Below are 72089 nucleotides of genomic sequence, written 5' to 3' on the forward strand. Positions count from 1 at the left end.
TAATCCACTTGAAGAGTAGACGCAGGTACTGAATTTAGCATTGAACCACTATAAAATTTATATATTTATGATTGTATTACTTTGCTTCTTTATTTATTTCCACTGTATTTTAAATTACCTACTAATCAAAACATAATTACTATTAGAATTATTTTTGGGCATAAGTTTGTAATCAAATTTTTAAGAAACCTAATTCACCCCCCCCCCTCTTGGGTTATCTCATCTAAGAAATATTATCCCAATATCCTCCAAAATCAAAAGCACAAGCTCTCAATATGTCTTCTAGAGTCTTAATTGTTCTTTCTGATTGGGCATCGATCTGTGGATGGAAAGTAGTGCTAAGCCTCAATTCAGTTCTATGGCATCTTGAAAAATTTTCTAAAATATAGACAAGCCATGGATCTCGATCCGACACAATGCTTACTGCCACACCATACAAGTGCACTATTCTATTAATATACATCCATGCTAACTTATCAAGTGGAGTACCGACTCAAAAGGGCAAAAGGTGGGTTGATTTAGTAAGTCAATCAATAATCACCCACACTATGTCATTCCTCTTTGCTGTCCTCAGGAGCCTAGTGACAAAATCTATAGTAATATGCTTCCATTTCCAATCTATATCTCCAATGATTTTAGTAAACCAGCTGGTCTTTGATGTTTAGCCTTCACTTGCTGACATACTAAGCATTGGGATACAAATTTAGCTATTTCTTGCTTTATACCGTTCCACCAAAAATGTTCTGTTAAGTATCGTACATTTTTGTACTACATGGATAAATGGACAAACGAGATCTGTGAGCTTTCTCCAAAATTTGTCTCTTCAGTTTGGGATCTCTAAGTACACATAATATGTTCCTAAAATATAGAGTACTAGTTGAATGAATTTTGAGCTCAAATTGCAACCCTTTCTCCACATCTTCTTCAAACCAATATAAACGAGCATCATTCTGTTGGGAAAGTACTTTTATCCATTCAATCAATGCTGGTTGTATCACTAAATTAGCTAACACATTCTTAACACAGTTTTGATCACTTCAATTTGCAAATCTTCAAGGTCCTTCAGAATTTGCCTCTAATAGAAAGTAAAGCTGCCACATTTGCTATTGATTTCTTATTAAGAGCATCTACCACCACATTGGCTTTTTCGAGGTGATATTCAAATCTAGATCATAGTCCTTCAATAGTTCAAGCCATCTTCCTTGCCTCATATTCAGCTTTTTTTGAGTAAATAAGTACTTCAAGCTCTTATAGTCGATATAAATTTTATATGGCTCTCCATATAAGTAATGCTGCCAAATCTTCAAGGCAAAGATTATTGCTGCTAACTCCATATCATGTGTCTAGTAGTTTTGCTTATAGAGCTCAATTATCTAGATGCATAGGCCACCTTCTTATCTTTCTACATCAATACCAGCCCAACCCCTTCTTAGAAGCATCACTATAAATGATGAATCTTCCAGCACTAGTTGGTAAAATAAGAACTATAGTGAACACCAATAGTTGCTTGAAATCCTAAAAGCTTCGTTCCCATTCACTACTCCATTTAAATTTTGCTTGTTTCTAGATCAAGTGGGTTAGAGGAATTGTAATTTGAGAAAATCCTTCTACAAATCTTTGATAATAACCAGCCATGCCTAAAAAGCTTCTAACTTCGGTCACATTAGTAGGGTGAGGCCAATTCACTATGGCTTTTATCTTCTTTGGGTCCACTAAGATTCTTTCCTTGGATATGACATGACCAAGAAAGATAACACTATCCAATTAGAACTCACACTTGCTTAGCTTGGTGAAGAGCTTCTCTTCCCTCAAAGTTTGTAGCACAATCCTCAAGTGTTTGTCATGTTCCTCTTTGCTCTTAGAATAGATAAGAATGTCATTAATAAAAATGACAACAAATTGATTTAGGTACGGTTTGAATATCTTGTTCATCATATTCATAAAAGTAGCTGGTGCATTAGTTAACCTAAAAGGCATCACTAAAAATTCATAATAGCTATACTTGATCCTGAATGCAGTCTTTGGCATGTCCTCGACTCTAATTCTTAGTTGGTAATAACTTGATTGTAGGTCAATTTTGGAGAAGACTAGAGCATCTTGCAATTGATTAAACAAGTCATCTATATGAGGAAGAAGATATTTATTCTTCATAGTTATTTTGTTCAACTCCCAATAATCAATGCATAATCGCATGCTCCCATCCTTCTTCTTCATGAGTAAAATAAAAGCTCCCCATGGTGATATACTTGGCTGGATGAACTTCTTATCCAAGAGTTCCTATAGTTGGATCTTTAGTTTCTACAATTTCATAGGAGCCATTCGATAAGGAGGCTTTAATATTGGTCAGATCCCTCATGTGATATCAATTTTAAATTCGATCTCCTAATCCAGGGTTAGCCCAGATAGCTCATCTAGAAAAATATTAGGAAACTCTTTGACTATTGGAATATTATTTATTTTTATCTCTTCCTTCTGGATATCCACTACATAGGCCAAATATGCCTCACATCCTTTCCTTAATACCTTCCTTGCACTTATAGTTGAGATGATGCATAAAGAAGGCTTAAACTATTTGGGTTTCGCAATATGAACTTTGCCCTAAAAGAAGAACTCCGGCTCATCCAAAATTTGGAACACCACTCTTTTTCCAAAACAATCAATATGGGCATGATACAAGGATAATTAGTTCATCCTAAGAATAACGTCAAAATTATGCATATTTAATTGAACTAGATCTACTATTAATTTTCTATTTCCTATCTAGATTACGCAGTTCTTAAGTATGATGTTAGCAATAGTAATGTTCTAAAAAGGAGTGACAACATATAATGGCTCTTTCTTCAGACGTACAGTTCAAAGAAGTAGCAAATTTGACAGATATAAAGGATTGACAAGAACCAGAATCAATAGCACATGAGCATCTATGAAGTTGACTCGAATGGTATCTATTACTACTTGATCACTTGTGTTGGCCTCCTATTAGGTCAAAGTGAACAATCGAGGAACTGTTAGATGTATGGCTAGAAGCCAATCAGACTGATATATATATTTTTTTTTAAGACATAATTTTGTATTTGATATTTTTATTATCAGATTATTTATTTCATTCATATTTTATGTGTCCATGAATCATCCAAAAAATTTATAAAATGATGATATATATTCTTAAGAGTTAAAAATTTAAGGCATGTGTCATTGGTAATTAATTCCTAAATTACTTCTGATAGATGGATCATCACGGGGATGGTGATTGATCCGGATAGATTGATGCACAGATTACTTTTTTTTTAGGATAGATGAATCTGAAGTCTATAATGTGGGGATACTGAAGTGAGAGTCTAGATATTGTTAAAGAATAAGGGTACCGAGTGTGACTAATACAAAAAGTTACTTAGGTGTCTACTCATTTGTTAGTAACTTTCTCGATACTACAGTAGTGTGACTAGTTCATTGACTGCGATGCTTCGACTATTCATAATGGGATTGCTGTAGTTTGACTGTACATACATTTGGTCTCATAGCTATATGGGTTTTTGCGATGCATGTTGCCTATAGTAGGATCATTGTAAGAATAGGATGTACACCTATATAGAATTTATCATTCTTGGTAGATAAGGGGGTTAGTCCTATGTGACTTATAAGATTGAGTTCAGAAGACCTTGACTAAGGCAGTGTGAATAATGAAAAGAGTTTTCATAGTTTTCACATTGAGAACTCAAGTTGAATAAATTTGACATATGATAAACGATAGAGTTTGATGAAAAATTTTATAACCTCCATCTTGTTGAAACTCATAACAGAAGGACTATATCATATGATAACTGCATCTAGAGATTCATCTATTTCATTCTATTAGAATAACACTATATGCTGCTAGGTGTTACTGGTGGATTGTGAAACTCATGAGAATTATTTTGATGATCAATAATTTTCATTGAGTGAGTTGAAATTATTCCAATCTATTGAAAGAAGTTTCAATAATATTGTTGATGGAGATTCCAATATTTCTCACTCTCAGACAGAATAGAACCTATGGGTTCATACACAACAGATTGTGTCTGATCAGATGATTGAATAATTTGATATGTCAAAAAGTTGACATGATCAAACTCAAATACAATTGGACTCCTTATGAGACAAAAATTTTGATTTGATCCAAGCCCATTTCTTATGAGATAAAGATTTTGATTTGGTCAAAATCCATACTCCATAGGACTCTATCCATAAAAGCTAATTAACTTGTAGAAGGACTCCTCTCCTCTTGATTGGCACCACATTATTTCTCCACCATGAGATTTAACATGCATGAGTGGATGCTCGTGTTTTGTGAAGCGTGAAATCTAATTTCACACTAAATAAAAGGAGTACCACACCCTATACCTCTTCATGGCCAAGTGTTGGGTGACACAAGGACTCTTCCATGCCTAAAAATAGGAGTTCTAACCTAAAAGGATTCCCTAGCACATGCCTACATCTCCATGCTAAGAATGTTTTAGAACCCTTCTCTCCTTTGGAAAAAGATCTAACGCACACCCTTTCCATGATTGACGCCCCATGGGTAACAGGAAAGAAATTTCACATTAAGGAGTCTTGACGCCATGGAAAGTATCTCATGCCAATCTTTTTGATGTGCCATCTCTCTCATTCCCTTCCTCATGCACAAAAGGCTTCATGCCTCTCTTGAAACACCGGCTAAGAGTTGGCCACCCAAAAACCCTGAGAAGGCTAACACCTAAGAAGTGTTCTTAGGAGAGAGAAGCCAAGAAAGGTTCTTGATAAAGGGAGAAAAGCATGCTGATTTTTTGAGAAAGAAATCAAGAAAAGGATTAAATTTTCTTGAGAAGAAAATCAACAAAGTATCAGAAAAGGTTCTTGATCCATTCTTGTGCATGAGCATAATCTATCAGAAAAAGACTAAAATCTTTAAGAAAGATTTTTAACAAAGAAAAAAAATAAATCCATCATCAAAGAGGATCTCTACAAGGGAGCTAGCACCCCGATGAGATCAAATACTCTAATTAGATAACAACTTCATATGGATACCTATAGAGGATGCTTGTACGAATTTAAAGGAACCAAGAAGATATCCATGATTATCAAATTATGATGAAGCACTACCTATGTAAAGGTGAAGATCTGGTCTTCTTTTCTTTTTTTTCTAATAATCTTAATCTTAACAACTATGAGGGATCTGGTTTGACTCGAGATTAGATCTCACATTAATTAATCTAAAATTAATTTTATTTTTTTATATGATTAATTAAAAATTTTAATTTATGCTTATGTTATTTATATCAATCAACTCCTAATTTCTAACAGTGGTATCAGAGCCACCCTCATATGTTTTAAGATTAGATTATTGATTTGGATATTGTAGATCATAATTCATTAATATTTTTATGAAATCTTTTTGTGATGATTGATCATAAATAGATAAAATCATGAATGTGATGATTTATGGATCATTTAATGAGATTCAGAAAGGATAAAAATCTTATCTTTTAGGCTGATTTAATTAGCCAATATCGATGGTCGGTAAGATCAGAAAGTTGTAATGATGAGATCACACGATATTTACTTCAATCCATGTTAAATGATCCACCCAATATCCAAATCTAAAATTTTTTATTTTATGTATAAGATACATGTGGTGATGATCATAGGAGCACGACCCTTCTATTATCTCTATGATGTATCATGTTTGTGGACCCTATGTATATAAAATTATTTATTTTTGGGTGCCTGCGAGCATCATCGAATTTATATAATTTGGAGACCTATAAGTTTCATATGATTTAAAGTATTGTAATTAATTTTTGTGTTTGTATTATATGGATCCTATCATATGAATGGTTCCACATCAATGGGTGATCGGTTGCAAGCCTATAGCACACGACAAGCATGGGTCGAGTCGAGCAACTGGTTAAGGAGTTGAAAATGATCAAGGACATGCTTCAAATTGATTCAAGGAGTTGAAAATGATCAAATCAGTTGATGTGTTTGTGCTTGTACCTTTGACTTATAGATCCTGATTCGGCTCAGTGGCTCGAGCCCGAATCCCTTAGATCCATGATCATCACTAATTTTATTTTTTATGTCTTGCTGATTTTTATTTGCATAAGATATAAATAATCATAATAAGAGATCTAAATTAAAATACTTTATAAATATTAATTCGAGAGGTCTTCTACCATTGTAGATGTGCGAGTGTCCTACTGATATTGATTGTTCTCATTGGTCACAGTGGTTCAGTTGCATTGAAAAGATATAACCACTGTTAGATTTGTGTCCTAGAAGTCAATTGTTGACTGACACATTATGTAATTCTAGGACTTAAAACTTGTACTTGTAATTTTTCATTATCAATAAAAAACTTTTTCATTCCAATCATGTTTATGTGTCCATGATTTATCTTAAAAATTAACAAAGATGATTTTTGTATCTTCTTAAAGTATTAAAAATTTGAGACATATATTAATTAGTTATTAATTTCTAAATACTCTCGATCAAAGGATCATCACGGAGGACAGTGATCAATCCATTTGAGATCAATGCACGGTTCACCTCCCTTGTGGGCAGATGAGTCTTGGATCTGTAGTGTAGGGATACTGGGGTAAGGGTGTGGGTGGTTGTTAGAGAATAACTTGTACTGAGCGTAACCAACATGAGAACCACATGGATGTCTACTCATTCATCAGTGATCTTCTCGAAGCTGCAGTGGTGTGAGTGGTCCTTTGACTTGCGGTATCATTGGCTATTTGCAGCGAGGCTACTGGGTTTGACGTACGTTTCTTTGGGTCCTAGCCATTCAGATCTTTGCTATGTGGTAGCTTCAGTAGGTTCAGATTCACTATTTAGAGTAGGATACATCTAGATAGAATCTATCGATCTTGATAGAAAAGAAGAAGTCCTATGCGATTTGCGAGATTGAGTTCAGAAAGTCTTTGACCAAAGCAAGTGTGAATACTGCAAAAGAGTTTCCACGAAATTCACAAATGAACTCGAGTCGAGTCAATCTAGCATTTGACTGATGATGGAGTCTGACGAGCTCTCTATGACCTCCGTTAAGTCAAGATTCATGATAGAAGGATTGAATCATATGATAACTGTACCTAAGAGTTCGTACTTTCATTCTATTGGGTTGCCACTATATACTACTAGGTGTCACTAGTGGATTGTGAGATTCATCGAGCGTCGTCTTGATGATAGATGACTCTCGAAGGATAAAATTAAAAATATTTCAATCCATCGAAAAAAATTTCGATGATATTATGATGGAGATCACAATATATCTCACTACCAGATAGAATGGAACCTATGGGGTCACATATTGAGGGATTTAATCTCAAATTTGTCAATTGGGCTTATGAAGTTCTAATTAGGTTAGGGTTCATTATAATCTTATTAGATTTATGAGAACCATGCTAGCACATGGTTAAATCTAATTCTTCTCGAGACTTCGATTTGATCCAAGTCTATAGCCTTAAACCTAACCTAAATCTATTTGGATTTTAATTGAGCTCTTAATTGTGAGCCCAAGAGGATTGAATTATGTCAATAAATTGGCATAAATTATCCTAATATTATCTCTTTATTATCTCTTAATTATCTTTAAGTGTGCATGTAGAATAGATAAAAAGATGGGAGGCATCTGCTTCTCTTTTTGGCAAGACCAGGGGGCACCAACCCCCTGGATATGGCAAGAGGGGCCTACCCCCTTCTTGTGGATTGGCATGGAGGAGGAGAGAGGGGCCACACCCCCTCTCATATGTCAAGAAACCCCTAGGAGGCACCAAGTGTTGGCACCCCAAACTACCTGACTTGTATTCCATGGGGCACCCCTTGTACCTACCTAAAGGGGCTGATAATATGCCAATTATATCTAATTTTATTGAAAAAAAATTAGATTAAAAAGGTAGAAGATTCTTATGAAATAAAGATGTACCTTTTTAAGATAATTGGATTCTTTTTATAAATCAAGGTAGAGACTATATAAAGAGAAGGTCTCTAGGGTTTTTAAGAAGAATTTTGGTAAAAAACAAAAAAGGACTCTCTCTCCCTTCTCCATGCCTCCCCTCCTCCCTCTCTTCTCTTTTGTGCCCAAGGGTTGGGCATCCCACTTTTCACATGTCAAAAGTTTGAGGTGATTTTTCTTCAAGAGTGAAGAATGAGGAGAAGAAGAAGAAGACTACAGATCAAGAAATTGATCCTACAGTCTAGATCAAGGAGTTGATCTAAATTTTAAGGCTGAGATTCTACTTGAAAAAGAAAAATCTACTACGAGAAGATCAGTTCGAGATTGATCCTGATGGATATCTATATAGGTCGGACACATGTGCGGCTCGAGTATCTATGAATCCGTGATCATCGATAATGGTGAATATCTACTCGCGCTAAGATATTGAGATCTGATCTCATACTCATTTTAAATTCTAGATTAAATATTTATTTTTCTCTTGAGCTTGGGTAGGATTAGATTTGATCTTATCTATGTCCGGTTAAAGGGTTTAACCTATTTATTTTCTGCTGCGTTCAAAATGAGTTTTTAAAATATACATATGGTGCCTATCTGATTTTCTAATAGTGGTATCAGAGCTACTGATTTTTAAAAATATATATGATCTAATTTTTTTTTAGATCTGAAAGTTTTAATAATTTAAAATTAATCTTATGCTAATATAAGATAATTTTGGTATAGGGTTTGCCCTCTATATTGCAAAGATTATCCTAGCATAAGATTGATCAATTTTGAAAATTATTTTTAAAATAATTAAATTAATTTTTTAGATCTAAAAATTAATATATGTGATATGTTTAATTTTAAAATTTATATCTGAAATTAGAATGATTAAAAATTTATATCAAACTGATATAATGTTGTCTTGATATACGGTTTACCCCCTATATTGTAAAGGTTGTTTTAATTTGATGTGAATTGATTTTTAAAAAGGTATTGTCAAAATAGTTTAATCATTATTTTAGATCTAATTTTATATATATTTGATATGTGTAAATTTAGTTTTAGATCTAAAATTTGATATATATGTGATGCATATTTAATTTAGATCTGAAACTACATATATTTGATATATGATATTAGGTTTAGATCTGAAACAGTTTCAAGATCATAAGCCACTAATTACATGCAATGAAATATAATCTAAAAATTATTTTTAAATCTAAAATTATGTTATTGTATGTGGGTATAGGTTGAATAAATTAGGTCTAATGATCAAACTACAATTAGGATCAAATTAATTAGATCAGACTAGAACCCATTTTCAATTTTGAGCAGTTGATTGAACCTAATCGATAGCTGTTTAGGATTAGATCAAAGGGGCTTAAAGTCGAGTTTAGTTATAGTTGGTCATATCGATTTATATTTTGATGTGAGTTGATTGACTCAAGATCGAATTTGGCTTAGTGGTTCGAGTCCATTTCAATAGTTTAACCTATTGATCCTAATCGATCAATTTGATGTCTAAGGTAAATATTTAGATGGTGGTTATTTAATTGGTTTCGTTGTCTGATCTAACCAATTTTGATTGGTGTCTAAGAAAAGCAATGGAAGGACCCCCACATATCTTAACTTACATGGCCATCTTCGAAGATTCAGTTTCATGATAGATTACTTGTTGACTCGAGTTCACCCATACCGACTAGACTGGTTAGACATATTGATGTGCTAACCTGAATTTAATCAATTGGATATCAGATCTACTAATTTAGAAGAGACCTAAACTTAAATATCCTCATTAAATATTAAGTCTAAAGGTCTTCCATCATTGTAAAGATGCGTGTGCCTTTCGGGTATTGATCGTTCTCGAGTGGTTACAGTGGTTCGGTTGCATCGAAAAGGTATAATTATTCTATTGATATTTGATGTCCTATAGTAGAGATGGGGTTGGACCCAATAACTATTAGGTGAGGATATTCTATGGACATTTGATGTCCCGTGATAGAGATGGGGTTAGGCCCAATAACTATTAAGTGAGGGTCCCAATGACGGCTTTGCATGTGCTGATGAATGATGGGTCTGATTTAACTAAGAAATGTGCCAATAACTGTTAGGTGAGGCTACAGGACTTAGAAACCAAGCCCACTGCATTTTGCTTAGTGAAGTAATAGACAAGTGTTGTCTACTCATTGGTCTGTAGTTACCAATAACTGTTAGGTGATGTATGTATAGATTAATGAGACCACAGTACCCATTTGAAACCGATTGCATATAGGTTTTCATTTCTCCACTCGAGGAGTGTGGGAGATTCGAGAAAATAGTGGGTGTTTGTTTATTTTTAAAGCTCCTAGAACAAACAATCTTATAAGTACAAATATCTAACTAGAAACTATTCTCTTTGCAGATAATTATGTCGAGTACCAACCCCTTAGCCCGTATCCTCAATACCAATAGGTTGACCGGTACGAACTACAAAGACTGACTCTGAAATCTGAGAATTATTCTCAACTCCAAGAAACTCACCCATGTCCTAGACCAGGATGCGCTTGTGTTACCTACTTATCTATCTTCTGATCAACGAGCCGCACTTGAGAAGTGGATGGACAAAGATAACAAGGCAAAGTGTTACATCTTAGCATCCATGTTCAATGATCTTCAGCAACAGTATAAAGACATGAGGACTGCTAGAGAGATGCTAACTCATCTGTAAGAGTTGTATGGTGAGCAGAGTCGTACAGCTTGCTTTGAGATCTTCTGAAGATTTTTCAGAGTGAAGATGCATGATGGGCAATCAGTCAATGATCGTTGTTTGATAATGATCAAAGACATAGAGAAGCTTCAGAAGCTCGGGATGAACATGGACAAAGAATTATAGGTGGATCTGATTTTTCAATCTCTTCCTGATTCGTACGGATAGTTCATCATGAACTACCATATGAATAAAATTGATAGCACTTTGCCTAAGTTATTGAATATGCTGGTAACAGTAGAGGGACCTTGAAGAGTTCAAGGGGCATAGTTCTAGCTGTGGAGTGGGCTTCCTTCAAAAGAAAGTCTTCTTTTAAGAAGAAAAAAGTCCGTGAAGAAGCAAAAGAATGAGGTCAAGCCTAAGAAACAAGTTTCGAAGAAAGCCGACGACAAGAAAAAGTGTTTCCATTGCAACGTCGAAGGTCACTGGACGAAGAACTGTCTGGCCTGCCTAGCGACTGTCAAGAGTAGGAAGAAGGATGGATCTTCTGAAGGTACATCTGAATTGCTCATTATTGAAACTAATCTAATGATTTCTTCTTCTTCTAGTTGGGTTCTTGATTCTGGTTCAAGTGCTTATTTATGCACTTTTATGCAGGGTCTTGAAGAAGTAAGGGGGCTGAGGGAAGGTGAGATCACTCTTCGGATCGGTAATGGAGCAAGGATTGTTGCTATGGCCGTTGGGGCCTATCCTCTACGACTACCGTTAGGACTTAGTTTAATTTTGAAAGACTGTTATTATGTACCTGTAGCCAGTAGAAATTTGATTTCTATCTCTATACTGGTACAGGATAACTATAATTTTTATTTCAATAAAGATATGTGTTCAATTTATTTTGAAAATAAAATTATTGCACGTGGTTTCTTGATTGATATTCTTTATCATTTGCATATGGATGTAAGTATAAATATTAACAAGCAAATTATGAATGTCATAGGGTCTAAAAGACTTAGAGATAGAATTAGCCAAAAATATCTATGGCACCTTAGGCTAGGCCATATTGGAGAGGATAGACTCAACAAATTAGAGAAAGATGATCTTCTTGGATCATTGACTTTTCAGTCTTATCCAGTTTGTGAATCATGTCTTCAAAAAAATGACCAAGCTACCCTTTGTGGGACAAGGGGAAAGGGCCACTGAGATATTAGCCCGGGTACATACTGATATGTGTGGTCCATTTGATGTATAAGTCAGGGGTGGCTATATCTATTTTATAACCTTCATCGATGATTATTCATGGTATGGATTTATATATTTGATGCATCGAAAGTCTGAACCTTTTGAAAAGTTCATAGAGTTCAGACATGAAGTAGAAAAATAGATCGAAAAATCCATAAATGTTCTTCGATCAGATGAAGGAGAAGAATACCTTAGTGGAGAATTTCAGACCTATCTCAAGGATAATAGCATAGTCTCATAGTGGATACCTCCAGGGACACCTCAGCTTAACGGGATATCTGAAAGGAGGAATCGGATCCTATTAGATATGGTTCAGTCCATGATGAGCTTCACAAATCTTCTTGTCTTTCTCTAGAGATATGCATTGCTTTCTGCGATTCATCTTTTGAATTGGGTTCCCTCTAAATCCGTTCTTACCACACCATATAAGTTATAGCATGGTAAGAAGCAAACTCTTGAGTACCTCAAGATTTGGGGATATCTGGTCCATGTCAAATGACAGGAGGCGGACAAGTTAGAGGCTAGGTCCTTTAGGGCTGATTTTATAGAGTATCCTAAGAAAACCATGGGATACTACTTCTATCTTTCTGAGGATCACAATGTGATTGTGAGCTGTCATGTTGTCTTCTTGAAAAAAGAGTTTATCCAAGATGGAGGTAGTGGGAGGAAGATTGAGCTTGAAGAGAAAGTCTCTGAAGAGTATCAAGTCCAAGAACCTAAACCCAATAATGAGCCAGTAGATATGATACTTCCTCCACCTCATAGATCAAATAGGGTCTTTTATCCTCCTGAAAGGTACTTAGGTATTCTTACAGAGGATTTAGAGGAAGCGTTCCTTGTAGGAGATAGGGACATTAGGAATAATCTCAAGACCTATGATGAGATAATGTTAGATATAGACTCCAAGAAATAGATGGAAGCGATGAAGTCAGAAATTGACTCCATGCATTCCAACCAGGTTTGGTCCTTAGTAGATCCATCTGAAGATATTGTACCTATTGGGTGTAAATAGATTTACAACAGAAAAATTGGGTCAGATGGTAAGGTAAAGACCTATAAGGCAAGATTAGTTGTGAAAGATTATAGTCAACATGAAGGCATTGACTATCATGAAACTTTTTCACTCATAGCCATGGTGAAATCTATCCATACTCTGCTTGCTATAGCAGCCTTTCATGATTATAAAATTCGACAGATAGATGTGAAAACTACCTTTCTAAATAGATATCTTGAGGAAGATATCTATATAGAGCAGCCTTTGGGTTTTACATCTAGTGATAGTGATCACAAGGTCTGCAAGCTACAAGAGTCCATGTATAGACTCAAGCAAGCATCTCAGAGTTGGAACATTCGCTTTAATGATATGATCAAAATATTTGATTTCATAAAAAATGAGGAGCCGTGTGTGTACAAAAAGATCAGTGGGAACGCTGTCATATTTCTTGTATTATACGTGGATGATATCCTTCTGATTGAAAATAATATCCCCATGCTGATATCGATGAAAGTATGGTTGTCAAAAGAGTTCGCCATGAAAGACCTAGGAGAAACCTCCTACATTTTTGGTATAAAGGTCTATAGAGATAGATCTAAGAGAATGATAGGACTCTCACAGCGAATGTACATAGAGGAGGTGCTGAAGAGGTTCAACATGAAAAACTCCAAGAGGAGTCTTTTACTCCTTAGACATGGCATTCATCTCTTCAAGAAGATGTATCCTGACACATCTGAGGAGATCCAACGCTTGAACAAGATCCCTTATGCTTCGACAATAGGAAGCCTCATGTATGCCATATTATGTACACATCCTGATATAGCACTTGCCATAAGTGTCACGAGTAGATATTAGGCAAATTCAAATGAAGAATATTGAATTGCTGTTAAAAATATCCTTAAGTAATTGAGAAGGACTAAAGATTTGATGTTGGTCTTTGGTGGAGGATCGGAGCTGAAAATTGAGAGATACACCGATTCAGACTTTATGACTGATATTGATGATAGAAAATCTATATCAAGATATATCTTCTTGTGTAATGGTGGTGCGGTTAGCTGGAAGAGTTTCAAGCAGCCGATCATTACAGATTCGACCATGAAAGTCGAGAACATCACCACCTCTGAAGCTACTAAGAAAGTCTTTTGGTTCAAAAAGTTCATTGCAGAGCTGGGTGTGATACCATTAGATACCATTGCACTGTATTGCAATAACAACAGTACCATAGCTCTCACTAAGGAGCCTAGATCTCACTAGAAGTTCAAGCACATTGAGCAATGATTTCACATCACATGTGAATATCTTGAGAAGAAGTTCGTCGAGGTACCGAGAGTTGACTCTGTGCTGAATGTGACGGATCCACTGACCAAGCCTCTCAGCCAGCAGAAGATCGAAGCTCACTTTGAGAGGATGGGTCATAGATATACGGCCAATTGGCTTTAGGTCAAGTGGGAGTTTGTTAGATTTATGCCCTATAAGTCAATTATTGGCTGACACATTATGTAATTTCAGAGCTCAAAACTTGTACTTGTAACTTTTCATTATCAATAAAGAATTTTTTCATTCCAATCATATTTATGTGTCCATGATTTATCCTAAAAATTAACAAAAATAATTTTTGTATATTCTTAAAGTGTTAAGAATTTGAGACATTTATTAATTAGTGGTTAATTTCTAAATGCTTCCGATCAAAGGATCGTCATGGAGGACAGTGATCAATCCATTTGAGATCGATGTACGGTACACCTCCCTTATGGACAGACGAATCTTGGGTCTGTAATGTAGGGACACTGGGGTGAGGATGCAGGTGGTTGTTAGAGAATAACTTGCACTAAGCGTGACCAACACGAGAACCATATGGATGTCTACTCACTCGTCAGTGGTCTTCTCGATGCTGCAGTGGTATGAGTGGTCCTTTGACTTGTGGTGTCATTGGCTATTCACGATAAGGCTACTGGATTTGATTGTACATTCTCTTGATCCCTAGCCATTCGGATCCTTGCTGTGTATGTTGGCTTCAGTAGGTTCAGGTTCACTATTTAGAGTAGGATGCATCTAGATGAAATCTATCGATCTTGATAGAAAAAGAGAAGTCCTATGTGATTTGTGAGATCAAGTTTAGAAAGTTTTTAGCCAAAGCAAGTGTGAATATTAAAAAAGAGTTTTTACGAGATTCACAAATGAACTCGAGTCGAGTGAATCTAGCATATGACTGACGATAGGATCTGATGAGTTCTTCATGACCTTTGTCAAGTCAGAATTTACAATAGAAGGACTGAATCATATGATAACTGCACCTAAAGATTCGTATTTTCATTCTACTGGATTGTCACTACATACTGTTAGGTGTCACTAGTAGATTGTGAGACTCATTAGGCATCATTTTGATGATCGATGGCCCTCGAAGGGTAGAATTAAAAATATTTCAATCTATCGAAAAGAGTTTCGATGATATTATGATGGAGATCACAATATATTTCACTACTAGATAGAATGGAACCTATGGGGTCACACATTGAGGAATTTAATCTCGAATTTGTCAATTGAATTTATGAAGTTCCAATTGGGTTAGGGTTCATTGAAATCCTATTAGGTTTATGAGAACCATACTAGCACATGGTTAAATCTAATTCTTCTAGAACTTCAATTTTATCAAAGTCCATAGCCTTGAACCTAACCTAAATCTATTTGAGTTTTAATTGGACTCTTAATTATGAGTCCAAGAGGATTAGATTATGTCAATGAGTTGGCATAAATTATCCTAACATTATCTTTTCATTATCCCTTAATTATCTTTAAGTATGTATGTAGAATAAATGAAAAGATGGGAGGCGTCTGCTTCTCTTTTTGGCAAAATTAGGGGGCGCCAACCCCCTGGATATGGCAAGAGGGGCCCACCCCCTTCTTGTGGATTGGTATGGAGGAGAGAGAGAGAGAGGGGCCACACCCCCTCTCATATGTCAAGAAACTCCTAGGGGTGCCAAGTGTTGGCACCCCAAACTACCTGACTTACATTCCATGGGGCGCCCCTTATACCTACCTAAAGGGGCTGATAATATGCCAATTATATCTGATTTTATTAAAAAAAAATGGATTAAAAAGATAGAAGATTCTTATGAGATAAGAATGTACTTTTTTAAGATAATTGGATTCCTGTTATGAGTCAAGGTAGAGCCTATATAAAGAGAAGGTCTCTAGGATTTCTAAAAAGAATTTTGGTGAAAACAAAAAAGGTCTCTCTCTCCCTTCTCCATGCCTCCCCTCCTCCCTCTCTTCTCTTTCACGCCTAAGGGTTGGGCATCCCACTTTCCACACATCAAAAGTCTAAGGTGATTTTGCTTCAAGAGCGAAGAATGAGGAGAAAAAGAAAGCTGCAGATCAAGGAGTTGATCCTGCAGTCTAGATCAAAGAGTTAATCTAAGTTCTAAGGTTGAGATTCTACTTGGAGAAGAAGAATCTACTATGAGAATATCAGTTCGAGATTGATCTTGATGGATATCCGTAGAGGTCAGACACGTGTGCGGCTCAAGCATCTATGAATCCGTGATCATCGATAGCAGTGAATATCTATCTGTGCTAAGGTATTGAGATCCGATCTCATATTTGTTTTAAATTTCAGATTAAATATTTATTTTTTTCCTAAACTTGGGTAGGATTAGATTTGATCTTATGCATGTGGGGTTAAGGGTTTAGCCTGTTTATTTTTTGCGGTGTTCAAAATGAGTTTTTGAATATACATATGCTGCCTACCTGATTTTCTAACAACCACTTTATTAGCATGAGGTACTGTGGGATAAAGATGGGATTGGACCCAATAACTATTAGGTGAGAAATCTAATGATGGCTTCGCTTATGTATTGAATAGTGAGTTTGACTTAACTAAAGAATGAGGTCAATAACTGTCAGGTGAGGCCTATATGACTTAGAGATTGAAGATGACTACAACTTGCTTGAGAAGCATTAGATAAAAGTTATCCACTCACTGATTTACGTGTTGCAAATAATTGTTGGATGAGGTGGTATTCAAATTGGTGAGACCATAGTATCCACTTGAAACCCTAGTCGTGAAGAAATTTTGTTTCTCTATCCAAAAAGTGTAAAAGATTGGAAGAAATAACGGGAGGCATGTTTGTTTTTAAAAGAAACCCTAAAATAAATTTTTCAAATCAAATATAGAAATCTAACTAGAATCTTTACTCTCTACGAGAATAAAATATCAACTTCTAACCCTCTAGCTCATATATTTGAAACCAACTAACTAACCAAAACTAATTATAAAGACTGATCTAGAAAACCTAAAATAGTTTTAAGTTCTAAGAAGTTGAGCTAAGTTCTTGATCAGGATATTCCCACATTATCAAATGGTCCGATGGTTGACTAAAGGGCAGTCTATCCATGTTCATTATTTGACAATGATCAAAAACTTAGAGGAGCTTGAGAAGTTCAGCATGTGATATATAAGAAATTGCAAGTGAATTTGATCTTGCAATCTCTTTCTAATTCATATGGATAATTTATAGTAAACTATCATATGAATAAGATTAATTGCACCAAGGTTAAATTGTTAAACCTGTTGGTAATTGCTGAACGGGCCTTAAAGGGTTCAAGGGACATGGCTTTTGTTGTAGAGCGGGCTACTTCTACCAAAAGAAAATCTAATTAGAAAAAAAAGAAGCTTGTGAAGAAGCAAAAGATGGAGAGCAAGCCAAGAAGGAAAGTTTCTAAGAAGAAGATGGCTAATAAGAGAAAGTGTTTCCACTACAATGGCTATTAAATAGGAAACTATCTTGTATACCAAGAGTTTCTAAAAATTAAGAAGGGCATGCCTTTGGAAGGCATGTTAGACCTACTCATAGTGAGTGCCGTAAGATCTGAGAGATCCAAAGTTAAGATGAACCTAAAGTATATGTGGTGCCTGAGGCTTGGTCATGTTGGAGAGGATAGAATAAGCAGATTAGAGAAAGACGAGCTTCTTGACTCATATGTCTTATCTAGTTTGCAAATCCGATCTTTAAGAAAAAATGACCAAATAACTTTTTGTAAAACAAGAGGAGAGGACCACTGAGATACTTATCCTGATGCATACTGATGTATGCAGCCCATTTGATGTACAGGTCAGGGATGGTTATCTTTACTTTATTATCTTTATCAATGATTTTTCATGGTATATGTGTGAGATACAAATTTGAAGCCTTTGAAAAGTTCAAAGAATTTAGATATGAGATAAAAAAGTGAATTTGAAAACTCCTTAATGTTCTTTGATCAGATCGAGGAGGTGTATACTTTAGTAAGAGTGTATACCTTAGTGAGAGTTTCTAAACTATCTCAAAAAAAATAGTATAGTCTCATAATGGACTCTTTCAGAAACACCTCAACTCAAAAGGATGTTAGAGTGGAGGAAATGAATCCTATTAGATATGGTTCGATCTATGATGAGCTTCACTGATCTTTCTTTATTTATTTGGAGACATACTTTGCTTACTTATTGAATATGATTCTTCTAAATCTATTCCTACCACACCGTATGAGATGTAGCATGATAAAAAATTGAGTCTTGATCATCTCAGGATTTGAAGATGTCTGGCCTATATCAAGTGACTACAGATGGACAAATTAGAGGCTAGGTCCTATAGGGCTCATTTTATAAGATATCTTAGAGAGTCTATGAGATACTATTTTTATTTTTCAGAGGATCACAATATAGTTGTGAATCGATATACTATCTTTTTGAAAAAATAGTTTTCCAAGATGGAGGTAGTGGGAGAAAAATTAAGCTTGAAGAGAGAGTCTTTAAAGAGCAACAAGTCATGGAACCTACTAAATCTATTCATAATCAGCCAGTACATGCACTTCCTATTCCACCTCATAGATTGAGTAGGATTTCGCATCCTCTTGAAAGATATTTAGGTATTCTGATAGAGAATGTAGAGCAAGTATTCTTCATGGGAGATGAAAAATATGAAGATGATTCCAAAATCTACAATAAGACAATGTCAAACATCAACTCCAAAAAGTGGCGAAAGCAATAACGTCAAAAATTGACTCAATGTATTCCTACCAAATCTAGACCTTCATGGATCTACCAGCACGTATAGTATCTATTAGATGCAAATGGATCTATACAAGGAAGATAGATTCGGATGGAAAGGTAGAGACTTATAAGGTAAAGCTCGTGGCAAAAGGTTATAGTCAATACGAAGGTATTGACCATCACGAGACTTTTTCATCTATCGCCATACTAAAGTCCATCTGAATACTCATACCATAATGAGATCTGGTAGATGGATATGAAAACTATTTTTTTGAATGGATATCTGAAGGAAGATATCTATATAGAGTAGCCTCTAGATTTCACTTCCAATGATGAAAGTCATAAGATATGCAAGCTGTAAAAAACTAAAGCAAGTATCTCAGAGTTAGAATACTCATTTCAATGATTTGATCAAATCATTTGATTTCATCATGAATAAGGAGGAGTCATGTGTTTATAAAAGGATCAGTGAGAGTACTGTTGCATTCTTCGTATTGTACATAAATGACATCCTCCTGATTGGGAATGATGTTCTCATGTTGACTTTGGTTAAGATGTGATTGTCTAAGAAATTTTTTATGAAAGACCTTAGAGAAGGCATCCTAAATCTATGAGATGGATCTAAAGGATGCTAAGGCTTTTCACAGAAGATGTACATAAAGGAGATGCAGAAGAGGTTCAACATAAAAACTCCAAGGAGGGGTTGCTACCCCTTAGGCATGAGATTAATCTCTCCAAGAAATATGCCCCAACACATCTGAAGAGGTTTAACGCATGAGCTAGATCTTTTATGCTTCAGCTATAGGAAGTTTCGTGTATGCCATGCTATGTACATGGCTTGATATAGCCTTTGCTATGAGTGTTATGAGCAGATATCAGTCAAATCTAGGCTAGGAGTATTGGATAATTATGAAGAATATTCTTAAGTACTTGAGAAGGACTTAGGATATATCTTTGATCATTGGAGGAGGATTAGAGTTGAGGGTACAAGAATTCATATATTTCAAACTTTATATCTAATGTTGATGATAAAAATTCTACATCAGGATATATTTTCTTATACAATGGAGGTTCAGTAGATTGAAAGAGTTTCAAACAATCGATCATTGAAGATTTCACCATAGAAGTTGAGTACATCATCGCTTTTGGGGCTACTAAGAAAGCCTTTTGGTTCAAAAAATTCATTATGGATCTCAATGTAATGTCATTAGATATCATAATACTGTACTATGATAATAATAGTACCATAACTTTAGCTATAAAGCTCAGATGTCATCAGAAGTCCGAGCACAGAGAGTGATGTTTCATATTATTTGCGACTATATTGAGGTGTAGAGAGTAGATCCCATGAATAATGTGATGGATCCACTGACTAAACTACTTAGCCAATAGTAGACTGAAGCATATCTTGAGAAGATGGAGCTTACGTATATGTTGGTTTTTTAGTGCAAATGAGAGATTATTAGATATATATCCTAAAAGCCAATTAGGCTGACCCATATATTTTTTTATGACATAATTTTATATTTAATATTTTTATTATCGAATTATTTATTCCATTCATATTTTATGTGTCTATAGATCGTTCAAAGAATTAATAAAATGATGACATATATTCTCAAGAGTTGAGAATTTGAAACATGTGTCATTGGTGATTAATTTTTAAATTACTTTTGATCGATAGATCATCATGGGATGGTGACTGATCTGAATAGATTAGTGCACAGATTGCTTTCTTTTTGAGATAGACGAGTTTCGAGTCTATAATATGGAGATTCTGGAGTGAGAGTGCTAGTGATTGTTAGAGAACAAGGATATTAAGCATGACCAATATGAGAAGTTAATTGGATATCTACTCACTCGTCAGTGACTTGCTTGATGCTGTAGTAGTATGACTAATCTTTTGACCTGTAGTGCCTCGACTATTCATAATAGGGTTGCTGTAGTTTGACTATACGTATACTTGATCTCCTAGCCATATGGATTCTTATGGTGTATGTTGGCTGTAGTAGATTCATTGTAAGAATAGGATGTGTACCTATATAAAATCTATCATTCTTGATAAATAAGAAAGTTAGTCTTATGTGATTTATGAGATCGAGTTCAGAAGATCTTGACCAGGGCAGTGTGAATAGTGAAAAGAGTTTCTATAGTTTTCACATAGAAAACTCGAGTCAAATAAATTTGATATATGACAGATGATGGAGTTTGATGAGAAATTTTATAACCTCCATCTTGTTGGAACTCATGATGGAAAAACTGTATCACATGGTAACTACAGAGGTTCATCTATTTCATTTTGCTGGAATGTCACTTGATGTTGTTAGGCATCACTAGTGGATTGTGAGACTCATGAGAATTATTTTGATGATCAATAATACTTTTGAGTAAGTTGAAATTATTTCAATCCATGGAAAGGAGTTTCAATGATATTATTGATGGAGATCATAATATTTCTCATCATTAGACAGAATAGAACTTATAGATTCACACACAAAAGGTTGTGTCTGATCAGGTCGTTGAATTTAATTTGATATGTCAAAGAGTTGACATGATCCAATCCAAATGCAATTAGACTCCTTCTGAGATAAAAATTTTGATTTGGTCCAAGCCCACTCTTTATGAGATAAGAATTTTGATTTGATCAAAATCTATGCTCTTTGGGACTCTATCCGTAAGAGGTGATTATTTGCAGAAGGACTCCTCTCTTCTTGATGGCGCCACATTATTTCTCCACCATGAGGTTTAACATTTCACGAGTGGATGCCCCTATTTTGTGAACTGTGAAATCTGATTTCATGCTAAATAAAAGGAGTCCCGCGCCCCATACCTCTTCATGCCCAAGTGTTGGACGATACAAGGACTCTTCCATGCCTAAAAATAGGAGTCCTAACCTAAGAGGATTCCTAGCGCATGCCGACACTTCCATGCTAAAAAGGTTTTAGTGCCCTTTCTCTCCTCTGGGAAAAGATCTAATGCATGCCCTTCTCATGATTGACGCCCCATGGGTTACGTGAAAGAAGTTTCATGTTAAGGAGTCTTGACGCCATGGGATGTATCTCATGCCAATCTTTGTGGTGCGCCATCTCTCTCATGCCCTTCCTCACACACGAGGCTTCACACCTCTCTTGAAACAGTGGCCAAGAGTTAGACGCCCAAAAACCCTGAGAAGGCTAGCACCTAAGAAGTGTTCTTGGGTTGGAGAAGTCAAAAAAGGTTCTTAATAAAGGGAGAAAAGTGTGCTGATTACTCGAGAAAGAAATCAAAAAAGGGACTGGATTATGTTGAGAAGAAAATCAACAAAGGATCAGGAAAGGTTTTTGATCCGTTCTCGTGCGTAAGCATGATCTACTAAGAAAAGACTAAAATCTTTAAGAAGAATTTTCAGCAAATAGGAAAAATAAATCCATCATCAAAAAAGATTTCTGTAAGAGAGCTAGCACCCCAATGAGATCGGATACTTCCATCAAACAACTTCGTATGGATACCTAAAGAGGTCGGATGCTTGTACGGCTTCAAAGAAATCAAGAAGACATCCACGATCGTCAGATTGCGGTGAAGCGCTACTTGTGCAAAGATGAAGATCTGATCTTTTTTTTTCTAATAATCTTAATCTTAGCAACTATGAGGGATCCGATTGATCGAGATTAGATCTCACATTATTAATCTGAAATTAATTTTATTTTTCATTGCATGATTAATTAAAATTTTTAATTTATGCTTCTGCTATGCTTATTAATCAACTCCTAATTTCTAACAAGTACTCCCTTTTTGTTTTTGATCAGCTAGTTTGGAAGCCATTGAGTCATCCTTTTTTCTTATTTAGACAATCACGTGCTATATGTCCTATCTTGTTGCATAAGAAGTATGCTCTTATTTTCTTGAGATAAGTCCCGTTATGATTTTTGCCACAGTATCCATAGGGTGTAGATTATTTCTTGTTATCTAAGTTACTATTTTTTGGATTTTTCTGTCGATCATTTGAAGTTCCTACTGATCTTGACCTCTTTTTCTATCTCCACTCTCCTATTTCGATCTTTTTAATTGACTTTGACTCAACCTTCAAAACTCATTCCAATATGTTCTTTTAGTCATTGAAAAGATGAAAAGACAAATAAGACTAAATCCCATATCTTAAACCTTGATCAAATTTGTTAGCTTTGCTCCTTCCAAACTCCATAAGTTGGGAGCAGAAACGGCCTAAGTTTCTAATACTATCATGTGAAAGCTATAAACTCATTCTTCTTGACCAATCTCATTGACCCAAAAAAATACTGATCATAGAATATCTTTTTGAACTCCTCCCATATCAACCTGTCATCAGCATTCTCATGTGCGGACTTTATTGCAGTCTAGTAAAACATGGCATTCCCTTTCACGAGGTATGACTAACTTAATCTTTACATCATTGGGATACTGTAAGGTATCGAACATCTTCTCCATTTTCGAGAATCTAGGTCTCGATGATCAAAGGATTTGGTCCATCCTCAAACAGTGATGGATTGAGCCTTTTGAACCTCTCGTAATATGACCCTATAGATGGTGTAGGTCGAGGAGTAGCTTGTATCTGCTACTATTGCTAAATAAGTTGAGCCACCACTTGGCATACTCCAATAATGTCTGTCTGAGTAGCTAGCTCATTATGAGCCTACTCAACCGACTGGTTGTTATCTCCCCTCATAGTTATTCTTGCTCCTCTTTTGTAAGTAGCCAAGTGTGCCAATACTTTATTCTCCCTATTGCTCATCATCTCCTATCTAAAATTCTAACATAAATCAATTTCCATAGTTGAGCAGCAATAAGGTTAAGAAATTTATCAATTCTTGTTCAATTAAATAAGATCCAACTAAACATGACCTAACTATCCACTTTAAGTTCTACCCATGATCAAACCTAGGCTTTGATACCATAAAATATCGTGCTCCAAATTCGGGACATAACATGGCCATACTACTAAGGAGTGCGGCCCATGATAACATGAAGCCAACATTTATTATCTTAAATAGAATAAAAGATACATCACAAAATAAAAAGTAATAAAGATGTTTAATTCAAATCATTAATTAAACCAAGACTAATTCAGAGCATCTAAATCTAAAATCAAATACCAAACTCATATCTCAAAATTCATAAATAATTAACTACAAAACCATGATCATCCAATAAATTAAGTTTCAACTATAAAATTTTCAAACTTGCTATATAGATCGTCTAGATGCTCCATTGTTCCTGCCTTATTCTACTATAAAATAAAAAGAAAAATAAAGTGGTATGAGTTACACCAGCTCAGTAAATAAAATCTATACTTTCTTATCAGATCAAATATAAGTTTTTCTATGATAATACAATATTAAAAAATAATAGATGATATAAAATAAAATATCTTATAAGGCATATAATAAAATAACTCATACAATTAGTCATGCATGTATAAATCACAAATATTTCATAAATATGATGATTTATAAGTTAGTCTTGTCATATGTTTATATTATATTTTAAAATATTGTTCATAGATATTCATGCTATGGCTACTTTATAATTGTGATATGATCATGTTTCTTAATCGACAGAGTTCTTATCTTATATGCCAACTTTGTACCTATTGGAGGGCACGTTTCTTATAGATGCTAGCTCTGGATGTCAATTTTTTAATTTTAAAAATTTATTCATAGCTACTTAAGAGTTTTTAAAATTTTTATATCTTTTTTTTAAAATATATATATACATAGATGAAAAAATCATAAAATTTAAGCTTCATAAATATGTTATTTTCATAAAATATATTCATGAAATCACTTATCATAATAAAATATACTTTTTCATATCTCATATGCTGATCTTTATTTTATGAAAAATATAATTTTATCAATAACAAATCATTTGCATGAAAAATATGATAATTTAAAAATAAATAAAAAGTGTAAGATTCATTTATCTTGTTCATCCTAGATCTTCTAACTTCATTAAAAAAATCATATAATCCTATTTAAAATATTAAATCATAATCAATTTTTATTTAATAAATTTAATAAAATTAAATAATAATGAAAGAATACTGTTGATCAGATGATCAGTCCGATAGACCATCCAGACAGCAAAATGGTTCGAGGTCATTTTGTCGAAGTCAACATCGATCTCTAGAAGAGGAAGGCATGACTCAATATGGGGTCCATCGATCTTCTTAGAGGGAGAGGGTGAAGAGAGAGAAAATAAGAGAGAGTCCTTATCCTACCTAAAGGAAGAAACCCTAATTGGGTCTAATAGGACAGGAAGATAGACTTCGGACTGGGATCCCTAGGTGCTCTTAGAGGGAGAGTAGAGGGAAATCCAAGAGAGAGCTGTCTCTTTCTCTCTCTCTTCTTCTTCTTCTTCTTCTTTTCTTTCTTCTTTCTTGGAACATATGGGAAGAGCTTTCATCAGATTTTTTTGCCATGGTTGTGATCCGACAGTATGTCTGAAGGTCTGGCAATAGATGGTGGGGCATAGCCGATAGTAGGGCAATGGTGGACAACTGGCAATGAGGGCTGGATGGCAAAAATCATAAGAAAAACCTCAAAAAAATAGGGGTCCATCCTTTTTCATAGATTTTTTCAGTCATTAACCAATTACCAGCGATCAAGACCTCCAAGAAGTGTGGTAAGGAGGTCCAGTGTTATGACCTAGTGATGCGGCACCAAAGACAATAGTGGTGGCGGCCAAAAAGGGGGAAGAAGGCTCGACCAAAATAGGAAAAAATAGGGCATTGGACTTTGGTGGGTTTTTTGGTGAAATCGACGGTCGGTGGCCATGCACAAGGGTATGGGAAGAAGGAGAGAAAGGAGGGTTGGGGCTTACCTCAAGCTCCGACAACATCTTCGGCCATGATTTTAGGTGGGCACAGGGATGGTAGGCCATAGCTTCAATGGGAGAAAGAAGAGACAAGGTTGATCGGCTATATGGGATGGAGGCTATGAGGGGGGTAAGAGACCTTTTTATAGAAAAGATCTAAGGTTTTGATTACTATAGACCTCTATTTTGCCTGATGGAATTGAAGAGAAAGAGGACTCCTTTAGGGAGTCTTCTTTCCTCCATTCGATTGCCCATGTCCCACTAGGTCGCGGTTGGGACCTGACTAGTCTAGTAGACTGGGCCGGTCTAGAGTATTACACAACTAGTTGACCAACCAATAACGATGTGCAATCATTATATAGCTGAACTGAAATTTATTTATATTTTAATTGTAAACGATAGGTGAAACATTCTTACAAAACATTGCAGTCAATTATGACCATTATGAAGAAAAAAGAACTATAGCACCATTCATTGAGTGAGAAGCTGATGGAGGCAAGCCAAATTACGCTCAAGACATTAAGATGATCAATAACTACATTTCATAAAATTGATAGCACAAATATGGAAAAGAATGACCATGCATTGGTAAACCATTAACATCAGATAACCTTGCTTTCAAAAGCTTTAGCTATTTTTGGAGGACAAATATAGAGATGTGTTATTTAACCTGCAAATCTCTTTCTGAAGGAACATATCCCTCTTTAATTATTCTGCCTGGGGCAAATTGTCATTGCAATTCAATTTAGTGGCATACTCTTTGGAGAATGGTGGTTGCCAATATCATAATTTCTCAATTTGCTCATGCATTGAGGTCAAATTACATAGCCTTATCTTTTTTAGCATTTCATTGAATCCCTAAATCCCCAGGATCATCCACTTTCCTACTCTAGCACTTCATAAAATATGTTTTGGTTTGCAAAATAATTTAAGAAAGGGCATCTTGATGGACAAGACTCCTATCAGTGTTGGGTTTGAGGAGATGTATGCAACCTTATCCCCATATGCAAAAAGGCTATTTCTATGCTTTGGAGCTAGTTTATCTATGAAGTATGAATTTTGTTATGTCATTTAGTGTTTCTCTATCTACTCTTATGTATATTTTAGAAAAAAGATATAAACATTTTAAAGGTTATCAATAGGTATATATGAATCTCAAGAATTAGAGAAGATCGACATCTGGAACTAGTTCAATATAAAACATGACCCTACCAGCAAGTATAAAGTTGATTGATCATCCCAACATCAGTAAGGTTTCTATTACTACTACCACTTATCTTTGTAAGTTGAACAACACTTGTTATGCATATTGCAAGGCTCTTGTTAGGTCTTATTTGAAAAGTCAAAATTTATAAAATATTTTAGATGAGTCAGAGACGATGCCAACAGATGAGATTGCAAGAAGAAAATGGAATCTAAAATCCATAAAAGCAACATGGATTTTTCGAAATTTGATTAATGAATAAAATTTTCTCTATATTAAGGATCTAAAAGAGCCGAAGGAAGTGTGGAATATTCTTGTGGCAGGTCACTCAAATTCAAGCAATATGAAAAATCATAATGAAGATTATCTGAAGAGTGGATTCTAGTTTTAGGCTTTTCTAAAAATCTCAAATTAAGAAGAATAAAATTGATTTAAAGATGAAGATTTGAAACAAAGGGAGTTTGGTCGGTTAGAGATTGGATCAATTTCTAAAGACTCGGAATATGGGAAGGTTAATCAGCTTGATGATTAATCAAGTCCAGAAGAAAATCTAGAGCAAGAAGAGCTTGCTCAAGTGGATATTATATTAAGGTCAGAAGAGATCGTGATTGAAAAATCTATTGATTCTAAAATTGCTCAGAAAGATTCAGATGACGCTACAATTGATCTGGCTATAGAGATTCATATTGAGGAATCAAATTAGGCAGAAGAGTTCTATATTGAACCTATTCAAGATTTGGACATTTCATTGAGAGATTTAGTCAATCATGAGGATGAAAAGTTGATTAATTTTAAAATAGCTTTGGAGATCAAAGAATAAGAAGATATATTTAGTGGAGATGATTCTTATTGTGTCTTGGTATTAATTGATTTTGAAGCTACTCTAAAGTTTAAGCTATTAAAAGACTCTATGCATAAAAATTTGATTCCATATATAAAAAACAACCATCTGTAGATACTTGAGACTCCCAAAGTAGGGGCATGTGGATATGATTAAATTTTTCTTTTTGATTTTACTTGTATACAGATAATGGTCGATGCTCACAATTACTACAACTACCAACTTGACGTTCGTTAGCATAAGTCACTACAAGAAAACTAACTTTTAACTACAAAAATAATTGTCGTAAAAAATAAAGATTTTGCCGCAAAATATTTTGAGCGGCGAAAAACATGTCACCGATAAGTCGCCGCCAAAGAGTCGGCAGGAGATGTTTTTCATTGTGAAAGAAAAATTCACTGTAAAATACTATTTGATTAAATAGTATTTTCATTGTGAAAATATTATTGTCGAAAGATGTCCGATCATTTGTGACGACAAAAACGCCACTAAAGGGCATAACGTTCACCACATTATCAACATATTCGCCACAAAAATGAAAACCGAATAAATATTTAACAACGAACAATTTCACCAATAAAAGTATAATTTTTAGCAATGAAAAATTTCATTGCAAAATGAAAATCTTTAACAGCTAATATTTTATCGTCGGAAAAAAGCTGCTTTCAGCAACAATTATTGTCGCCACAAAATAGTTCTTCGTTAACTGTGGTAGCTTTCATGGCAATATTTTGTTTGCCGCTAAATATTATTTGCAGCGAAATTTTATCACCGAAAATGGCTACATTTTTACGGCAAGCTTATTCGTTGCTAAAAATCTTAATGGACATTCCAACCCTTTTTGCAATGAGAAGTTGTTGTTAAATATTTTTTTGTGGCAAAATTTATTGCCGGCAAAAATGTATCTATATTTTTTGCAATAAAATAATGTCACCACTGAAAATTTCCTTTTAAAGGCTGATTTCAAATTTCCCTATCATCAAATCTAATATTACAACAAACAAATATCATTTAACATACCATCATATAAAATCCAAAATCATATTACACTAATGTAAATCCTCAATGTATCACATTTGTCAACATGGTATATAAGAAAGAAAGTCCTTGATATTGTCATTACTCTTACATAACCAAAAGGTACTACATGTCTCATAAAATAAAATAAAAAAAATCTAAAACAGAAACTAGTCTTGGAGCCAATTCTTGACATCTTCAATGGCCAACATCTTCTAATCTGCAATATAAACAGATATAATACAAATTAGTCTAAAATGAAGAGCTATGACTAAAATTTGATAGTATTTCCGCTAATATCTGAACGCAACCAAAAATCAAGACAATAAAATAGCAACCATGATATTTCCAAAATACATGATTGTTGAAGCATCATCAGGGACAGCCTGGAAAAGTCATTCTGGCTTTTACAATCTAGCATTTATAATCATATTTAAAGTTGTAAACAGGAAATAGGCATCATTTTGGGAGAAAAGTACATCATATAGAAAGATTGTAGTACATAGAATTCCAATACCAATAAGCTGTTGTTATATACAAAGACTCCAAACCAATAGAATAAACCCGGTTTCAAGATGTCTTTCTGCAGTGCCGGCTTAAAAATAACACTCAAATCTGTTCTTATATCCTTGCACTGCAAATTTGTTACCTAGAACAGAAATTCTAAAGTAGGAGTCATGGAAGACCATATTACATTAACCAATTTGGAACCTTCATTGATTTTTCTGGAAATGGTAGAGTATAGAAATTCTAATTATGAATGCAACCCTGAAACCAGCTGTAAAATACTTGGACCAAAACAAACTTTTGCACCAAATAAAAATATGATCAAGTTTTCAGCTCCTGGAAAGCAATGAGATTGAATTAAATGGCAGGTTTGATCACCTCTCTTTCCTGCAGGATGTGTCAAGCTCAATTTAGACAGCTATTCTGATACACATGTGCATTTGGTACGGTTTAGAAACTATAGAGGGCATATGAGTGCATATAATACCAACCAAGTTAATGTTAATCAATAAGCATTTATGAAGTATTCTGGCAAATACCTGCACATACCAAGAGCAAAATGAAAGGGAACCATCAATGGGAAGAGAACTATTGAAGTGATTGCAATTGCGTCTGTTATGTGATACAAATCCATACAAATTTCTGGAATGATATAAGGATGTTTCAACAATGTTTCAACAAATGGGTCCAAGTTCCACAATCTATGGCCTAGTTGAATGGAATATTGGCAGCACTGGAATATGGCCCAAGACTATAAAAGCATGTTATCAGGCATTTTCACTAGTTGAATGGAATATGGCCTAGTGTATAACAGACAATGACTAATACATCACTAGATGCTATATATATTTTAAATAATTTCTAATGTCCTTTCAAATTAAAGCATTGTCATTTTAAAGATTGTCAATTAGCATGTATTATTTACCATGAAGCAGATGGAGCAGTAGATGGAGCTGATGGTGACAACAACCTCCTCACCAACTCCAACTTTTCTTATCGAGCTTCCATTGTCTGAATCAATTCATGTTGTGTTGCTAGCTCTTCACGCAACTCTCTGTTGGAAGACTCTAAAGCTCTGGTTTTAGAAGATGAGCCAACAGGTTTCAGCCCATGCCTGAGTCCACATATATATCCTGATCGTGTCCCAAGAACTGTATCACATATTTGGTCTTGAGTTAGCACCTGAGACCCTTCTCATATCTAAAGCTGTGTCTTGACATAATCTCTGCAACCTTGACTTTAATGGGAAGTAGCGTAAGATCTTATGAGGCATCTTCTTACCTTCGCCATCATTTATTTTCCATCTACATGTTTTGCACACTGGACATTCATCTTTATCTTTATGCTCCTTCCAAAATAATGCACAATCATATTTACAAGCATGAATGCACTCATACCCCAATCCTAAGTCTTGTAAGATCTTTTTAGCCTCATAATGTGACTTTGGGAGCACTGTGCCTTCAGGAAAAGCATCATTCAATAACTCAAGTAACATATCAAACGATTTGTTACTCCAATGATTATGCACTTTCATATGGAGCAACTTTACAATAAAGGATAATATCGAGAAATTCTTGCAACCTGGATACAACTCATGTTATGCTTCCCTCAACAATCTATCAAATTATTGTGCATCCTTTTCGGAAGCCTGATGGCTACCAGTTGTGTCTATATCTCTGAGATTTGTGAAAGTTCTCCCTTGAATGTCATTCAACATGTCCAATATTTCGTTTTCTTCCTCTTCTTCATTATCTGTCATTCCATAATTACCCCCTACATCGTTATTGGTACTATTATCAACCGGATAAGTACCATGGGAAGATGGATTTTTCCCATGAAATATCCACCGTATATAAGTACCTTGAATTCCATTTATAGACAAATCATCTTCCACTTCATCCAAATGCTTGTAATATGCATTCATGCACTTAAGACAAGGACACCGGACCATATTATCTTGACCCATATGATCCTTCACAAACTTAATAAACTCTTTAACTCCATTAACATACTCTTTACACCATCTATGTCTTAATTTCATCCAACTCCTATCCATTTTTAATGCTTGTCAAATAAAGTCAATTCATAAATAGTGATAGAATGAAATGAATGAGGATTCTTATATTGGCATATATCTAGCTCAACAACTAAAACTATAAATGTATTATAAGTGCATGATCAAAATGTCCCAAAATTTAAACTATAAATGTACGAGATCATTACGAAATAAGACTCTAAATGATTTCTTGGAACTTAAGCAACCTTCTACAATTAAACATATAGATCAGGAATCCAGAATAAAAATTAATCCTAGTTGGGTTCTCATTTCTCAACCTTATCTTATTAAGTTGTAAATAAAGAAGCAAATTTTATACGATTGCGATAGCAGAATAGGATAATACCTTATCCTACCAATTATTATAAAGTAGTAAAATGGTTATTCACTTAGTGAATTAAGAGCAGACGACTCCTCATTGCTGGTTTGCAGAGAGGACTGCAAAGATTAAAACTTCTAACATAATGTGGACTGAGAGTCCATGGTAGTTAGTTTATTGTTATTTAAGTTGAATTCGGGAATGTCTAGTGTCTTTCTGGAGCATATTCAGGATCTAGAGATTATTGTGTTTCGTGGGCATGTTGTTAGTTGTGCCGATCATTCTCATGCCTTTTATTCCATTTTTTTTCTACCAAAAAAAAAGCAACTTGATGTATGACCATTATTCCCTGACACTCCCTTTTTTTTTTTTTTTTGAAAAGCATAATACTGTATTAATACTAGGAGTAGAAGTACAGTAGCATCCTGTAAACAGGCTACATTAAGAACCCAAAAAGCCCATTACAGGTACCTGTGATAACATTACAACAACAGCAAAAGATAATATGCACAGAATAAACAGCAACACAGAGAAATGTATATACATAGATATTGAACATAAGAGTAAAAAACTTGAAGTCACAGAATCTGTTAACAATCAGGATGACAACACAAGGCTCCATAAAACAAAAACTGGGAGGCAACAATCCTAGTGAAGAAACATGCATAGGACTCCAAATGGCATAGCATTGATAAGCTGGTACATCCTGGCAATGTGAGACAATAAAGAACAAGATGATTCTCTTGGCTCCATTTGCATCATTCAATGGAGAATCCATCAGCATATAAAGTGGTTCACATATATATGATATATCCTCCATGAAACGAAGAATGGTGAATATTAACTATGCTACCATGCAACCTGTTGATGTGAATGACCCATACCACAAGGAAGAAATATGAAACAAAGATATATGTCTTACAGAAGAAGCCAGAGTGAACACCCTGTGACTTTGTATATGCATATATAACCGATATTCTCCACTTGACAAGATAGACACTCCCTTTGACATGTAGAATCTGAGTAATAAAACTTGAAACGAGGAGCAATATGTAGATTAGTAAGCGGGAGTATAAAGGTTTTGGTAGATAAGAAGGATCAATGGGCTTCAATACCACATCAAAATCCTATCTAAAAATCTTGGTATTTAGATGGGTGAGTCCAAGAATATATAAGCATCACAACAACCTTTAATCTATCTAATGTGGAACTTTTATTCACCAATGGCCTTAACACAGTTGCCTTTTAAATCCTGCATATTAGAGAGCAACGTCCACATATCACTTCTTTGGTTCACCTTCACTCAAGTTAATGTGAGCTTTGAGCCAATGTGGTGTTCTCACATGCAGTTCTCATATCGGCATAAAATCAAACATGTGGCGGGCACAAACAGACATGAGGATAGGAAATAAAAAAGATTGATGCAGAGGAGAGAGGAGAGAGGAGAGAGAGAGAGAGAGAGAGAGAGAGAGAGAGAGAGAGAGAGAGAGAGAGAGGTGTAGAAGAAGCATACTCTTCACGGTCCGACCTTGAAGAGAGGAAGAGAGGTTGTCGTTCTTGATTCCGTAGGCTTACGTATCACCGGCCGACCTTGTCGCCGATGAGCTTTCTGCGGAGGACGTCTTGTGAGGAGAGGCTGGCCGGACCGTGGAGAAAGGAGGCCGACGGTGTGGCAGAGTCTTTGGAATGGCTCGGCCTAGGGCATGGAACGATTGGTTAAGGGCAGAAGGAAAGCAAAAAGGCAGAAGGGGGGGAAAAACACTTCAAATGTGAAGTTTGATTCGCGGTGAAACGAAAAAAAAAAAAAGGGGCCCCCTGTTTTTACCGGCGAAAAATAATCGCCGGCAAATGTGTCTGCTGAGATTTTGCGGCGAAAACCTGCTCGCCGGAAAAAGTGTCAAACAGAGATTTTGCGGCGAAACTCTAGTCGCCGGAAAAAGTATTATATTTTCCGTTGAAATTTGCCGGCAGAGCGGAACTCTTACGACATATTTTCTTCAGCGGCATAAACATCGCCGCTAAAACTTATAAATTTTTTTGCAGTGAATTTTTTCACCGAAAAAAATTGGCGCCAAAACAAAAAAAAAATCGTGCGAAATATTTTGCGGTGATATTTTACGACGAAATAATACAAGCATCATAAAAGATGTCACTCATGTATTTTTTGCAATGATATTTTTATATCTTCGTTAAATATTATCTTTTTGCGATGATTATTTTGTCACCATAAAAAATTTTGTTGCTAAATATTATTTTTTTTGTAGTGAGTTGGATGCTCGTAAGAATTTCAATATTATGCTCATTGAATCAGTGCGCAGAGAAAGTGTTGCAAGGCATCATCATCTTCAATATATGTATTGAAGAAAATGAGCCAATAAAAGAATTATCATTCGAGCCAATAAAAAAATTTTACTATTTAATTATTGGTTCAACAAGTTGATATATGTTACTATTATTTTGGCAATGATGGTAATGGCTACGATGATGTTTTATGACATCGAAAAATTTAGTATTATCGGTATAGATTTTACAATGAGGTGGAGTATTGAGATTCACGGCCAACTCCCAATCCTATTAAGATTTTATTTTTTGTTGGTCATTTATTTTAATGACTTAGGATTCTATTTCTAGTGTTACTTTATTTAATTATTTTCTTATAAAAGTTGGTAGAGTATGTGCTCTAGTGGATTTTTGGTTTGTGAGTTCAAGTAGGAATAAAACTCCCACCCACATGGTGCTCTATTAAAGGGACCTTTGGTGTCTCTTTGAAATGTAGGACTAGAACTAGGCTCGGGCCAACCCGAGGCCCATCGAGCCAAACTGACTTTGGGTTGGACTTCGAGCTCGGTCCGAAAAAGTTCAGGTTGGGCTTCAGCCTAAATATAGAGTCCGTTTATCTTTCGAGCCAGGCTCAAATATATCTATGACCTGGTCCGGTCCCAGCCAGGGCTCGAGCTCAAAATTTAGCTCAAATTTAGCCCATTTATTTTCATCCGAATTGCTCGGCTCCATACTAACTTGATACAGTATGATACTTCCATTCTTAAATTGATTTAGCCCAAGCCGAATAGGCATAGCCCAATTCCAACTTCCATCTTCCCAACTTCCCCCCATTCGATGCCCTAGCCCCTAGCTGTGGTGTCTGTCCGTTGGCCATCACCATCTTCATCTTCCCTCATCACCAACAGGGTCTATTGTCTTCCCCCATCGGCCATCGATGTTCGTCGGACTTTCGGGTGGCCCTTATTGTCTTCCGACTTTCCTAGAGAGACTGACGCTTAGGCAGAGGGAGCCCTCATCGTCTTCCATCTTCCTCATCACCGACTCCAATCTTCTATCTTCCCCCATCTGCCATTGCCGACATGATGATGCTGGTCTTCCGTTTTCCCTCATCGACCATCACCAAAGCCAGTCTTCCTATCTTTTAACATCGCCGTCACTGTTCGCCATTTCAGGTATAGCTCCTAAGTCCTACCAAATCTCCCCTCCTCAATCCCTATTATCTTAATTTGTTCAAGAATCAAGAGTCAAGGCTCATTTTGGTTGTGAACCAGATGAACCCTAATTGTCTTAATTTGTTGATGATGCCATTCGATCTTGGATAATGCTGATAAATTAGCCTCTAGCTCTTGCAACAAATACAATATTAATATATTCAGTGATTTTAAATTTGATTAATAGGTAGCAAGAATTATCGTAGGGCTAATACACAGAATATGTGCCCTAAGGCTTCTGTGTTTTCTTTTTCCATTCTTCTTCTTCTCCTCCTCTCTCGATGAGATTTTATTTTCTTATTCTTTCTTGCATGACTTTTGTGAACAGTGAGTACCGTAAACATAGTGAGCACTTGATATATATAAACATCATCTGATGATCTGAAGTTACACACTACTTATATATATAAATATCATTAAGAAATACTTTTAATTTGTGAGTATATGTTGATTTATACTGTAGTTTGACATTAGCTAGTTCTTTTGAGTAATTTATGGTGTTATTTGTGCAGATTGTTTTGCTAATGTCAGAATCTAAAATGGGTGAAAATGAGACTATTGAACATTTAAGGAATGAGGATAACAAAAATAAAGATAATTCTGAACTTGATTGTGACAAAATTTTTAAGAAAAGATCTTGGGTATGGAATCATTTTATTGAGGAAAAAAAATCTGATAGATCAATAGCTACATGTAAATATTGTAAAAATGTGTTAAGTGATAGTATTAAAGGAGGAACAAGTTATCTAAAATAACATCTTAAAAATATTTGTAAAAAATATCAAAAGAATCCTGTTAATCAACTATTTATAGAAGTAAGCTCAAAAGATCAAGTAAAGTCTTTTAAATTCAATCAAGAAGAGAATAAAAAATTTCTTGCAAAATTTATCATATGTGCCAAGCTTCTATTTCGTATTATTGAGCATCCTATTTTTTAGGACCTTATGAGATCTGTTCAACTGTTATTCAATTTTATAGGCCATAAGATTATAACAAATGATTGTATTGCTTTGTATCAAGGAGAGAGAAAAAAATTACATTATGATTTTAAGAAATTAAGTTTTCGAATAAGTTTTCCTAGTGGTATTTGGATATTAAATCAAAAAATCAGTTACAAATCCCTTACAGATCATTATATTGATTTAGATTTTATTCTGCATAAGAAGATAATTAGTTTCAAGAAATTACCATACCCTCATACAAATTTTACAATCGAAGATGCTATTAGAAAGTGTCTTCTTGAATGGAAACTAGATTCTAAAATATGTGCCATTACTTTGGATAATTGTATTATAAATGATACTGCAATTCAAAGGATCCAAGATCATTTTTGTTATGGAATGTTGCTTAGTGGGTAGTACAGTCATATCAGATATTGTACACACATATTAAATATTATGGTTCAGGATGAGATGAAAATAATTTATAAAGCTATTGAATGTATAAGAGAGGTTGTTCGATATACATCTGCAATCCCATCTCGGATGTAAGCTTTTAATAAAATTTCACAACATATGAGACTTTCTATTAGAAAATGACTCACTTTAGATATTGTTACAATGTGAAATTCTACTTGTGAAATATCGCATGATACACTTAGCTGTCAAGATATTCTTATTAGATATGCAACTAAGTATTTATGTATGTGCCCCACCAATGATGAATGAAAAAAAGCTAAGATAATTCTTAAATTCTTAGAAACCTTTCTCAATGCCATTAAAGTATTTTTTGATTCCAATTATCCCACATCTAACTTGTACCTAAAAGAAGTTTGGAGAATTAGGGCTGTGTTGATAGATGTGAGTGCTCATAGAAACACTAAAGCAATTGATAAATGAGATGCAAAAGAAGTTTAACAAATATTGATCTCAATGCAATAATTTATTAGTAATTGCTTCTATTTTGAATCTAGATCAAAGTTGATATTTATAGAATTTTGTTATGAAAAGGCATTTGATATGGAAGAGGAAAAGAAAAGAATGATGATATTCGTGCTTACCTTTACAAACTTTATAATGAGTATGCAAATGTAGCAAAAGTGTAATTTTCTATAGATTCAAGTAAGCTAACATCTAATTTTGATATACAAAATGATATAAATTCACGTTCTTCATTTCGTTTGGAGAAAATAAAATTTGATATGGGATTTGTTCAATTTAGAGGTCAAAGTTACTTCAAACATCCAAAGAGATAAGAGCTAGATAGTTATTTAGATGATGATGTGCTTCCTAATTTGAAGGATAAGAACTTTGATATCTTAGAATGGTGGAAGAGCAATGCAGCAATCTATCCTGTACTATCAAGAATGGCTCGAGATCTTCTTGCCATTCCAGTATCTATTATTTCTTCAGAGTCAGCATTCAGCACTCGTGGTAAAGTTGTGGATCAGTATTGGAGTTTTTTGAGTCTATCTACTGTCGAGGCCTTAGTTTGTACATATGATTAGCTTCGTGAAGAATATGATGCAGGTATACAGATCTTTTATATTTATGTTAATAATTTATTATACTTATATTCAAATATTTGTAATTGATATTTACGTTAACGCTTAACAGGTATAAATTGTTCGAATTTTATAAAGTTGAATGCAAATGATGGTACAAACGTAGATGATGATTGATAGATCTAGCTATCAAAGAAATATCCATCTTGGTGATAATGTCTCAAGGGATGAGCTCCACATTCGTGTCATATTAGTTTAGTGCTATGCACTTTTTTTCCATTTTTTGATAAACAGCTCTAGGTCTTATCAAAATTGTTTGTTTAGCTCCAGTTGAAGCTATGCTTATTTGCTGTGTTCAATCTACTTAACTGCTGGTTTTTAGCTACTATCCATTGCCACTCTATCACAATTGTTCAATTGACTCTGATTTATGTATCTGCGATTCTGCATCTTCCTTGAATGCTGCATTACCTTCTGTTCGTTATTTCACAAGTTTCCAATTTATGGTGCAGCATTTCCACATGCAGATATCTCGTTCTGAGAAGATGTTCAAATGCTACTGCACTCCTGCAACTTGGTTCTCTAATTTCCGCCACAATTGCAGCGCTGCTAACATCTTGTCATTTCCTTTTTGTATTTGCTAGTTGTTAGCTGATGTAATGTTTTACATCTTCTGTTTAGTATAAGTTCGTTGTTGTAGCACTGTAGTGTGCTTCCAGGCTTACCCATTTCTGTACAATTGTCAAACCCTTGGAATCGAAAAAATGAATTTAGCAATATAGATAAGTTCGGCAGCAAGGAAATTTAGGCAGATGGTATAAACATGCAAATAGATGAGCTGACTGACAAAGCAAACCAGCAGTAGAAGAGGTTGATTCCTTTTGTAAGCCTTTTAGGTATGGAATATCATGCTTACCTACTTAGCTAGCCATCGACATATGAGCAGCTTTGCCACATATTGTGTTAAAAATCTTTATAATGGTTGGTTTTAAAAGGATCATGATTGAACCACTTCATGTTGGCCTTTTGCTTTGTCTGATCAAGTTACCATAGCCAGGCTTTCGCATGTCCAACGAGCTCATGACTCATTTGTATTCCTGCACAAACTTATGTATAAGCGGATGGTAATTTTCTAAGTTCTGCATACCAAGGAACAGAGAACATTACCATTGCTATATCTTTTGTTTTACTTTTTCATTTTTTATTTTTTATTTTTATGATAAGGGAGGCTGCAAAAAGAAGCCACTTGGCTTTTATTAGAGACCAGAGAATATTTACAATGTGGTGATCAGGCGACCGGTTGCAGAGTCCAAGGGGGAAGATGAGGAAGAAAACCAACAGCAACATGGAGTTGCTGATAACAAGAAATGCAGAGAACATTCTAAGAAGATAGACCATGTCGATGTAAAAAAAGATTTCAGGCTTACCCATTTCTTTACTTACTCTTTATATTCTTAATATAGCTCTTGGCTCCTCATTCCACCAAAAAAAAAAAAGATCTGTTCCAAAATAATAGTAAATGGCCAATGGGTTTCTCTACCTCAGGCCAGGCTCAGGCTTAGGTTTTTATACAATTATCGGCCCTAAGCCTGGACTGAAGCCCGAAAATAATTTTTAGATCGAGCTGGAATAGGGGTAGGGCCCGGCCTAGCCTGGTTTGGTTCCACCCCTCTTGGTATGTGGAGAAAGTCATGGAAGATGGTGAAAAAATTGTATGAAAGATTATTGTGAGAAGAAAAAAGGAGCAGAGATTTTTTGTGCATGTAGAGACTCTTTCATGAGGCATCTTTATAATATTTTGGACTTTATTTTTCTTTGAATAAATCTATTTTTCTCTTCTAATTTTTTCTTTTATAATTATTTTTTTTCTTGCGATTCTCTACTAATATTTTTTGTTTGATGTTTGTTTTGAATCTTAGATGGACGACATGATCGATCTACTCTATGTAGCATGTCGTTTTATATTTTTTTTATATATTAATTATTCTTTTATGCATACAGAAATAGATTTCGATGAGAAGAGTTGATTTTTTTTAATGATTTTTTTTTGAATTTTAGAGGGGTTCCAGATTTATTGAAAGAAGCTTTTTGGAAAATTTCTTCTTGTTTGGAGAAGGGGTCATAATCGATTGTTTTATTTCATGTGAAAGTGCATCGAAATCTGCCCCTGTCACACTCCAAATCCAAAACATAATACGGCCATACTATCAAGGGGTACCACCCTCGATAACACGAAGCCTATCAGTCATAATCAACTAAAATTTTTCATAAATAAAATATAATAAAAGATTCAATTCTATTATTTATCAAGTAATTAAATTAAAATTAGTTCGGAGCATCTAAATCTAAAATTAAGCTCTAAATCCATATCTCAAATTTTATCAATAGTTCATTACATGTCCATAATCATTCTATAAATTATGATTCGGCTACAAAATCTTCAAGCTCGCTAGCACAGACCCTTAAGTTTGGATCATCTTTCGTTCCTAATATTATTCATTTGAATAGAAAAGAAAAAAGAAAAAGATATGAGCTACACCAGCTTAATAAGTAAACCTTACATTATCTTACCAGAACTAAGCATAAGTTTATGCATGCATCAATAATCATTTAGAGAAGATAATTGTTATTGAAATATAAAATATTTGTGATGATAATATATCATAAATAAATCATGCTCTTGTGTATGCATAAATCATACAATTTACATAAACATAGTTTTCAATATATAAAAATAAACAAAGTCATAAATCATGTTAACTTTATGAGCGAAGTCATAAATCATCTGTTATTTTGTCATTTCATAATTCTTAATATTTTTTTTAGACAAAATACTAAGGTCACTATTATACCCGTAATAGGGCCATAATCATGTCATGCCAACTATCATAACCCATTGGTGAGGGTCGTAAGCCGAGCTACTATAACCTACTAGCGAGGACCATGTGCCCAGTTATTGTAACCCGTTGGTGGAGGTCATATGTCAACTACTATATAACCCATTGGTAGGATTGTGCATAGCTATCTGAGAGCCCATAGTCATATTTCTTAAATAAGATTTTCTTAAAGCAAGCATTCTTAAATCATGCTTCATTGATCCTACTTTCTTAAATCATGCATAAATAAAAAAACTAAATAATTTTATAGAGCTTATATTCCATAAGTTATTTTTAAAGATAAAATAATTTTGAAATCATTCTTTTTCATGACAAAACATAAATTTCAAAAATATAAAATCCATATTTCACAAGCAAGTTGTTTATATCAAAATATTCGTGGAATCACTATTTTACGATAAATATGAGTTTCATAATACATATGCTTGATCCTTATTTTATGAAAATATAAAATAATCGATAATTTATAAATAAATAAGAAGTGTCAGGATTTTTTTTTTTTCATCCTAACCCTTCAAACTTTGATAGATTAATTTATCAAACTTATTTAATATATTAAAAATATAATTATTTATTATTTGATAAATTCAATCATAAGAAAAGAAGACTGCAGATTGAGTGGTCAATTCAACAGCCTGTCTGGGCATCCGGATAATACAAGACCTTTTAATTGAGAATTAGATCTAAATGACTCAATCAAAAAATTATGAAGCATGGACTAGAATCAAGGCCAAGATCAATCAACATGGTTCATTAATAGAGAATTTCAAAGAAATTTGACATGGTCGAGATGGGGTCCGACATCTTGCATGGATATTGAAGTGATGCTGGGCCTCTTTAGAAAAATCATTTTGAGTTTATATTGGGGTCCGTGGATCAAGTAGAGAGAGAAAGATGGTGTAGAGAGAAAAATCTTAAGGAAGAGAGAGAGACGAGAGAGATCCCCTCTCTCTCTTTTCTTTTTCTTTTTTTTCTTTCCTTTTCTTCTCTTCTTCTTTTCTTTTCTTCTTCTTTTTCTTGGCCGAGCAGAGGAGGGACACGGGTGGTTGTTCTTGACCGAAAGACCGGTAGCAAGCCATGACAGCAAGTGACCGATGGTGGCAGAGCAAAAGAAGGCCAGTGACAAGGATCGATCGATAGGAAAAACATGGGAAAGGCCCCAAAAATAGGGGATCCGAGGGCTTTCTTTATTTTGGCTGTTGGCCGCTCGCCGACAGCCATGATCTTGTCGTAAAGGGTCATAGGGAGGCCGAGGGCCATGATCCAAGCGTACGGCACCATGGGTGCCGGCACCGATGGTTGAAAAAAGAAAGAAATCAAGGGCCAAAAATAGGAGAGAACAGGTCATCAATTTTTTGGGCCTTTTTTGACGAATCTGATGACCGACAACCGTACACATAGGTAGGGGAAGACAGGGAAGGAAGAGAGAAAGAGGGGAGAGGCTTTTACCTTAGCTTCCATGGCATCTTCGATCCTGATTTTTGATGAGCACAAGCACGGGAGCCGCTTCAAAGGAAGATAAGAGAGAGAAAGAAGAGAGAAGAGGGCTGGGTTCATTGTAGATTGCTTAGGAGATGGAAAGGGAGATTTATAGAGATCTCCTAAGGGTTTTTGGCAGCCCTTGGGAGTCCGACTCCTAATCGGCTATGGGGAAGAAGAAGACTCCCATTGGGAGTCTTCATCTCATTTTTTTTTTCATTTTTCTTTTTTTGCCTTAAGATCCGTGCGAGGAGGGGTGGGGGTTTTAGGGCTAAATATCACATTCTACCCCTCTTAAAAATAGTTTCATCCTCAAAACTTGGCATACCTTCATTTTTACACAAGTAAGAATGCTTAGTCTTCAAATCATCCTCGCCATACTTTCGCTATGCCACTTTCATCTAAGCTATACTTTGAGGTCTTATATTTTGAACTATTTTCTATTAACTAGCTTCATCTTTCGAGTAATGCAATTTTCTTCTTCTTTTTTTAAGTATCATAAGTTCATCATGAATACTTTATAATAGAAATATCTCATCCGATTTCTAAAATATATAATTCAAAGATATAGTAAACTGTAAAAAAATAGAAGAGCTATAATCAATATTCATATGGACATCTTCTTAAGTTGGTTGAAATTGTACCTATTGCTATATTATTGCTTGTTGTAGTATCCTGTAGAGTCAAGGCAGATATTCATCCATTCCTTTTTTGTGCTTGTTCAACTAAGCCAATAGCTTTGGAGTTATTTGTTTTCTTATTAGGACATTCCTGTGCCAAATGTCCCCACTTGCTCGTTGCCACATCGATAACATTTTCCAAGCTTCTTAAGACAAGATTCCTGATGATTTTTACCACAATATCCGCAAGTCTCTGCTCCCTTTTTTTTTTAGAGTTGTTCTCTAAGTTTTCATATCGGTCATCCCAAGTTTCTATTAGTCTAGATCTCTTTCTATCTGCCCTTTCTTACTTTGATCTTTTAATATTCGATTCAACTTTCAAAGCTCATTCCCATTAGTCATTGTAGCTATTAAAAAGATGAGGATAGAAAAATCGAATCTTATATCCTAAACCATGTTCAAATCTATTTGCTTTGCTTCTTTCAAACTCGATGAACTGGGGGCAAAATCGACCTAACTTATTGCATTTGTTTGCATACTCCAATACTGTTATATCATCTTTTTGCCTTAAAGTCAAGAACTCGTTCTCCTTGATTGATCTCACTGACTCTGAAAAATATTGATCATAAAATATTTTCTTGAATTCCTTCCATATTAGTTGGTTATCAGCATTCCTATATGCAGCCTATATTGCAGCCCATCAAAACTTGGCATTTCATTTTAGCATAAGAATGGCTTGCCTAACTTTCACATCCTCAGGATACTGTAGTGCATCAAATATCTTTTCCATTTTTTGAATCTAGATCTCTGTGATCAGAGGGTCAGGTACACCTCAAATAGTAGTGGGTTAAGTCTTCTAAACTTTTCATAATATAACTCTAAAGATGGTATAGGTCGAGAAGTAGCTTGTGTCTGCTATTGCTGAAGAAGGTGGGCTATCACCTGACATACTCCAGCAATGTCTGTCTGAGTGGCTGGGGTATTAGGAACCTGCTCAACTGGCTGGTTGGCATCTCCCCTCATAATCTTTCTTGCTCCTCGCTTCCTAATAGCATGGTTCGTTAAGACTTCATCCCTCATATTGCTCATCGTTACCTATCAAAAATACTAGCATTAATCAGTTTCCTTAAATAAACAATAGGGACTCTAAGAAAACTTATCTATTCTTATTCAATTAAATATGATCTAGCTAAATGAGATCTAATTATCCATTGCTAGATTTTAAGTTCTACCATGATCAAACCTATTGCTTTGCTACCATTAAATGTCACGCTTCAAATCTGGGACATAACATGGCCATGCTCTCAAAGGGTACCGCCCTCGATAACACGAAGTCTATCAATCATAATTAACTAAAATCTTTCATAAATAGAATAGAGTAAAAGATTCAATTTCATTATTCATCAAGTAATTAAATCAAAATTGGTTCAGAGCATCTAAATCTAAAATTAAGTACCAAATCCATATCTCAAAATTTATCAATAGTTCATTACATGTCCATAATCATTCTATAAATTATGATTCAGCTGTAAAATCTCTAAGCTCGCTAGCATAGACCCTCAAGCTTGGATCATCTTTCATTTCTAACCTTATTCATTTAAAGAGAAAAAGAAAAGAAAAAGATATGAGCTATACCAGCTTAGTAAGTAAACCTTACACTATCTTACCAGAATCAAGCATAAGTTTATACATATATCAATAATCATTTAGAGAAGATGATTGTCATGGAAATATAAAATCTTTGTGATGACAATATATCATAAATAAATCATGCTCTTGCATATGCATAAACCATGCAATTTATATAAATATAGTTTTCAATGCTTAAAAATAAACAAAGTCATAAATCATGTTAACTTTATAAGCAAAGTCATAAATCATCTGTTATTTTGCCATTTCATAATTCTTAATAATTTTTTTAGACTAAATGCTAAGATCACTATTATACCCATGACAGAGCTATAATCATATCATACCAACTGTCATAATCTATTGGTGAGGACCATATGCCGAGCTACTATAATCCGCTGGTGAGGGCCATGTACCCAGCTATTGTAACCCGCTAGCAAGAGCCGTATGCCAACTACTATAATCCACTGGCAGGGTCGTACATTGCCATTTAAGAGCCCATAGTCATACTTCTTAAATCAGATTTTCTTAAAGCAAGCATTCTTAAATCATGCTTCATTAATCCTACTTTCTTAAATCATGTATAAATAAAATACTAAATAATTTTATAGACCTTAGATTCCATAAGTTATTTTTAAAGATAAAATAATTTTGAAATCATTCTTTTTCATGACAAAATATAAATTTTAGAAATATAAAATTCATATTTCATAAGCAAGTCATTTATATTAAGATATTCATGGAATCACTATTTTACGATGAACATGAGTTTCATAATACATATGCTTGATCCTTATTTTATGAAAATATAAAATAATTTATTTTATGATACATAATCAATAATTTAAAAATAAATAAGAAGTGCCATGATTATTTATCTATTTCATCCTGACCCTTCAAACTTTGATATATGAATTTATCGAATCTATTTAATTATTAAAAACATAATTAATTCTTATTCGATAAATTCAATTATAAGAAAAGAAGACTATAGATTAAGTGATCGGTTCAACAGTTTATCCGAGCACCGAGGTAATATAGGGCCTCTTAACTGAGAATTAGATCTAAGTGACTCAATCAAAAAATCATGAAGCATGGACTAGAATCAAGGTCAAGATCAATCAATATAGTTCATCAATAGAGAATTTCAAATATATTTGACATGGCCAGGATGGCATTCGACATTTTGCATGGATATCGAAGTGATGCTTGGCCTCTTTAGAAATATTATTTTGAGTTTATATTAAGGTCGGTGGATCAAATAGAGAGAGAAAGATTGTGTAGAGAGAAAAATCCTAGAGAAGAGAGAGAGACAAGAGAGGGATTCCTCCTCTCTCATTCCTTTTTCTTTTCTTTTCTTTCCATTTCTTCTCTTCTGCTTTCCTTTTCTTCTTTTTCTTGGCCGAGTAGAGGAGGGACACGGGTGGTGGTTTCTGGCCAAAAGACCAACAGCAGGCCATGATTGTCATGCCTCAAACCCAATACTTAGGTCGGATATGTGATGGTTGCACACTCCTTAGGGCAAGCCCTAAAGAATATGCAAAGCCTAAAATAATTCATTACAACCTCAATATTCATAATGTCTAATTTTAATAATAATTAGTAAAATTTACATAATTATATATTAATTTTTTTCAATCCTCTGATCAGGTATCAATGACATTCTATCTATGCATCCGTCCACTCGCAAATTCATACCATAGCCAATCAAGAGCATCCTGTAACTCTGAGAAGAAAAAGAGAAATGAAGGGGTGTGAGCTCTACAGTCCAGTAAGAATCCCACATATCATGCCAGTATAATAATATAATCTACCAATAAAGATAAACAAACAAATATAAAATTTTATGTTCAATATCCAGAATAATGCAAACATCCATAAATTATCTATCTTATCAAAAAAAATGCATCATCATATGTTAACAGATAAAATACTTTTATTTAGCATTAGTTTTATATCTTATCCTTTATTTCTCTTTTCATAATCACATGATTTTTAACCTTTTTTTTTTTTTCTGATTTTAGACTAACCAAATCTATACCTCAATCTCCATCCGATCAAATTTTCACTCATAAGCCTTTCAAGACTGTCCCAGGTATAAGCTCCTGGCGGACTGTCCCAGACATGAGCTCCTAGCTGGCTAATCTACGTATAAATCTGTGGGGGCTATCTCAGGCATAAGCTCCTAACGGGTTGTCCCAAGCATAAGCTCCTGACCGACTGATCCACGTATAAGCTCGTGGGAGCTGTCTCAAGCATAAGCTTCTGGCAGACTGTCCCAGGCATGAGCTCCTGACGGATTGTTTCATATGATGAGGCTAGTCCAAACCATATCTCTCTTTTTTTTATTTTTATAAAATTATAATGCTTTGACTTTCTTAATCAATTTCAATTTACAATGTAATCAAAATAAATATATTGATAAATACATAATTTAAGTCATTTAAAGGAAAAAATTATATTTAATTTATTTTATTTATTAAGAATTTGATGTTTCTTTTTGTGTTTTACAGGAAATATAATCGTCGATACAAAGAGTTCAATTCTTAGATCAAAAAGACTCAAGTTTGAAGAAATTTGGACTTAAAATAAAATTAAAATAAAAGAAGGATGCATATGGTATTATAGAAAATGATGATACTATGCAAGGAATCCAAAAGGATATAGATGTCATTGTGAAGAAACTTTTGTTTCTTTTTGGAATATAAAAAAAAATGTTTCACGTGAATTCAAAGGCTCTGGGCGCATGTTTCACATGAATTCAAAACAAAAGAAAGTGGCGCACGTGAACGTCCGCGCGTGGACGCGGGACGCGGGACGGGCGCTGACGCGGGCACGGGTGCAGCATCGCGCGGGTGTGGGCGCACGGCAAACGGGTTCACAAAAAATTTTTGATGGCGGTCAAACAAATACTTATTAAGGAAAAAAATTAATATTTAGAAATATTTTGAAAGATTTATATTTTTTTTAGTCCCACGTCGGAAAATCATGTAAAACTCCTCCCTCCTAACACCTATAAAAAGACTTTTGTACTCCCATTGGAGGGGGAGCTCAGAAATTCTTCTAGAGCCTTGCATAGAGGAATAGAAAGGGACTACTTCATGAGCAGCTAGGCTCGCAGTCTCGGAAGTGGAGAAAAAATTTTGTAACGACACAGAGATGGTTTATTGTTCTAAACTTTCCTGTATTTCTTTATATGCAATAAAGATTATGCTTTTTATTTAAATTATCATGAGTTCTTTATTTGCTCCCTTTCATATGCTTTTATTTATGCTTTCTTGTTAGATTAATATTAGGAACAACTTTTACTTTCCGGAGACGCACCGTGATCTACGGATACGGGGCGTGTCGAGGAAAGAAGAGTTATTTACCTAGTACTTTTCGGAGACGCGCCGTGATCTACGGGTACGGAGCGTACCGAGAAAAGACAGATATTTTTTCTTAGATTAATCACATCTATTTAGTTAAAAAAAGAGATACAACTCTGCTAGTGCAAATTAATTCAAAACTCCCAAGCTCTTTATTTTTTAATTACCTCAATTTTAAGATAATTTATTTTCTAAATCAAAAACAACGCTTCTTTCTTTTATCTTGCAATCTCAACTTAGCCCAAGGTCCCTGAGGATACGATCTCGACTCATCCTACCTACGTAGTGAGTAGAGTTATTTTTGGTGCTATCAACGACTACGCATCAAATTTTGGCGCCGTTGCCGGAGATCTTGGTACGGTTGAAAAAAAAAATTTAAAAAAAAAATACTTTTCAATTTTTAATTCTCGTTTTAAAATTTTTTTTTTCAATGCTTTCTAGCTAGATAATCTTATTTGCATAATTACATAATTACCTTGCATAACTAATTTACTACTTAGAAATTTTTTTGCTTAGAATAATTTGCTACTTTTTATAGCCTAGTGATTTATTACTTTTTAGATTTAATCACTTAAATTTATTTTTTTGCAAAACTAAAAAAAAAATTAAAAAAATATATAAAAAGATAAAACTATAAATTAAAAAAAAAAAGAAGCCACTAATATTTCATAACACTTAACTAAAATAGCGTAACCTCAAATATAAAAATTTTTAACTTGATTGGACACCTTGTTTCTTTGCATTGCATCTCCATAATTAATCTTAAGGGCAATAACCCATTAACCAGATAAGGTGGGGATTTGATCACCCTTCCTTGGCCCACAAATCACCCCCTTGCATTTGCATAACCTAGACCTTAATCTAAAATCAACTAGACGTCAGCCCTAGGAATTTCAAGCTCAATAGGATAAGAAAGCTCTAAGAGTTGAACCGAGTGCGGATTGGTTAATTGCTCGGTGTCTAAGGCAAGTGGTTAAAGAAAATAGTTTTCAATTGGTTCCATTGACTGACCTGGCCAAGTTAGTTGGTGTCTAAAGAAAACAACGAGCAGGGAACCTCCCACATCTTACGCTTACCTGGCCGAGTCAGTTAGTCAGTCTTGAGCTTGGAGTGCTCAAAGGCGGTCTTGAAAGTTAGGAGCTGTCTAGATCTAAGTTAACCTTAAGATAGAGAGTCTATGATTGTTTAAGTTGATTGCAATTAACATCTAAACATTAACTAATTTCTCCCTTTTCATAGATTTAAGATTCTTAGGTTCTTCTCTTTAGATTTTCTTCATTCTTTTCTCACTTTATTATAAAAATATATATTATAAAAAGAAAAATTTTTTGTGTTTGCTCTACAGTATAATTGTAAGGTGTATGCTTGGTCGTAGATCGTTACGATCAGAAATCCAACCTTTTGATCCAGAAATAGAAAGAACCTTTAGAGCCAACAGACGTAAAAATATGGACCGAAATCAGAAGAATGATCCACCCAAGCAATTGAAGGAGTACTTTACTCCTTCCATATATACCTACTCTCCTTGTATTCAAGTACCCCCTGTGGAGACCACTCAATATGAAATTAAGTCCAGTATAATCCAAATGTTACCTTCATTTTATGGACTTAATAATGAGGACCCTTATAAACATCTTGAAGAATTTTTTGAAATATGCTCAACTGTCAAAATTCACAACTTCTCCGATGATGCTCTTAGGTTGAAATTATTCTCTTTTTCACTTAAGGATAAAGCCAAATACTGGCTACATACTTTGGATTCCATGACTATATCAACCTGGGACCAGCTGCAAGGAGAGTTTCTCAAGAAATATTTTTTCATAGGAAAAACTAATCAAATAAGGAAAGCCATAACTAGTTTTTCCCAATTAGATGGAGAAATGTTTCATGAAACATGGGAGAGATTAAAGGACCTTATTAAAAAATATCCCCACCATGCTGTACCCAAGTGGTAGTAATCCAATATTTTTATGATGGACTCTCGGAAAGACATCGACAAATGGTCGATGCATCATGCGGTGGGACATTCATGCTGAAAAGTGAGGATGAGGTATGGCAACTGTTTGAAATTTTAAGTGAAAATTCATTACATTATATGTCTGCCTCTATTAGAGATAAACCCATGTTAAACCCAAAAAGAGGTGGAATATATGAAGTAGAAAATACCATAGATATCCATCAAAAGGTAGATGAACTATCCCAAAAATTAGATCGTCTTCTAAATACTGGACAATCCCCGATTCCACCTAACCCAATCCAAGAAGTTTGTGTATTGTGTGCAAGTCCGAACCATTTTGTTAGTGAATGCCCAGCCGCACCTCAATTTTCTGAGTTTGTGCACGAGCAGGTTCAGAAAGCTCAAATCCAACAAGCTCGCAGATCAGGAAATGATCCATATTCGAACACTTATAACCCCAGCTGGAGAAACCATCCAAATTTTTCCTGGAGACCACAACCAGTGGTTGGTCCTGCCACACCTCGACCTCAATATCAAGACCCAACATATAGGCATGGACCATACCATCAATTTCAAAATATTCCTCAACCGTCTACTACTGGTCACAGCTCAGCTTTTGAGGAAAAAGTCCTGAAAGCACTAGAACGATTAGAAGTCAACACTCAGACCCTTAACTCCCACACACAATCCATTGCTAAGCTAGAGATCCAAATAGGTCAACTAGCAACTGCATTCAGTAGGAGAGAAGGAGAAAAATTACCTAGCCAACCCGAGAGCAACCCAAGAGGACAATTTGTGATTGAGAGTTCTAATACCCCAGAAGCTTTTTTTGAACATGCCAAATCAATCATGACTCTGAGAAGTGGGAAGGTCATTGAACACACTAATAAAATCAATGAGACCGATCCTAAACCTCTAACCGAATCCAAATCACCTAAGAACAAGGAGGATCTGAAAATAGAGAAGGAACCAACTGCATCGGAATCATCTTACTTGCCTAAAGTCCCATTTTCGGATGCCCTGAAAGCCCCTATTCCTGCAGATAAGAAGGGAGAAAAACTCGATGAGATGTTGGAATTGTTTAAGCAAGTCCAAATCAATCTTCTCCTTCTAGACGCAATCAAACAGGTCCCTGCTTATGCCAAATTTTTGAAGGATTTGTGCACCCAAAAACGTAAATTTAGATCACAAATCTCAAAGAAAGTATGTCTCACTGAACAGGCTAGTTCTGTCTTCCAGCATGCCACTCCTCCAAAGCTTAAGGACCCAGGAGCCCCCATCATTTCCTGTGTTATAGGAGATTATCATATTGAAAAAGCTCTTCTGGATTTAGGGGCAAGTGTGAATCTTTTACCTAGTTCGGTGTATGAACTTTTTAGATTTGGAGAACTGAAACCCACATCAGTCACACTGCAGTTAGCCGACAGATCAATTAAGGAACCACGTGGAATGCTTGAGGATGTCTTGGTCAAGGTAGATGAGTTTTACTTTCCAGTTGATTTTCTGGTTCTCGATATGGAATTAAGTGGCAACCCCAGATAAATTCCCATTATCTTAGGACGACCCTTCCTAGCTACGGCAAATGCATGCATTAATTGTAGGACAGGAGTCATGGACGTATCGTTTGGGAATAAGAAACTAAGACTGAATATATTTGGTGCTTCCCAAGGACCATCAATGGATAGTTGCTTCGAAGTAGATACACTAGAAGATATTATAGAAGATGCAACACCCATAATTCTAGCACCAGACCCCTTAGATACTTGCTTGGCTCACTTTGGAGTGTGTGACTTTGAGGAATATATGAAAGAAGTTAATATCTTGTTAGATACACCATACGATAAAACCACTCCTCCATGGACAATCAAGTATGAGCCATTGCCCACATTAGCCAGTACACCAATAGTCCCATATTTAGAATCACCACCTACGTTAGAATTGAAACCTCTTCCTGCTACGCTTAAGTATGTATTTCTAGGACTCAATGACACCCTCCCGGCAATCATTGCATCAGACTTGACCCCTAATCAGGAAGCACAATTGGTTGGTATTCTGAAGGAACACAAAGAGGCTATCGATTGGTCCATTGTCGATTTAAAAGGAATTGACCCCTCCATTTGCATGCACCATATTCATTTTGAGGAACATGCCAAACCCCATCGAGATATGCAGAGGAGATTGAACCCAAATATGCATGAAGTAGTAAAGAAAGAGGTGGTAAAGTGGTTAGATGCTGGAATCATCTACCCCATATCCGATAGTAAATGGGTCAGTCCCACTCAAGTAGTACCTAAGAAATCTGGTATTACTGTGGTGGAGAACGAAGAAGGTGAACTACTTCCAACTCGCATATCATCTGGATGGCGAGTATTCATAGATTATAGAAAACTGAATGCCGTTACTAGGAAGGATCATTTTCCATTGCCCTTCATCGACCAAATCCTAGAACGGTTAGCAGGACAAAATTTCTACTATTTTCTTGATGGTTATTCAGGGTACAATCAAGTACCTGTATTTTCGGATGATCAAGAAAAGACTACCTTCACCTGCCCCTATGGCACCTTCGCTTTTCGGTGTATGCCATTCGGGCTTTGCAATGCACTCGCTACATTTCAACGGTGCATACTGGCCATTTTTTCGGATATGGTGGATAAATGTCTTGAAGTTTTTATGGATGATTTTTCTGTGTTTGGAACCACCTTTGAGGATTGTCTCCATAATCTTTCCAAAGTTCTTAAACGGTGTATGGAGACAAATCTTGTCCTAAGTTGGGAAAAGAGCCATTTTATGGTGCGGAAAGGAATTGTATTAGGACATATTATTTCTGAAAAAGGGATCGAGGTAGATAAAACCAAAGTTGAGATTATTTCAAAACTACCACCCCCTACTTCGGTCCGATAAATACGATCTTTCTTAGGTCATGCCGGATTTTATAGATGCTTCATCAAAGACTTTAGCAAGATTTCAAGACCCTTATGCAATCTGTTGGCCAAGGATACACCATTTGTCTTTGATAAAGACTGTTTGAAAGTGTTCAACACATTACGAAGAGCCCTGACAACAGCACCCATAATAAAACCCCCTGACTGGTCCATTCCATTTGAGATTATGTGTGATGCCTCTGACTTTGCAATAGGTGCCGTCTTAGGCCAAAAAATCAATAAAGAGCCACATGTGATCTATTATGCTAGCAAGACTCTTTTCGATGCCCAATTAAACTACACCACAACAGAAAAAGAGCTACTGCAGTAGTGTTCGTCCTTGAAAAATTTCGCTCATATCTGTTAGGGTCTAAGGTTCTAGTTTACTCTGATCATGCGGTTCTGAAACATCTCCTCTCAAAGAAAGATACTAAACCGCGTTTGATCAGATGGATCCTTCTTTTACAAGAATTTGATCTGAAAATTCGAGATAAGAAGGGTTCTGAGAATGTGGTAGCTGATCACATCTCCAGGATCTTAGTTGAACACACGATAGGCATAGATGAGGTCAAAGAAAAATTTTCTGACGAACAACTTTTCGCAATCTCCTCTAGCCATCCTCCATGGTTTGCCCATATTGTCAATTACTTGTCAACAGGATAAGTACCTTCTCACTGGACAAAACAAGAAAAGGATCGAATTTTCTCACAAATTAAACATTATTTCTGGGAAGAACCTGAACTATTCAAATACTGTCCTGACCAAGTTATTCGCCGTTGTGTCCCCGAGAGTGAATTCCAAAGCATTCTCACTTTTTGCCATTCTTCGACATGTGGGGGACATTTTAATGGAAGAAAAACTGCAGCAAAAGTACTGCAGAGTGGGTTTTATTGGCCAACGCTTTTCAAGGATGCACATGAATTTGGCCGAAGTTGTTTGCGATGTCAGCAAACAGAAAATTTATCCAAGAAGGATATGATGCCGCTGACCCCCATTTTAGTAGTAGAAATCTTCGATGTTTGGGGGATTGATTTCATGGGACCTTTTCCAGCCTCATTTGGATTTGAATATATTTTGGTGGCAGTTGATTACGTATCAAAATGGGTGGAGGCAATAGCTACACGGACTAATGATAATAAAATTGTAATTAGTTTTATCCAACTAAACATCATTAGTCGATTTGGCTTCCCAAGGGTGATCATTAGTGATGGGGGGACTCATTTTACGAATAAACATTTTGAAGCACTTATGGAAAAATATAATATTTCACACAAAGTGGCCACACCATATCACCCCCAAACTAATGGTCAGGTAGAGGTGTCAAATAGGGAGATTAAACATATCCTAGAAAAGATGGTTAGGCCCGATAGAAAGGATTGGTCTCTTCGCTTAGATGATGCATTATGGGCTTACCGTACTGCTTTTAAAACACCCATAGGAATGTCTCCCTATCGACTTGTATTCGGAAAAGCTTGTCATTTGCCGGTGGAATTGAAACATCGTGCATTTTGGGCCACAAGGCAATTTAACTTTGATATGAAAAATGCAGGTTCCAATAGGATACTCCAATTAAATGAACTTGAAGAGCTACGCAATGAAGCGTATGAGAGTGTCAAAATTTATAAGGCTCGAACTAAAGCATACCATGATAAATTTATTGCACGAAAAATGTTCGAGCCCAATCAAAAAGTTTGGCTCTTCAATTCTAGGTTGCGTCTGTTTCCTGAAAAACTTCGCTCACGTTGGGACGAACTTTTCATTGTAACTCAGGTATTTCCTCATGGAGCTATAGAACTCAAAAATTCTAAATAGGGGAACACTTTTAAAGTGAACGGTCAGCAATTGAAACCTTACATAGATGGAATTAGTGATGGAGAATTAATTGAATCTGTTGATTTAGTGGATCCAAAACCGCCATAAGACTCAATTCAGTCTGGCTGAAGACATAAAACTTAGCGCTTGTTGGGAGGCAACCCAACGATTTTATTTTTATTTTTTTGCAGCTGCAGGAATTTAGAACAAGAGCCTATTAATCAATGAAGCTATCTTCAACTTCCGAAGCAAAATTATCCCAGGTGCACTCTCTCCTTTTATTTTCTTTGCTTTCTTACTTCATTGAGGACAATGTAGATTAAGTTGGGGGGGAAGGAAATTAATCAAATCCTCGAGTATGGTCAGAAATAATTAGTTTTGTGTATCCAAATTTTATTTTGATTAAGAGTCAATTAGGCATCCTAAACAACGAATGATTAATGGTCAAGATAATTTTAGAGATACTGAGGAATAAATTATTAAGAAAACCTAATGAATGGTAGGGTTTAGACTAGACCAAATTTTAGGAGTGATTCTACAACCCTCTTCTTACTGATCTCAATAAAGAATCTGCTTAATGAGAAATTGGGTGGAAAGGTCGAGGTATGCAAAAATTCTCCTTAAAATTTACTTAAAAAAAAAAAAGAAAAACAACATTGGTTTCCTACTGAGTAACCGGGCCCTTTCGCTTAAGTAAGCATTGTGGTTCACGAAAAAAGGTAGGCAATGTAGAAAAAAAAAAAAAGAACTAAATTGCAAGAAGATAATAAACCTCTTTCCCATTAAGTTAGAGGATTTAAAGAGTAAAGTGGGGAGTTGGTGAAAGAAAAGCTCTTGAAATTTTTTTAGTTAATACTTAGCCACTAATTGGGTCAAATTGATAATCCAATAAAATATCTCTTTAATGGTCTGACCAAGTATCATCTACCTTTTGGGATGTCTAACCTAATTTTTGATTCAAAACTGAGTCGGTACACAATGCTGATATATCTATTTTACTCGAGGACGAGCAAAATTTAAGTTGGGGGGTGTGATAAATACATAATTTAAGTCATTTAAAACAAAAAATTATATTTAATTTATTTTATTTATTAAGAATTTGATGTTTCTTTTTGTGTTTTACTGGAAAGATGATCGTTGATACAAAGAGTTCAATTCTTAGATCAAAAAGACTCAAGTTTGAAGAAATTTGGACTTAAAATAAAATTAAAATAAAAGAAGGATGCATATGGTATTATAAAAAATGATGATACTATGCAAGGAATCCAAAAGGATATAGATGTCATTGTGAAGAAACTTTTGTTTCTTTTTAGAATATAAAAAAAAATGTTTCACGTGAATTCAAAGGCTCTGGGCGCATGTTTCACATGAATTCAAAATAAAAGAAAGTGGCACGCGTGAACGTCCGCGCGTGGACGCGGGACGGGCGCTGATGCGGGACAGGCGCTGACGCGGGCACGGGTGCAGCATCGCGCGGGTGTGGGCGCACGGCAGATGGGTTCACAAAGAATTTTTGATGGCGGTCAAATAAATACTTATTAAGAAAAAAAATTAATATTTAGAAATATTTTGAAAGATTTATATTTTTTTTAGTCCCACATCGGAAAATCATGTAAAACTCCTCCCTCCTAACACCTATAAAAAGACTTTTGTACTCCCATTGGAGGGGGAGCCCAGAAATTCTTCTAGAGCCTTGCATAGAGGAATAGAAAGGGACTACTTCATGAGCAGCTAGGCTCGCAGTCTCGGAAGTGGAGAAGAAATTTTGTAACGACACAGAGATGGTTTATTGTTCTAAACTTTTCTGTATTTCTTTATATGCAATAAAGATTATGCTTTTTATTTAAATTGTCATGAGTTCTTTATTTGCTCCCTTTCATATGCTTTTATTTATGCTTTCTTGTTAGATTAATATTAGGAACAACTTTTACTTTCTGGAGACGCACCGTGATCTACGGATACGGGGCGTGCCGAGGAAAGAAGAGTTGTTTACCTAGTACTTTTCGGAGACGCACCGTGATCTACGGGTACGGAGCGTACCGAGGAAAGACAGGTATTTTTTCTAAGATTAATCACATCTATTTAGTTAAAAAAAGAGATACAACTCTGCTAGTACAAATTAATTCAAAACTTCCAAGCTCTTTATTTTCTAATTACCTCAATTTTAAGATAATTTATTTTTTAAATCAAAAACAACGCTTCTTTCTTTTATCTTGCAATCTCAACTTAGCCCAAAGTCCCTGAGGATACGATCTCGACTCATCCTACATACGTAGTGAGTAGAGTTATTTTTGGTGCTATCAACGACTACGTATCATATATCATACCCATATAATCATGCCATCAATCACTGATACATATATATTGACATAACATACCCATGCTTAAAAATCATATAAACCAATAATAGGATCCCAAAATAGCAAATTCATCAATCACAAATTCAACGATACAAAATCAACGATACAAGACTAACGTTAAAATAGCATATATAATGGTGATCATGTATAGGGATTCTTACCTTTACCAGTGACTGATCCAAGCATAGAAATCAATGAATTTTTTGATTTATAAATTTTAAAAATAAGATATTTCACTCGACATCTTATGCAGACAATCGCATCTTTTCACGATCATGATCAAATATAAAAATAATATATGGAGAAATTACGGATAAATTATCCTAATAATATAAATCCTGGACTTGTCCTAGGATCAACCAAGATTGGGATTTGTCTAAGTATCTGGACCCTCCACTGGTCCATAAGACTTCTAGAGAGAAAATCCATAAAGTGAGAAAATTCTAGAGAAAAAAAAATTTAGAGAGAAAAAGTAGAGAGAGAAAGTGGAGAAAAAATTTTTATATCCTTCAGATGAGGTAATCATGATCGAGATTATTAGAGATCATATCAAGGTGACTCAATATGGATTAACTATGATCAGATACTATAAATTTTGAATAAGGACCGGATTGGGATCCAACCTACTGCACGAATTTCGAAGCGATTTCAGGTCATCTTATTTTCATCTCAAGTTTGTCATAGGATCCATGATGCAATTAGAGAGAGAAAGAGAGAGAGTAGAAAGATCTTAGAGAGAGAAAGTAAAGAGAGAATCTATAGAGAGAAAGTGGAAAGAGAAGGTAGAGAGAGGAGAGAGGAGAGAGGAAAAAAAGAGAGAACTCTCTCTCATTTTTCTCCTTTTCTTTTCTTTTCTTTTCTTTTCTTTCCTTTTCTTTTTCCTTTCTTTTTCTTTTTATTTTTCCTTCTTTTTTCTTTTCTTTTATTTTTCTTCTCTTCTTCTTTTCTTCTTTCTTTCCTCTTCTTTCTTTCCCTGGCCGAACAGAAGAGGGACATGAGAGGGAGGCTTGGTGGCTCATGCTCCAGTGAAGTGCGGTGGCACGGTCGGTGGTCCGACAGTGGCGGCCGATGGCAATGGGGCAAGAGATAGCCGACGGTGAGGTTTGATCGATGTGAAATTTAGAGAAAAATCAAAAAATAGGGGACCGCCCCCTTTTTTTGAATTTCTCTGGTCATTGGCCGATCACCGATGGCCATGACCTTCGGGGAAGATAGGTAGAGAGGTAGGGATCATGACTCATGGGTGCGGCACCATGGGCGACGGCACTGGTGGTCGGAAAAGGGAGAGAGAAGGCTCGACCGAATAGAGCAAAATAAGGTCATGTTATTTTGTAGATTTTTTGACAAGTCCGACAGCTGGTGAGGATGTACGAAGCCATGAAAAGGAGAGAAAGGAAGAGAGGAAGGAGGGTCGGGGCTTACCTTCGACTCTGATGAGGTCTCTGATGAGAATTTGAGATGAACACAATGAGGACATCCATGGCTTCAACAAAAAAAATCAAAAAAATAAGAGGAAAGATCTGGTGCTCGTCGTGGACAGCCTTAGAGGAGAGGAGAGGGGGTTTTTATAGGGCTGAGGGAAGGCCGAATCCTCCCTAGATTCGACTTCCTCTCCGATTTGTTCTCGTGGAAGAAGACTCCCAGCGGGAGTCTTCAATGTTCTTCCTCTTTTTTTTTTCTTGGGCTTTCAAGTTTTGGGCTTGGTCTAGGGCCCAAATGGGTTGGGTATTACATTCTCTCCTCTTAAAATAATTTCATCCTCGAAATTAAGTTACGTTGTTTGAGATATATTCTCAAAAAATATACATTCATCATGTCATTCTCACACTTTCAATAATATCTTACATATTATTTATTTCCTATGATCTTGATTTAACAAAATTATGTGAAATCTCAAATTTATTTTTTTTATATTGATTTCTCAACTTTTTTGAAGAACAGTAATATTTTGGATTTGTATTAATATATCACAGTTATTTGTCCAATACATTCCACTCAGAATTCATAATTGTCTCAAACTACCTATGATAGGAAATAAAGAAAGGCTAAACATCATGTACTCTTTACAATCATCGATTTCTTTCTTCTTTTGACCTTCCAACAAATTTTATATGTAGACTTTCATCTCAAGAAAATCTCAACCTTCTACATCAATTTAAATAATAATGTTAAATCTCAAAAAATGAGATCTATGTCAAAATATTCTAGGTTTGAACTAATAAAAGAACTATCAAGCTGTCAATAATAAACTTGAAATGTCTAGGGTTCTTCTTGATATTATCTACAATGAAATAATCTACTGATAAAAATTATCTGGCTATGATCAGATTATGTCAAAATCTGTAGCATCTTTTAATTATCAATAAAATCTTTCCTTATTTGCAACTAATGTATTCCATAATATCTTTTGATTTAAAGGATTGATATTTTTAATCAATTTAATCCACCATACTTTTGCTGCGTACTCTGATCTTAATTTATCAAATTATATAGGTTTATCAAAAGATATCCTTGTATTAATAGATCAATCAAAGATAAATCCAACCTTTAGATTTCATATAAAACTTAAAGCAAAACTTTAAGTTTCTTTATCTTTACTACCCCTTGAGCATAGTACATCAAAATTAAATCTTGATCCATTTTCTATATTTGAAATTATTGCATAAGCTTCATCACTCCTCAAGAATCCAATATATTTGAAATTAATTGAAGTTAACCTTAGATTTATCTTATATTCATTTAGATAATTTTTAAACTTTTTTTTTTGTAGAGCTCCCTTCATCACAACCCTTAGTATCAATAGATAAATCCATGCAAAATCTAGTCCCTTATATAAGTCATTCAAAATTTTACAATAGCAAGATATCTTAGATCAGCTCAAAAATATAAATTTGATTTGAATAATTAATACACTCAACTATCTTCAACAATCATAAAAAAATTAAGGAATCCAATCCAAAGATGGTAATACAAATTATTAAAGATTTCATCATAACATGTATATCATACTCTAACAAAATTAACTTTTTTATTCAATTTAATAACAATATCAGAACACCTTAGATCCACTTAGAAAAGAAAATTTCTGACTTAAAATTCAACACAACTGAAAAGATCAAGAAATCAAATCCAAATATATTTATTTATTTATTTTGAATAACCAAAGATTTCATTAAGATGTATGTCTCATATTCTTATAATAAAATCCAAGTATATATATATATATATTTTAAATTTAAGTTTCATATATGATCTTCTTACAGGTTCAATGTTTGAAAATATTTCTCTCTCATATAATACAATTTCTTCTTAAATCATATCCTAATTAACTTCCTTTTGATAAGTCTAAAATTTATAATGCTCAGATAATTAACATCGAAATCAAAAAAGTTATCATGATCTTCATCTATATAAGTTTAACATTCTAAAATCATCGAGTATATCCAACGTAATATATCAATACCTCCCACTTCCTTCCAGGATCAACACTTCTCATACTCAGGTCAATCTTACTAATTGGAATATAAGATATAACTAGTGAATTCTATTATAGACATCATATGCTACTTATGTATAAATTTCATCATAGTATTTATTGATTTGAAATCCAAACAATGAATCCTTTCTACTATGTCTATCATGTCCCTAATGATCATAACCTCCAGTTCAAATATCACTAAAATCACAATCTCGAATAATTATAACCTTAAGCTCAAGTACCACTTAAGTCATATTTTCTAGTGATCATAACCTAAACTCTAATATCATTCAATCACATCCTTACTGATCAAAACCTTAAGCTTTGATATTATCTATCATACTCTACTGACCATAATCCTAAAGTTTTGATATCACTTATGTCACAGTCCATAGTGACCTTAAATCTAAGTTCTGATATTATTCTTATACCATTCTGTCACATCCTATTGATCATACACAAAGTTTTGATATCGCTTCACAGTCCCTAATGATCTTAAACCTAAACTCTGATACCATTCTGTCATACTCCGAACCCAATACTCGGGTCGGATATATGATGACCGTACACTCCTTAGGGCAAGCCCTAAAAAATATGCAAGGCCTAAAATAATTCATTACAACCTCAACATCCATAATGTCTAATTTTAATAATAATTAGTAAAACTTGTATAATTATATATTAAATTCTTTCAATCTTCTAATCAGGTATCAATGACATTCTATTTATGCATCCATCCATTCGCAAATCTATACCATTGCCACTCATAAGCATCCTGTAACTCTGAGAAGAAAAAGAGAAATGGAGGAGTGTGAGCTTTACAGCTCAGTAAGAATTTCACATATCACATCAGTATAATAATATAATCTAAAAATAAAGATAAGTAATAAAATATAAAATTTTGTTGCCCAGATATGAAGCCCAAGAGGGGGGGTGAATTGGATCTTTTTAAAATTTTTGTGATTAGTACACCAACTAATGTGCTAAACTTGTTGAGTGCAGTGAGTTGATTAGCTAAAAAAATAAGATTAACTATAAATGACAAGTAATCAAATATAAGGCACTAAGAATAAATAAAGAGATGCAAGTGCAACAAATACAAGAGATTTATTGTGATTTGGTACTAACTTTGCACCTACATCCACTCTCCAAGTCCCTACTTGGGAATTCATTCCACTAAAAAGGATTTCAAGATACAACATGTTGGACAATCCCGACCCTTGCTATCCAAGCAAGAAACACTTATTTCTCAGGTACAAGCCAACCCACTAACCCTTCAATTTCAGGTTCGGATCAACCTTTCTGAGTTTTGAAATCTTTCAAAACTCAAAACTCAAAATACAACAGCAAGTTAACAGTATATAGAAAGTTCAGCACAACAGTTTTTTAAGTGAGCACAATAAATACAATAAAAATACAATACTTAAGGAGAAGAAGTCTTTGCTGAACACCCTCAATTGATTGGCACACTTGAATGCAGTTGGAGAGTGGTTGGTGAGCTGATTGAATGCTTCTTTCCTCTCTTTTAGGGATTTTCTTTACTTTCACGAGTGTGAGCTTGTATGCATAAAACTTAGTTGATTTTTCTCCTCTAGAGAGCATTTATAGCCTTTATTTAGATTTGAGAGTGTCTTAGTGTCGGTTAAGAGCCATTGAAGAGTATTTAATGCACATTAAATACACCAAAAATAGATCGAAAACTAGCCATTATGAAGCTCGTCCAGAATGGGATGTCCCATGCGATGCATCACTGGCAATGGAACGTCCCATAGGATGCCTCATTTGGTCAGATAGAAAATAGACTCTCTATTTTAGTTTTAGGATCTTAGGAGTCGATCCACATGGGTCGTCCCATTGCATGCCACAAACCAAAGTAGTACGTGTCGGCTACCCAATAAAAGGAGATGACCCAGATGGGTCGCCTCATTTTGTTCCAACCTAATTTTTCATACATTTAACATCTGAAACTTATCAGAATACTATCAAATACTCTTAAATAAATTTAAGTCAATTCATCAATATTTTGGACTATCTAAAAATCATAAAAATATTTTTTAAAAATAAAAAACTCATTAGTAGTCTCCACAAATAATTTGTGATCATCAAAATCAATTTTTGATGCAACAATCTCTCTCTTTTTGATGATGACAAAATATTTGAGTGTACAAAAGAAAGATCCATAAAGCTTAAGGGATTGAGTTTGTGAAGCAGTTATAGGAACATACCAAAGATTAAGCATAGAATATTATGAGACACATATTTTTAGCAAATTGTAATGTTTTAAATCATTTTGCTGAAAATTATTTATGAAGGTATTAGAATTTTTCAAAAATTATTTTTAATTAAAAAAATTCACTCTATTATTATATGAAAAAGGTGAAAGTAATCATTTTGACCATTTTGAAAAAAAAAATTCTTCCCCTTTCTAATATAAAAAGTAGTCAAGTTGTAAAATTTTTCTTACATTTGTTATCAGAGCAAAAATGATTCATAAAAAAATTCTTTTTCTCTTCCTTGTTTTTAGTATCAGAGCAATATGTGCATAAAAAGAATCTTTCATTCTCTTTTTCTTATTTTGGCATCAAGACAAGGATGAAAATATTAGAGCAAGAATCAAAAGAGGATGCATTAGAGTATTTTGCAAAATCAAAAATAGATGTATCAGAGCATTTTGGTATCAAGGCAAAAATGAAAGTATCAAAGCACAAAAAAGAAATAGATATATCAGAATATTTTTCAAAAAGTATCAAAATGGAAGTAAAGATAGACGTATCAGCACAAGAAATGGACATATCAGAGCAAAATTCTGTATTAGAATAAAATTTAAAAAAAATCATAAAAAATTTAAGATAGACTACCTTCTCCTCCTTTTTGACATCATAAAAAATAGACTAGAGAGAGTAAGATTTTTAATGAGTTATGGTGGTACATCAGGTATCAGAGTAATAGTATATTAATTCAAATGTAATAGTCATTCATTCATTCACATATAAACAGAAGTCGGTCATACAAAGTGATGATAATGGATAACCTCATACATTAATTACAATAAAAAGAGAGGTTACAAGAGCCAAGTACATTCATTCATAGTACATATCTATGATACCAATATAGTGTTCTCATACATTTAACAAAACAACAAAATATGACAACTAAGTAGTATGAGACCTAAAAGGACTAGTACAAATGATCAGTTCAGTGAGAATGGGCATAGAGCTCAAGATCAAGATAACTGAAATATAATCAACCTCAACCTCGACTGAAAGGACTCTGGTTTGAGTGGAAGATGTTGGGGGACGGAATACAATAGGCTGAACAAAAGCAGGCTCATTGGATGTGGAGGGTCTAGACTGGAGCTGAGTCCTAATGGCATCTAGCTAGGACAAGACCCCCCTCACTGAAACTCCAAGCCCATCAAGATCAGAAGAGACGAAGTCTCTCGAGTCTCTTATATCTACTTGGATCAGCTCCAGATGGAATGAAGCAGGCTGTGAAGTCTCTCTACCTCTCAAGTCAAATCAGCCAACTGAGGTGAAGAGGTGCTCGATGTGCTTGCTTCGTTGATAGAGAATTCAATATTAGTCTATCTCCCTCTCAATGTCAAAGATCCTACCACTGAACCTAAGTAGAAAACTCTCTACACTCTCCAGTCTAGTGCTTAGGTCAGATAAAAGCTGTATCAGTGAGAAAATGTATGGCACGACTGAAAGATCTGAGGAAGAGCCAGAAAAAGAACTCGACTAAGATGGATGATACTGCTGCTACTGCACCTGCTGAAGGATCTGCAGTTGATACTACTGAAACTGATGGAGCTGCTGAAGGACCTGCTCTTGAAACTGCTACTACTGGACAGATAGAATACCTGCAACTTGCTCAGCCAACAATCCCATCTCATCCTCCTCCATACTAAAAGATGGCACGGTACAGCTCGAAGATGGGGGTACACTAACTGAGGGTCCTGCCTCAGACTTCGATACTAAGTGATCATCAGGGCTCTACCTAGACACAGGTGGTGAAGAGGGATCCTCCCCCTCAGCATGCTCCTCCTCCTCATCCTCCTTCTCGGCTGCAGCTCCTCGACCTCTGGTCTCATGACCATCCACTTTGATAAATCTTATGCATCGAAGGGAGTGGTTGTTGTAGGTGTCAATGTTCGATAATCTACAGATAACCTCCCTATCAAAGCTTACTCCAGACTCCCTAAATATCACAGTAAGAGCCATACCATAGGGCAAGGGAGCCTTGGATCTATTCAAGGCCTCCCTCATGGTATCAATTAATAGGAATGGCAGATTTAGTAGAGACTCAGAGACTACATGATGCATCAAACAGATATCTCGACCAGTCATCAAATCATATCTTTCCCCTCTGGGGAAGAAGATCTTGGAAATCATGTGGTGGAGCAATCTCATCTCCACACTTAAATCCTTAGCTTCAATTTTCTTAAACCCCTCCACATTCCCTCTTCTTAAGATGGTCATAAGCCCGATTTCTTTCCTTAGAAGCTCATCTAGGTAACTATCTTTATAGGGCATCTGAAGAAGTCTACCCAGTCTAGGAGCATTTAGTATAATTTGGACACCCTTTACAATTGACCTTAGACTCCATCAGTGAAAACTAGATTAGAATAAAACTCCTTGACAAGATCAATGTATACGGGCTCGGACAAACAACAGAAAAATCTCCATCCTTGTTTAATTAATTTTTCATCAATAAAAAATTCATCACTTCTCAAGAAATAAAAATCAACATTCCTTCCTAGGGGTACCTTTCTTGCAGATAGAGGAATCTTACTTGGAATTGTCAGAGGAGAGGCTTGAACTGAAACTTGAGCAAACTTCTTCCTTCATTCTTCAGCCTTCAAGGATCACACTGACTTTCTTCTCTGTGGCAACCGCATTTTGGGGGCCATTATCCCAAAGAGAGTAGGAGAACCTGTCAAGAGAATAGAGAAGGGTGAAGGATGGATGGAAATGAAGAGAAGTAAGGGATTTTGAGGTGATTGTCTCAAATTTTGGAGATTAGGGCTTACGATTTTGATGGAGAGCAATAAGGAGAGGGTTTTGATCAAAGATATATCGAGAGGATGTATTTACCCTAGATTTTGAGATAGAAATCAAAGATTTTTGGATGGTTAAGGGTATGGATTTAGGAGATTATGGCCGATGGAGTGCTTGGAGAAGGATTTCGATTGGGGATGAAAAGAGGAGGAAAAAGCATAGCAAATGAGTTGCCCCACTTAGATTTTAAGAGAAGAATTTAAACAAGTTGGCTCACACAAAATCCATTTGCTCGAACAATTGGGATGCCCCAGTGTCGTCCCAACTAGGAAAAAATCAAGCGATGAAAGAATAATTCAAAAATAAAGAAAAAATTAAAAAAAAATAAAAAGACTTGTATCGATTTGAGATGATTATGTAGAGTTCAAATAAATTTTGGTATGATTTTTTGATGGATAATTTCAACGAAAAAAAATCTAAGATCATATCTGAATAATATTGATGATTTTTTTAAATGACTTGAAATAATCTGAAAAAAAAAAAGATAGATGCCTTCCAAAATTAGGATGATGAAGTCAAGAGATTTTAGATAAATTTTGAGAGTAAAAATATGATTAGTGATCAAGCAGAATGATCTAAAATGCCTAATTCTCTTTTACTTTTATAAAATTTATTTTTATTTAATACTTTGGTAAAAATGTTAGCTAATTACTTTTCAGTATTAATGTATTCAAGTGCTACATCATTATTTTGAATATGTTCTCTTATAAAGTGATGTCTAATTTCAATATATTTTGATCTGGAGTGTTGGATTAAATTTTTGATCAAATTAATGGCACTAATGTTATCACATCTTATGAAAATATTTTTAAGTTCAATTTCAAAATCTATGAGCTATTGCTTAATCCATAAGATTTGAGCACAGTAATTTTTGATTGCAATATACTCGACCTTGGCCATAGACAGTGTCATCGAATTTTACTTCTTGCTAAACTAAGAGATTAAGTTCACTCTTAAAAATTGATAAGTTTCACTAGTACTTTTTCTATCTAACCTACATCCAGTAAAATTTGCATCTGAGTAACTTATTAAATCCATAGAAGATTGCTTAGAGAATCAAAGTCCTAGGTTTTATATTCCTTTTAAGTATTTAAAAAAAATTTTAATAGGATTTAAGTGAGATTTCTTAGGATTTAACTGAAATCTAGCATACATACATACACTAAATATTATATCAGGTCTACTGATAGTAAGATATAATAAAGAGCCTATTATGCTTCTATAAAGCTTTGAATCAATATTCTTGTCATGTTCATCTTTATCTAATTTACAGGAAGGGATCATAGGAGTACCTACACTTTTAGAGCTCTCCATTCTAAATTTCTTTAATAGTTCTCTTGTGTACTTACTTTGGGTGATGGAGATCCCTTCCTTCATCTGCTTGATCTAGAGTCTGAGGAAGAAAGTGAGTTCTTCCATCATGTTCATCTTGAACTCCCCCTGCATGAGGTTGGTAAATTTTTGACACAAAGCTTCATTAGTAGATCCAAATATAATATCATCAACATATATTTGTATAACTAGAATTTCTTCATCTTTTCTTTTTATAAAGAGAGTTGTATCTACTTTTCCTCTTGAAAATCTATTTTTTAGTAAAAACTTAATCTTTCGTACCAAGCCCTAGGAGCTTATTTTAAACCATACAATACTTTGTTTAACTTAAATACATGATCTGGATATTTATGATTTTCAAAGCCTAGAGGTTGCTCTACATAAACTTCTTCAACGATATAACGATTTAGAAAAATATTTTTAACATCCATTTAAAATAATTTAAAGTTTATAAAATATGCATAAGCAAGTAGCATTCTTATGGCTTCTAGTCTAGCAACAGGTACAAATATTTCATCAAAATCAATTCCTTCTTGTTGATTATATCCTTTAGCAACTAATCTTGCTTTATTTTGATTACATTACCAACTTCATCAAATTTATTCTTATATACCCATTTTGTTTCGATTATTGGATGATTTTTAGGTCTAGCAACAAGAGTCCATACATTGTTTCTTTCAAATTGATTTAGCTCTTCTTGCATGGCAATCATCCAGTTATAGTCTTTTTTAGCTTCATCTATTGTTTTAGGTTCTAGGTGTGAAACAAAAGCTACATAATTACATATATCTCTAAGAGGGGATCTAGTTCTTACCCCTTATGCCGGATCATCAATGATTAATTTTTTAGGGTGATTATGGACATACCTCTATTTTCTTGGAAGATTACTTGTATCTTGAGGTTGTTCTTGAATATTTTGATCATTGATGCTTTCATCCTTATTGTTGGGTGGATGTCTGGCCAGGACACCACCTTCCAAGATCTTTTCAGTACCACGCGATGCAGTAGGAAGAAAGAAAAAAAAAAAAAAAATAATCAAAATACGTGGATCAGCCATAAAAGGGCTCGCCTCCACGGGGCATGCAAACTTCACTATGAAAAAAAAAAATTACAAGAGGAAACCTCACCCTCAACCCTTGTACACCCAATTCTCTCTCACCTGATGTTCCCCTCACAAAAGCTCTCTCTCTCTTGAAGACCCCCCTGAACCCCTGAAGTGCTTGGCGACTGCTGTCCAGGAGCCTCCTACTCCTTCTCTCTCAGCACTCTCGCCTCTTTCTCTTTAATCGGGTTCGTACGGCTCCGTACGATGCAAAAAATCGAACCCCCTTCAACTGTTTGTTCGTCACAGGCCATTTTAAAGGCTTAAACGTGGTTTAAAACCTAATTAGATTAGGTTTAGGTCTCCTAAACAAGCCAAATCAACCTCCTGAACTGTTGGATCGTCACCGCAATCTCCCTGGGCCATCCGATCGTGATCGGTCCATGGAATAGTGCCGTGGACCGCGTGAAACGCGTGGGAAATGCCCACACGGTCCACAGGCCCCGCTGTGGACCGCCCGATCCACGGTGGACCAGGGCAAAGGGGCCAGCAGGGCCGGCTGGGCTGGGCCGGCCTGCTCCCGCACGTGGGCCCGCACGCACCCGGTTGGGCCGTGCGCCCGCCTGGGCCGCCCGCCCGCCTGGGCCGCGGGCCTGGGTTACGCGTCTCGTGCGGGCCTGGGTCGCACGTCCCGTGCAGGCCTGGGTCGTGCACCCGTGCGCTGCCACCTGCGGCCGGGCCGCTGCCACCCACCGTCGGTCATCGGTTGTCCTCCGCCGCTTCAAATGTCGTGCCGACTTCAAAAAGCTCGTTTCGAGTGATCTTGGTCTCGTTGGACTCCATTTTTCATCGCGAACCTCACTGTGGGCTCAATATGGGCTGAATCTCGAGGTGTCAAATCCTAACAATCTCCACCTCGACTCGATATTCGGTCTCTTCTAAACTCCGAGAGCTTCTGGATCTCCTCGCCCCCATGCCCTGAGGCAATCGCCTGCTGATCATGGATGGGCAAACATGAGAGTCGAGCCAGGCTGCTCGATCCCATCTCCGTCGTATGCTGTGCTCTTCCTGACCAGAGACCTGCTCGGGGCATCGTCCTGCGGCAATAGGAATCTTACCTTGCGACGTCGCCTCTCGTCCTCCCGAGTCTCCTGTCTCGTGCCCGATCTGCCTCCTGGAGCTCCACCTCGCTCTGAGCTCCACCTGACTCCCGAGGCTCCACCTCGCACTGGGCTCCCTGCCAGGTAATAATATCCTCTGCTCCTCTTCTTCTCCTCCAGCACAATCCTATCACCGCGTAGCACTCTCAGGATTCCTCCACCAGCTACCGTCCTGTAGTCTCTCGAATCCAGTTTGCTAAGTGAGATAAGATTTCGCCTGAAATCGGGTATGTATCGGACCTCCCCCAATCTTCTCACTGCACCATCATGTGTCCTCCAGCTGACCGTCCCAATGCCTCTGATCGCACAGCTCGATCCATCCGACAGATATACAGTGCCCTCACTGTTCTCCAGGGAGTCAAACTGCTCCTCTCTGCAACATACATGATAGGGACATGCAGAATCTAATATCCACTGCTGGGAAGAAGTAGATACCTCGTCAGATATCTCCAGGACATCTCCATCTGAATCACTACCGGCTGTCGCTACAGCAGCCACCGTCCGATTTTTCAGTTGAGGGCAATCTCTGGCTAGATGCCCCAACTCCTCACATCGGTAACACCTGATTTTGCTCAAGTCCCTCCTAGACTTGGACCGCCCTCGTTGCGATCTCCTGTCACTTCGTCTACCACCTCCTGCTCCTCCAGAAGCAACCAAAGCTGAGCTACCGCCACCTGAGCTCGAAGCTGGGTTCTCCCTCCTGAGAACCTCGTTCTGGAGTATCGCCGCGGTGACCTCGTCCATCTTGATAGTGCTCTTCCCCACTAGAAGAGTAGTCACCAAGGACTCGTACGAAGGAAGAAGCGACGTCAGCAAAACCAGCGCCCTAGTCTTCTCCTCAATGTTCTCACCAACGCTGAGGAGGTCGGTGAGGATCTTCTAGAAGTGGCTCAAATACTCCTGCACGCTCTGTCCCTCAGTCATCCGCAGTTGGTAAAACTGCCTCCAGAGGAAAAGTATGTTGGTGAGAGACTTCGCCATGTACAACTCCTCGAGCTTCGACCACAGTATCATCAGGGAAGTCTCGCTCAGCACATGGATCACCACCTCATCCGTCAGGTACATGCGGATGGTACTCACCGCCTGCATCTGTAGCCGTTTCCAATCCCGCACCTCCATGGTGGTCGGCTTCTCATCGCACAAGAGAGCATCGATCAACCCCTGTTGGATGAGCACGTCCTTCACCTTTGCCTGCCACAAGGAGAAATTGCTCTTACCATCGAACTTGTTGATCTCCATCTTGATTGTTCCTGTTTTCTCCATCTTCAGTCTTGCTCACCACCACTGCAATCTGCATCCTTGTACCGCCTTGCTCTGATACCACTTGTTGGGTGGATGTCTGGCCAGGACACCACCTTCCAAGATCTTTTCAGTACCACGCAATGCAGTAGGAAGAAAGAAGAAACAAAATAAAAAAAAAAATAATCAAAATACGTGGATCAGCCACAAAAGGGCTCGCCTCCATGGGGCATGCAAACTTCACTATGAAAAAAAAAATTTACAAGAGGAGACCTCACCCTCAACCCTTGTACACCCAATTCTCTCTCACCTGAAGTTTTCCTCATAAAAGCTCTCTCTCTATTGAAGACCCCCCTGAACCCCTGAAGTACCTAGCGACCGCTGTCCAAGAGCCTCCTGCTCCTTCTCTCTCAGCGCTCTCACCTCTTTCTCTTCAATCGGGTCGTACGGCTCCGTACGATGCGAAAAACCGAACCCCCTTCAACTGTTTGTTCATCACAGGCCTTTTTAAAGGCTTAAACATGGTTTAAAACCTAATTAGATTAGGTTTAGGTCACCTAAACAAGCCAAATCAACCTCCTGAACCATCAGATCGTCACCGCAATCTCCCTAGGCCGTCCGATCACGATCGGTCTACAGAATAGTACCGTGGACCGCATGAAATGCGTGGGAAACACCCACGCGGTTTACAGGCCCCGCCGTGGACCGCCCGATCCACAATGGACTGGGGCAAAGGGGCCAGCAGGGCCGGCTGGGCTGGGCCGGCCCGCTCCCTCACGCGGGCCTGCGCGCGCCTGGGCCGCGCGGTCAGCTGGGCCGCACGCCCGACTGGGCCGCCCGCCTGCCTGGGCCGCGGGCCTGGGTCACGCATCCCGCACGGGCCTGGGTCGCACGTCCCGTGGGGGCCTGGGTCGCACGTCCCGTGCGCCGCCGCTTGCGGCCGCGCCGCTGCCGCCCGCCGTCGGTCGCCGGCGGTCCTTCGCCGCCTCGAATGTCATGCCGACTTCAAAAAGCTCGTATCTCCTCCATCCGAGCTCCGTTTCGGGTGATCTTGATCTCGTTGGACTCCATTTTTCACCGCGAACCTCATTGTGGGCTCAATGTGGGCTGAATCTTGAGGCATCAAATTTTAATATTTATATTTTTCTTCTAACTTTTCTTTGTTTCGCTTATTTGAGTTGTTGATGGTGAGCTCTTTCATTTCATCTTCTATGATACCTGCATCACAGCACTCTCTCTCTTTCTTGATGGAAGATCATTAGTTTCATTAAAAACTATATGAATTGACTCGTCCACTACTAGTATTCTTTTGTTAAATACTGTAAAAGCTTTGCTAGAAGTGGAATAGCCAAGAAAGATAGCTTCATCAGATTTAGCATCAAATTTACCTAAGCTATCTTTGCCGTTATTTAAAATAAAACAGTGGTAACCAAAAATATAAAAATATCATATGTTAGGTTTTCTACCTTTCCATAATTCATAAGGTATTTTTTTAAATATTGATCTTATTAAAGCATGATTTAAGATGTAACATGCAGTGCTGATTGCTTCTATCCAAAAGTACTTTGGAAGCTTGCTCTCACATAGTATGGTACGAGCTATTTTTTCAAAGGTCCTGTTGGTGCAAAAATCCACCTGCATCGGAGAAGCTGGAGTCGAGAGAGTCACGGTCGCCGTCGGGACCTGCCAAGGAAGTCTAAACCGGAGTTGGGGTTGCTCCGGCAAGACCCTCCGACGCTCAAGTCAGTTCTCTGCCTCAACAAGAATGGAGTGCTCGAACAAAAATTTTAGCAGAGTTTTGGGATAGAAAGTAGAGCTTAGAGAATAACGTATCTAGGGTCGCCCTTTTTATAGGTGGAGGGTGCAATAGACTGATGGCGACGTGTGTAACCGTCTGTCAGTGGGCCGTTCGGAGCTAGGAGAAATCTGTTACGAAGAGTAGTGGAGTGGAATCATGGCCATTACTGTGGCCTACCATGTGGAGCCTGTTGTGGGGAGTGTTGCGACGTCTGTTGTCGTGACTTGCCAAAGGGTGGAGAGGCCGCACAATATCCGTCACAGGAAGTGGAGCAGAGTCGTGGCCATTACTGCGGCCTGCCAGAGAGTGATAGAGCCG

At 35.9% G+C, this 72089-nt stretch overlaps 1 long non-coding RNA gene and 1 other non-coding gene across 2 annotated transcripts; both read right to left on the minus strand.

The window, feature by feature from the left end:
• Positions 1-28949: 28949 nt before the first annotated feature.
• On the minus strand, positions 28950-33499 carry LOC109504896 (uncharacterized). The gene is made up of 2 exons (XR_012140655.1): positions 33196-33499; positions 28950-29020 (listed from the first exon to the last, which is right to left on the minus strand). It is a non-coding gene; the product is annotated as an uncharacterized lncRNA (long non-coding RNA).
• A 15948-nt stretch (positions 33500-49447) lies between these two features.
• On the minus strand, positions 49448-49553 carry LOC140855133 (small nucleolar RNA R71). Its single transcript, XR_012138163.1, has one exon. It is a non-coding gene; the product is annotated as a small nucleolar RNA R71 (small nucleolar RNA).
• Positions 49554-72089: the final 22536 nt, after the last annotated feature.

Source organism: Elaeis guineensis, chromosome 1 (assembly GCF_000442705.2).
Source record: "Elaeis guineensis isolate ETL-2024a chromosome 1, EG11, whole genome shotgun sequence".
NCBI lineage: Eukaryota > Viridiplantae > Streptophyta > Magnoliopsida > Arecales > Arecaceae > Elaeis > Elaeis guineensis.